The sequence below is a fragment of the Apium graveolens genome, chromosome 3 (genome assembly GCF_009905375.1).
Source record: "Apium graveolens cultivar Ventura chromosome 3, ASM990537v1, whole genome shotgun sequence".
Lineage (NCBI taxonomy): Eukaryota > Viridiplantae > Streptophyta > Magnoliopsida > Apiales > Apiaceae > Apium > Apium graveolens.
Window position 1 is genome coordinate 235,356,300 of NC_133649.1, and position 72,089 is coordinate 235,428,388.

The following is a 72,089-nucleotide window of genomic DNA, read 5'->3' on the forward strand; positions in this document are numbered from 1 at the left end:
CGTATATAGGGATACTCTAAGGGCAGGTATCAGACTCCCTTTTCATTCGTTCATTCCTCTATTACTAGCTGATGTGGGCATCAGCCCTTGCCAACTCCCCCTAATTCTTGGAGGCTCATTCTGTGCTATCTATCACAATGTGCCAAGCAAAATTTCCCTACTTCCGTTGCCGTTTTCAGGAAAATTTTCCAGTTCAAAAACAGCCCTGATAAAAGTCCGGCTTGGGTTTCTCTAAACCAGCGCCCCACTATTCCCCACATTGTGAATGGGAAGTCCATCCCGGACAACAACTTGGGGTGGAAGAAAGATTTTTTGTTCGTCGTTTTGGAGGGCGGAGATTGGGGCACCCTATTTCGATCGACCTTTGGGCTTGCCGTCGATGGGAGCCCAAATGATATAACTCTGTCTGAGGAGGAGGCTAGATCTTTCAACCTCCTTACGCAAGATAATGGGACTTCCCATTCTTGGGACCTTATCCGGGAGACTGTCCTGGTAGAACACGGCCTCTCGCCCAGTCCCTAAGAAAAGTAAGTTTCCTTCCTTACCTCTTTTTTATTTCCTTTATTTTTTATTCCGCTGATTCTTCAACTTATCTCGCTTGTCGCAGTGGCTGAGAAGATTGAGGAGGCTACCAAGTCTAAAGACCTGGAGACAACCAGGATGAAGCGGGCTGGAAAGGTCTTTAAAGACCCATGCCTTGGTGACCGCTTCCCTGAGTTCCTCCTTCAAGCAATGGAACCGGGCGAGGAAGGCCCCAGCTAGGTTTTGCGCACCAAGCGGAGGCCAGGGGCTTTTTTTCAACCTGCTTGGGGGATCCGGGGCAAGGATTCAATTGTGGACAGCACGGCGCTGTCCAAGGAATGGTCTAAGCATTCCATCTCCCCGATGGACTATCAAGACTTTGTCCTTCAACAGGACTTAGAGGGGAATGAGCTTTTCGGAGCCCAGGCTTTAGCGACGGTACATCCTTTTCCTATGCCCTTAATACTTGCCTTTTTACGTTTCTTTTCTCATACTTTTGCTGCTTCTCTTGCAGGCTAACGCCCATTTACAAGGGGCGATTCACCAAGCTAAGGCTTGGAAGGTTGGCCTGGAGGATGCTAATAAGAAGTTGGAGGAGGCCAACCAGAGAATAGAGGCCCTTGAAGCTCAACTGGCCTCTTCCACTTCTGACCTGGAAACGGCCCAGGCTGAAAATGTTATTCTGAAGGCTCAGAAGGATAAAGCCTTTGACGGCTGGATGGACACCCAGGAGTTCAAGGACTTGATGGTGGAGCACGATGCCCTCCTACACCCAGTTAGCTATAAAGAAGGCTTGAGATGCTGCTGTGGAGGCCGTCCAAGATGAATTTCCAGAAATCCTTGAGCAGTCCTCCTTTCCTTGCCCTGTGCGAGTTCTGGAGCTTGGGGGTGTTACTGACAAGCTTGCTGATTTGATCAAAGACGGCCCTTCAGGGAGCCCAGACCACAAGAGGAAAGAACTTGAGTCCAGCTCTGGGGAGGAGGAGACTTCTTCCGAAGAAGATTCTGCGCCTGCTGTGAAGAAGGTCAGGGTGGAAGAGCCTCCAAGGGCTGCGCCTCAGAATCCAGTGTCTCCCGCATCATCCAAAGCATCCGAAGGCGGTTCTGATGGAACCTCTACGGGGACTTCTGAGGGGATGACTGAGACGTCCGAGGAGACTTCGGATAGTGGTTTCGAAGAATCCGAGCCTTCCGAGGCCTAAGTTTTTTTTATGTATATCTTCTTTCTAGACAATATGTGAACTTTGTTTATGTCAGAACTTGTTACCCTTCGGGGTTATTACATATGCTGCTTTCCTTACTTGCCTCTTTCTACTTTATCTTTATAATACTTAATATGCATTTGAACTTTAAACATCCTTAGATTGAAATAATTTCAAACTCTTTAATATGAAGTCTGGTTTTCCAAAACCTTACATAGCATGGGTTCGACCCTAATCAATAAAAATTAGACAATGTAAATTCTACTGGAATATAAAATCCTATGCAAGCAAAGCTTCAAGGTGCTTTTAAACCTACTTGTCACAATGACAAGTGAGAATTGTACTTCGACTATCTTACACATGATAAACCTTCAGGTTTTGTGCATGCCAGGTTCTCGGGACTTCAAAACCATCCATAGTCTCCAGCTTGTAGGTTCCTCTACCCTGAACGCTCTTGACTCTGTACGGCCCTTCCTAATTTGGGGCAAGTTTTCCTTTTTGTCCTGCACCAGAAGCTTCCACTTTCCTTAATACCAAATCTCCTTGCTTGAAGAATCTCTCTTTAACCCTTAGGTTGTAATAAAATGAAGCTTTTTTTTGGTATTCCACTATCTTTGCATGTGCCTCATCTCGCACTTCATCAATTAGATCCAGGGCTAACCTCTGCCCTTCCTCATTTTCTTCTGCATTGAAAGCCCGAATCCTTGGAGAGGAATGTGATATCTCCACTGGAACTACTGCTTCTGCCCCATATGCCAACATGAAGGGCGTCGCTCCTGTCGTGACTCTACAGGTAGTCCTATAGGCCCATAATATGGGAAGTATCTCATCCACCCAATTATTTCTTGACTTCTCTATCCTCTTTTTTAGTCCATCCAGGATTATTCGATTTGCTACTTCCGCTTGCCCATTGGCTTGTGGGTGAGCCACAGAGGTGAACCGTAACTCAATTTCATTTTCTTCACAATACTTCTTGAATTCCTCATTATTGAATTGTGTTCCATTGTCAGTGATGAGGATACGGGGAATTCCATATCGGCACATAATGTTTTCCCACAGGAATTGTGCGACCTGCTTAGTTGTGATCTTGGCCAAGGGTTTGGCTTCGATCCACTTGGTGAAATAATCAATGGCTACAAGCAGAAACTTCCTTTGTGCCGTGGCCATGGGAAAAGGCCCCAAAATATCCATTCCCCATATAGCAAAAGGAATGGGCGAGTTGATAGAGGTCAGCATCTCGGGGGGTTGTCTAACAACACGTGCATGCTTCTGACAGCGATCACATTTCTTCACATATTCTTTGGCATCAGCCATCATTTCTGGCCAATAAAAGCCTAAACGAGTTATCTTATGAGCCAAAGCCCTGCCCCCCAAGTGTTGTCCACAAATGACTTCATGAACTTCTTTAAGAGCCAAGTGTGCCTCATCGGGCCTGAGACACCTTAAATAAGGAACCACGAAAGATCTTTTATACAGAATCCCATCTATTAAAGAGTACCTTAGTGCGCGAACAGTTAACTTCCGTGCTTCAGCTGCATCGCTTGGCAACCAACCGGTTTGAATGTGAGCCTTAATAGGATCAATCCACGACGTCCCCAGGCCTATATGAGCCACAAGTTTAACATCTATGCTTCTAGTCTTCAAAACACGGAAGTACACACTCCTGAACTTTCTTCTATTTCCGATGAAGCAAACTTTGATAATGCATCCGCCTTAGCATTTTCTTCCCTTGGAATGTGTTCAACATGGCACTCATTAAATTGGGTCATCACAACCCTTACTAGGGGGACATACTTAGCCATCGTATCATCCCTTGCCTCAAATTCTCCCTTTACCTGGGATATGATCAGCTTCGAGTCTCCACGAACCTTTAAGTTTTTGACTCTAAGTGTCCCAGCTAGGCCAAGATCAGCTATCAGGGCTTCATATTCTACCTCATTATTTGTGGTTGGGAAGTCTAGCTTCATAGCATACTCAATTAAGAACCCATCAGGGCTTTGCAATACCAATCCTGCTCCACTGGAGTTTGTTTTTGATGCTCCATCAAAATAGAGAACCTAATACTCTTTCTCCTTATCATCCTTCTCTCTATCCCCATTATCGACTCCCTTATCTTGTGGTATGGTATCTTCCTTCCCCCCGACTTCTTGGTTGGGTATGGTGCATTCCACCACTGAAGTCAGCTAGTGCCTAGGGCTTTTATTGCCGTTCGCGGCTTATACTTGAGATTGAACTCTCCCAACTCTATCGCCCACTTAATCAATCTCCCACTTGCCTTGGGGCTGTGAATGATATTTTTCAATGGCTGATTTGTTAACACCTCAATCTGATGAGCCTGGAAGTAAGGACGCAGTTTTCTCGAAGCCATTACCAAGGCTAGAGCAAACTTCTCAATAGTTGAATAATTTAATTCAGCACCATGCAGAATTTTGCTGACATAATATACGGGTTTCTGGACTTTCAGCTCCTCCTTAACCAACACTGCGCTCAAGGCGCTCTCTGAAACAGCCAAGTACAAGAATAAAACTGCATTCAAAGATGGCTTGACCAACAACGGAGCCTGCGCCATATATTTCTTCAATTTTTCGAAAGCCTTCTGATTTTCCTCACTCCATACAAGGTCCTTAATATTTTTTAGTGACTTAAAGAATGATAGGCACTTGTCTCTTGACTTGGAGATGAATCGTCCCAGCGCAGCAACCCTTCCTGTGAGCTTCTGAACATCCTTGACAGTTTTTGGTGGTTCCATGTCCAGGATCGCATTTATTTTATCGGGGTTAGCCTCAATTCCTCTCTTTGAGACCATCAATCCCAAGAATTTCCCAGATCCTACTCTGAAGGCACACTTCGTAGGATTCAACATCATCTTGTGGTACCTCAGGACCTCAAAAGCTTCCCTCAAATGGGTTATATGATCAGTTTTTACTAGACTCTTGACTAACATGTCATCAACATAGACTTCCATAGTCTTTTCAATAAAGTCCTTAAAAATTTTATTTACCAACCTTTGATAGGTGGCTCCTGCATTCTTAAGACCAAATGCCATAACAAGATAACAATAAACACCAAAGTCAGTGATGAATGATACCTTTGGAATATCATCCTTATGCATTTTGATCTGGTTGTATCCGCTAAATCCATCCATGAAACTCAGCATTTCATGCCCAGCATTGGCATCAATCAAAGTATCAATCCTTGGCAACGGAAAATAGTCTTTAGGGCATGCATCATTCAGGTCAGTGAAGTCTATACACATCCTCCACTTCCCATTAGCCTTCTTTACCATTACAGGGTTTGCCAACCATTCCGGAAATTGAATCTCCTCAATGAAACCAGCCTCTAAGAGCTTTTCTACTTCCTGTTTTATAGCCTCTTGTCTTTCGGGGGCAAAATTTCTTTTCTTTTGTTTCACTGTCTTCCTGCTTGGATCCACGTTTAGCTTATGAGTAATCAGCCCCGGGTCTATGCCCGGCATATCAGCTGCTGACCAAGCAAACACATCACTATTTTCTTGCAAAAATTTCACCAACTTCCCTCTAAGGGGCTCCTCTAATGTGGCTCCAATAAAAGTCATATTCTCAGGATTCTCGGGGTCTAAAGGAATTGAAACCAAGTCTTCTGCTGGCTTTCCTCTCTTCTCATCATTTTCTCGAACATCCATATCCTCAATAGGAAGAACCTGCCCCCCGACTCCATCTGCCCTCAAAGAGGCCACATAACAGCTTCTTGCCATTTTTTGATCTCCTCTTTCTTCTCCAATCCCATCTCGAGTCGGAAATTTCATAACTAAATGATAAGAAGAAGGGACTGCCTTAAAGCCATGTATCCCTGTTCTTCCCATGATAGCGTTGTAGGTCGAACTAGCCTTTATTACCATAAAGTCCAACATCTGTGTTGCTTGCCTTGGTTCCGTACCTATGGTGGTTGGCAACTTGATTAAACCTTCTACATGACATTCTACTCCAGCAAATCCATATATCGGCATGTCAGTTGGTGTCAACTGGGAGTCGTTATACCCCATCCTTAGAAAGGTGTCGTGGAGCAAGATATCCACAGAAGCACCATTATCCACAAGGACCCTCTTAACCGGGCTATTTCCTATTATCGGTGTTATGACCAGCGGGTCGTCATGAGGAAACTTTACACCCTCTAGGTCAGAATCATCAAAAGCCAATGTTACTTCTGTCCTGGCCCTCTTCAGGGCTTCTCCTACAATATGCATAACCTCTCTAGTATATGCCTTTCTGGAATTTTGGATAATCCGGCAGCAGTTGGACCTCCAAAGATCGTGTTTATCACAGGCCCTCGAGGTCGCGGCCCTCCAAAAATTGCATTTATAACTGTCCCTCTAGGTTGGGGATTCCGCCCCTGATCGTCTTGGTCCCTACTACGATCTTCAAAGTTCTTCCTTCCATTATTATTCCTGTCCCCTCCTTCTCCAGTATACTTGTTCAATCTCCCTTTTCGAATCAAAAACTCAATTTCATCTTTCAATTGCCTACACTCATCGGTGTCATGGCCAACATCTTTGTGAAATCTGCAATACTTGCTCTTATCTAGTATGGTGGGATCAGCCTTCAAGGGCTTAGGCCAGCGAATATCTCTATCTTTCTCAATCTCCATCAAAATCTGGCTTCTAGGAGCATTCAGCTTAGCATATTTATGGAACTTTTGCCCAGGTCCTCCCTTCTTGGGGATTGAATCAGAATTTTGTTCAGTTCTAGGATACTTGTCCTTTGCAATATATTCTAAATCAGTTTTCCTCTTCTTGTTTCCAGTGGGCTCATTACTTACTACGGTCTTCCTCATACTTTCTTCAACCTTGATATACTTCCCTTGCCCTCTCTTGGAGCTGCAACATGCTTTCAGGGGGGACGTTTGGCCAAGGACATCTTGAAAAACTCATCCCTAGTTCCTTGTTGCAGTGCTATCATGGCCACCTTATCATCAAGGTCTGGGACTTTTAAAGTCTCCTTTGTGAAACGATTCAGGTAATCTCTCAAAGATTCCTTAGCTCCCTGCACAATACTTATAAGAGATGCTGAACTTTTCTCATGGACTCTCCCACTGATGAACTTCTTAATAAAAGCCTGACTTAACTCTTTGAATGATCCAATAGAGTTTGGGGGCAAGCGACTGTACCATCTTTGAGCCATACCCGACAGGGTTTGAGGGAAGGCCTGACACTTTATAGCATCATTCACGGGTTGCAGCAGCAGTGCATTAGAGAATGTCCTAACATGATTAGCGGGGTCTCCCGTACCATCATAGGCTTTGATAGTGGGCATCTTGAATTTCCTTGAGATATGGGCATTCATTATCTCTTCTGTGAAAGGTGGAGTTGGATCATCAGGATCTCCAAGGGGAAGGAGATTGCTTGGATCAGTTCTTGGGGCGACAGCCCTTCTTCGTACCGGACCATCCAGGTCTATGACAGGAGGAGGATTCCTCCCCCTAGGAGCTATCTGGGGTCTGGTGGCCTGGTGAGCTTCCAAGTCACAGGTACATGTACTTGTTGAACTTGAGGATTCGTACCTTAAATAGTCGGGGGAGTTGTCCCTTATGGATGAGGTTGAGTTGCCCCTATCTGGGCTTCCCCTTGAGTAGATGCATAAGTTGAATGGGGAGGAATCTCCACGGTTGACGAAATAACCTGGGTTGTCCCTGATGGTGTTCCTTCCTCTAGAGCTCTAATTGTTCTCCGTGTTCTCGCCATGGTTGTTGTTGTGCCTTCCCACAGACGGCGCCAAATGTTATGGATAAAAAACTAAGGTTATTATTTGCTGTATTTATTACTAAGATTTGGGAGCTCAAGGCCTTTAATGGCTGCTCTCGTGTTTCGTAGCTTAATTCTGCCTTTACGAGATGCCTACGTATCTCTGTGAATTAGAGAATCAAGCCAAAAAATGTAGTTCTTGTTTGTGGGGTGAGACCCCTTATATAGATGTTGAGAGTCCTTGAATTGGACTTGGTATAGGAGACTTGGTGGGCAAGTCTCATAATTAGAATGGACTTTGGAGTCCTAGATAGTAGGAAACTGATTCCTTATCCTTTTAGGTCCCCTTGAGGCCAATCTACAAGGATTTATATCCCCACTAGGACTTATCTTAATAGCTGTTTTCCTCATTTATTTATTAATTACGAAATTAATAAATAATCAGGGCTTTTGGGCCATCTTTGTTCCATCAGGCCTGATCTGGTCCATCAGGCCTGATCAATGTGTTGACCTTTTTGGTCTGAATGTCATACATCTTCTTATTGGGCCTAGCAGCCCACACCTTGCAATATTTAATTATACAATCATGATTTATTTATCCCTATCACATACTATTCTAAGTTTAGAATAGTTAAACATTTTATATTTCGCTATAAATTACTCTATACAGTGGAACATTGAATTGAGATTAGCGAATAACTAATTGTTCTAGTTATTTCGCCATCGATTGTTGAGATAGCTCTGGACCATGAGAAATGGGGAGTTATATGTTTAAGGATGTCCTTTGATTCGACTCCTTTCATCAAAATGTTTTATGGATTGGATGAATGCGTAAGTGACCGGGACGGACGGTCCAGCGGAGGGCTATTACTATGTGTTATGTGAAATATTATGACACCATTTTGCCACAGGCAGGTATATTGCCTTTTTATTTGAGTACTCGTATTTTGGGGATATGTTTTTATGAATCATGACCCTGTGCTTATCACACGGGCTGATCAACATGTGATAGTACGTCCGTCGGAGTTAGATTCCAATCTAAAAATTATCGTTTATTGTTGATAGCTTGTGAAATTTTTATTATTGATCAAATATTACTAACTTTATCCTGTTGTTCAGTTATTATCAGAATGTGGTTTATCATTTCAAGCACATTTTATACTGCTTGCTGAGCATTTCTTTCGCTCATACTTGTTTATCAATCTAATCTTTCAGCTAAGCCAGAGCAGGCTTGAGATCCAGGTTTGATCAGAAGTCGAATGCTTGTAAATAGTGGTGTGTATTCCAGGTAGACTGTTTTGGGACGCTTGGATAGTCTAGAGGCTTGTAATAAAATTTGAATAAATTGTAAAACTAATTAGACTTATGGTTTGTAATAACAGTTGGTTTGTATTAGTGCATGTTTCAGACTATAACCTGTGATCGATCCAGTTGCATGCAAGGGGTCATATTTATTATATTATCCCACCGTGGTTATTTTATTTTAGTTTAGTGGCTAGTGACCCCCAAATCTAGACCCCGGGTTTGGAGGGCGTCACAATACTGGCGTCTGTATCAAAGCGGATATGACATGTTTGAAATGTAAGCAGAAAGGGCACTATTCTAACGAATGTCCAACAGGAAAAACAGCAGAAATCACTTGCTTCCGGTGTGAAAAGAAAGGGCCTATCGCTAAGAATTACAAAGTACCAGCAATGGCAGCTAGTATTCTGAAAGTGTTGGCATTACCTCCTCCACTGCCGCCTAATCAACACAGAGCAAGAACTTTCAATATGACAATGAAAGAAGCAGTGCAGAGTCCTAGTGTAATTACAAGTACGCTTTTGGTAAATTCCGTAAATTCAAAAGTATTAATTGATTCTGGAGCTACCCGTTCATTTATTTCTGAAGAATTCCCTGATAAGTTACATTGTGAAATTGAATGGTTGAGCGAGACGTTAATTATAAAATTAGCGAATGACGACCAAGTTCCAGTAGATCGAGTATGTCCTACATGCGATATAGAAATAGCCGGACATCATTTCTCCGTAGACTTGATTCTTTTTAAGTTAGGAGAGTTTGACATCATTTTGGAAATGGATTGGTTATCTTGTCATAATGCTCAGATCGATTGCGCAAACAAGAAAGTGAGATTGCGAACTGCGGAAAATATAACGGTAATATTCAGAGGCGAAAAACAGCAAAAGAAATTTTTGACGGTAATGCAGACCAAAAGATTGCTTCGACATGGATGTGAGATGTACATAGATTACGTGTTAGATACTGAGAAGGAAAGTTCCAAAATAGAAGCATTCCAGTTGTATGTGAATTTCCTGACGTCTTTTCAGAGGAGTTTCCAGGGTTACCGCCAGATCGAGAAATTGAATTTATGATTAATTTAGTACCAAGTACAGAACCAGTTTCGAAAGCTCCATATCGAATGGCTCCAGTCGAGATGAAGGAATTGTCAACGCAATTGCAAGATCTTCTAGACCGAGGTATTATAAGATCCAGTGTCTCCGTGGGGCGCACCAGTATTATTCGTGAAGAAGAAGGATGACAGCATGCGACTATGCATTGACTATCGGGAATTGAATAAGCTCACTATCAAGAATAAGTATCCTTTACCTAGAATCGACGATTTGTTCGATGAGCTAAAAGGAGCCGCATGGTTTTCGATGATAGATTTGCGATCAGGCTATCATCAATTAAAGATTAAAGCTGAAGTTATCCCCAAGACTACATTCCTACTAGATGTGGACATTACGAATTTCTTGTAATGGCCTTCAGTTTGACCAATGCGCCAGCAGCATTCATGGATCTAATGAACAGGGTATTCAAGAGGTATTTGGATAAATTTGTGATTGTATTTATCGATGACATATTGATTTACTCAAAAACGGAAGAAGAGCATGTTGAGCACTTAAGGATAGCTTTGGAAATTCTGAGAAGAGAGCAACTATACGTGAAATTCTCGAAATGTGAATTTTGGTTGAAGGAAGTACAATTTCTAGGGCACATCATCAGTAGAGAAGGCATTCAAGTCGATCCAGCGAAGATTGAAGCTGTCTTGAGTTGGGAAAGGCCAAAGACACCGATAGATGTTCGAAGTTTCTTGGAATTGGCAGGATATTATAGAAAATTTGTCAAAGATTTGGCGAAAATAGCAACGCCACTAACCAAGTTAACTCGAAAAAGTGAAAAGTTCGTATGGGATGACAATTGTGAAGAAAGTTTCCAAGAGCTGAAGAATCGATTAATAACTGCACCGGTACTCGTATTACCAGACGAGAATGGAAATTTTGTCATTTACAGTGATGCTTCATACCGCAGATTAGGATGTGTACTGATGCAGCATCGTAACGTCATTGCATATGCTTCGAGATAGCTAAAACCTCATGAACAAAAATATCCTATGCATGACCTGGAATTAGCAGCGATCGTATTTGCGTTCAAACTTTGGAGACACTATCTCTACGGTGAGAAATGTGAAATCTACACGGATCATAAAAGTCTGAAGTACATCTTTACGCAGAAGGAACTGAACATGAGACAACGCCGATGGCTGGAATTGATTAAAGATTACGATGTTACGATCAATTATCATCCAGGGAAAGCAAATGTTGTGGCAGATGCGCTGAGCCAAAAAGAAAAATTGAATTTGTTAACTTCATGTGAAGAATTAGCCAAGGAATTTGACAAGTTGGAAATCGAAATTCGTGTTCCCAATGAATCTACTGAAGCTATCTACGCTATGACTTTTCAACCGGAATTACTAGTGAAGATTCACCGCTGTCAAGAAGAAGTGATGAGTCAAGATGACGACTTAACGGGAGAAGAAATTACAACTCAGAAGGATAAAGAAGGAATTCTACGCTTTGCATCAAGAATCTGGATCCCTAACGTGGCAGAACTGAAAGAAGAAAAATTGTGAGATACGCACAGTTCGAAGTATACCATTCATCCAGGAAGTACAAAAATATATCATGATCTGAAGGAAAAGTTTTGGTGGCAAAATATGAAGAAGGAGATAGCCGAATGGGTAAGTAAATGCTACACATGCCAGCGAGTTAAAGCGGAACATCAACGTCCGAGCGGATTACTGCAACCATTAGATATTCCAGAATGGAAATGGGAACATCTAGCGATGGATTTTATGGTAGGACTTCCAAGGACTAAAGCAAATCATGATGTGATATGGGTATCATTGACAGACTAACAAAGTCGGCACATTTTCTACCGATTAATGAAAGATTTTTGCTCGACAAGCTAGTGCATTTGTATCTCAAGGAAATTGTGATGCGACATGGAGTTCCAATATCTATCATGTCTGATCGAGATCCCCGATTCAATTCAAGATTTTGGAGACAATTTCAAGAATGCCTTGGAACTAAATTAAATATGAGTACCGCTTATCATCCGCAAACCGATGGGCAAAGTGAAAGGACTATCCAAACAATCGAAGACATGCTACGAGTTTGTGCGATTGATTTCGAAGGCAGTTGGGATGAGCATCTACCTTTGGTTGAATTTTCTTTCAACAATAGCTATCATGCAAGCATTGGAATGCCACCATACCAAGTGTTATATGGAAGAAAATACAGATCACCAGTATATTGGGATGAAGTTGGAGAACGCAAGGGTTTGGGTCTAGAATAATCCAACAGACTAAAGAAAAGATAGAACTTATTCAAAAGCGATTGGATGCATCACAAAATAGACAACGCAAATTTGCAGATCAAGCTAGGGAGGGTATAGACTACCAGGAAGGAGAACATGTGTTACTCAAAATATCGCCATGGAAATGATTGGCCAGATTTAGCAACAAGGGTAAATTGAAGCCACGATACGTCAGACCGTTTGAAATTTTGAAGAAAGGGGGAAAAGTTGCGTACGAATTAGCTTTACCGCCTCATATGCAACATATTCACAATGTGTTTCACGTATCGATGCTTAAGCGATATAATCCTGATTCTAGGCATGTAATAGAATATGAACCGGTAGATATTCAACCTGATTTGTCTTTTGTAGAACAGCCGATAAGAATTTTAGATGGGCGAGAGAAAGTGTTGAGAAATAAGTCTGTGTCTCTAGCGCGAGTATTGTGGAGAAACCCTATGGTTGAAGAATCAACCTGGGAACTTGAGAGTGAAATGTTAGAGAAATATTCTCATTTGTTTTCATAGTGAGATTCTGAGGACAGAATCCTATTAAGGGGGGAATGATGTAACGTCTGGGAAATTACGTCTGTATTATATCATATTTATAATAAATTATGTGTATTAATGTGTCGTTTATGTGGAATTAACTGTCAAACCCTAATTGCTATATGTTACGTGCATTCTGTGTTGTCCAAATATTTTCTAGATATTTTATTTTTCATTTATAGCTTTCAATTTCAAAAGTTTTACGACCTGAACCATGATTTTAAAGCAGATATTTCAAATAAAATAATGGGCCTTATTTTTCATCAAATGGCTTTTACCATCGCAATATTCTGAACATCTAGGCATTTTATAAATTTTTTCATTTTGCGAAAAATGACTTTTCCGGGCCCCATTGGGTGTTAAAAACCCCACAAAAATCACATTTTTATTTTTATAAAATTATAGGACTTTTATTTATACCATTTCTTTGTATTTTTGTATTATTCACAATTTTTGGGAAATTTTGGCATATATATTGTATATATACAATATTTATAAATTAAATTTTAATACTCAAAAATTATAAAATTAGGGGCCTATTAATTTTTAAAAGTGTAGAATTAGGGCCTTAATTTTAATTAGGAGTATTAATTTTACTACTATAAATAGCCTAATTTTTATTTAATTAATTATAATTAATCATTAAAAATCAGAAAATTAGTAAATTTTTCTACAAACCGGGCCGGGAAGAACAGGGTCGGGTCGAGAATTAAATCGAGGGTTTTGATCTGATTTCTATACCAAATCAAGCAGTTCGAGTACTCAAATCACATATTTTGATCTATTCTTTTCATTTTTGATATCAATTTCCGTTTTAATTCATAGTTTTTGATTTTCAATTTTTAGGGGTTTATACCCGATTTGGTACTTTTTGATTCTGGGGTTATTTGTTGAAATTGATGTTATGTATAGCTTTGTCTGATGATTTCTGACCGATTCCTGTTAATCAGTTTTACAAACGATTGCTTAAACTGATAGTTCGATATCTAGGGTTATGTATTTTTTTTGTTTAATCGTTTTTTATTTTAGGGATATCTGAGGTATGTTTGAGTATGGGGGTTTGATTGTGGGTGTTATGAGCTCTATTTTAAGCTATAGAACGTAATTTTTGATGCACGATTTAAGCAAATCGGAATTTGGCCGGAATTTTAAGTCGGTTGTGAATGGAATCCTGATCTAGGGGTTATTAAGTTCTATTGTTAGTTGATACGTGTTTAGAACTTAATTTACAATCGATTCCATACCAAATCGAGCACAAACGATTCGTAGTTTGGCCAGAAATCGACTTCGCTGGAAACTGCAGAAGTTCACCGGAGTTCCTTTGAGTTTTGGCCGGAAAAGACGACTCATGGATCGTATATTGTTGGTGATGGCAGCATGAGGTTTCTGTGTTGATGCTGAATGGAAACCCTCTCAAAAACAGTCCAAATCGTCCCTGCGTTGGCCTGAATTAAAGTGGCCGGAAAATTTTCCGGTGACTGGATTGTCATCGGAATCTATGTTCTTGGTGACCCATTTACCCGAATTCAAATCCAGATTAAAACCCGGTTTTGATCTGTTTTTGTCAGAAGCCATTTTCGGACAACTGTTTCTGAAATTTTTACTTTTATTTTTATTTTTATTAATTATAAAAATCAGTTTTATTTATTTATAAATTGATTAATTAATTATTTAATTAATTGATTTATATTATAAATAATTCTAAAATATTTTTAAAAATTAGATTTAGTTATTTTCTCAAATGTTTATTATTTATTTATTGTTTATTTATTATTTATTAATTATTTAAAAATGATTAATTATTTTGATAATTAATCAAATAATTTTCAATAGATCATAATAAATTTATTTTAATTCCAAAAATTATAGAAAAATCATTTTTAGTTCTGATTTTTCTTAAATAATTATTTAAAAATTATTTTAGAGTTTAAAAATTAGTAATAATCATTTATATTGAATATTAAATTGAATTATTTGTGTTTAATTGAATTCTTTGACTCTATAAAAATGAATTCTTTTCATTAAAAATAATATTAAAACGTAATTGTTGTGTATATGTTGTGTACTTGATGATTTCATTAACAAAACACCTTGGTAGATTTTACTTAGTGAAAAATGTAGAACTCGACGGATAAAAATTATAGTCTCGACGGATAAATCAATATAGTCCCGACAGATGATGATTTATTATCCATCGAGTGAGTAGCTTATGTAACAATAAGTCTGTAGCACATTTCTGTATACACATTGTTTAGATTCTGTAGTAGTACACAAGTCATGTTAACTTTAACTAGATATGCAGAATAGGTTGATTAATTGTACATAGATGATATCCTGTAATTCTGCATAAATGAAATGAAGTCAAGTGCCAGATTGTACAGTGACAACACAGTCACATTCGTCAAGTGTATGCAAATGGAATGTGGAAGCCTATTCAACTGGGTTTTAGAGAACAAAGAAGTATTGCCACTTTCATGCTATTATGAAGATATTCAAAGATGCTGGAATAGAGTAATGAAGCAGCATAATATTACACTTGATAGTTTTTGTTTTATTATCTTGTCTTATTGCTTTGTAATCTTGGTGATATATGAACCAAGAAGTAGCAAATAGAACAACAAACTAAGCAACCAAGAGAGAAATATTTGTAAGCTGTATTCCTAGCATTTCTCTACAATCTTAGTTGTTGACAATTTGTAAGCAGCTGTGAGCTAATTACTACACAGAGTTCTCTTGATATATTATATATATCTCTGGTGGATACATTCAAATCCACCAAAAAGTTTTTAAAGGCTTGTGTTTTTAATTACTTGTATTTTGATTCATTTCAAGTTATTATTTCGCACTCTGCAAATCAATTCACACTGATATATATTTAAGTTAGAACAATTTTATTTGTGAAAAAGTTTCAAGAATTCCGTTCAACCCCTTCTGTAATTCTTGTTGCATTGTTAAGGGACTAACAATTGGTATCAGAGCAAGCTCTTGATAAACAAAGATTTTAAAGATCACAACAAAAAATTAAGATGAACAAGAAGGATGTTGGAGTCAAGATTCGTTTTTTGGAAAAAGATAATTACCATCACTGAAAGGTAAAGTTGCATCTTTATTTACTTTCTCAAGATGAGGTCTATATAGATTGCATAGAAAGAGGCCCTCATGTACCAATGAGAGCTGCCACTAGAAATGAGCCATCTGTCCCCAAGCCAAGGCATGAATGGTTTGATCCTAATATTGAACAAGTCAGGAAAGATAAGAAGGCCATGAATATCCTGTTCAATGGAGTTGATGGTGATATGTTTGATAACATCTGATAAGTGGCATTTTATACCACGTAGAACGTCTTATAATAGCTTAAATTTGTGTCTTAAAATCAATTATTGGTGTATTTGATGCGTTTTTCTAGTGTTTGTGCATTTCAGGGTATCAGTTGCATTTCGGGAGAGAATTCATCAATAATAAGCCTTGGCATGTGTTCAGCATTGTAAATGGGAAGATAGGAGCAGATTACAGCGAAGAAACGGAGAAAAACATATCAATTTTCCAGAAGGGGTCTAAGCGCCCGCTCAGCTCTGCTGAGCGGCCGCGCAGGAAAGTTGAGCGGCCGCGCAGGGTCGTAATTTCAGATTTATTAATTTAGACTTCTATTTCTGTTTGGCTTCCAACTTCTGAGTTATCTAGGTTTTACGGGACTCCTATATAAGTAGATTTCAGAGACGTTTCAAAAAGGTTGGATCGTAGTATTAATCAAGGAGCGAAGGAGATAAGGAAGAAGACCGTTTTAGCACAGCGCAACGAAGAGGAAGTATATTTTCTTGTGATTCTTTATTTCGTTGTAATGTTGGATGCTAGTTTTCTTACTTTGAACCTATTTACTCTTGTGACGTACTCTGGTTTAATATAAGTAGTTTAGTTATTATTTTCTTGTGTTATTTATCATGTTTTCATATGAACCCATGATGACGATGGGTGCTATCATGGGCTAATCGTGATCATGGGGTCGTAACGGATTTACTATGGAATTCTTTAGTTAGTTGTTTAATACCTTAGTGTGTGATGATTGTTTGTATGATATCTAGTATTGGTTGTGCGTATTCGTCTTATATGCGTCACGAATATATAAGATATGGGGTTAATCTCTTGTGAAGCGACGGTGGATCTTGAGATTTAGAACTTACCATGCTAACATAGGTTCATGTATGAATATGCATGATTAGTGGGTAACTCTAACAGTTTTATTCGCCCTATGTAATCAAAAAGGAATAACTTGTGCTTAAATTGTTATGTTGTCAATTTTTGTAGACATATAGGGACTGTTAGGTCCCAATGTGTTTGTAGAAGGGGGGTTGAATACAAACAGCACCGAATAATCGAATTAAATGCGGAATAAAAAATGTGAAACAAAATTCAAGTTAAATAAAAATATTATTAAACTTGAAAGGTGTTACAACAAATATATCGATTACAAGGAATTAATCTCAAATCAATTATCACAAATCTAGAATAAATTCGACATGAACTTTTTCTATTTTTGTAATAAAAAGATTCAAATGCTAAATGCAATTTGAGATTAAGTTCTAGGGATTTTGATCCGCTAGATTGTTACACAAGAACAAGATAAATAATTCTAGTGGTTGAATTTAACATTAACAAACTAGAAATTGATCTTGAAGTTTGCAGATGAGATGAAATATTTTTCTGCTTCTTTTTCTTTTCTGCTTGTTCTTGACTTCTGTATTCTTGATATTTAGTTGCTGCTACTCTGCTCCTTTTTAAATCAACAAAACAATAGAATTGAATTGGCATGACAATCCTATAGTTGGCAAGACTTTCGGTAGGACAATTGATTGAACTAGCAAGACAATCTGAATGAACTAGCATGACAATCAGAATGAACTAGCAAGACAATCTGAATGAACTAGCATGACAATCAGAATGAACTAGCAAGACAATCATCCTCCTAGAGTAACTTTCGGTGAGACAATTGACAATGGCCTAGCATGACAATCGGTATGACAATCCTGATTGTCATGCTAGTTCATTTTCAATTGTCTTGCTGATTTAATGCTTGAATTTAATCCAATTAAACTTCTGAAAATTCCTAAAATTCCTAGAATTAATTCAGAATTAATTAATCAATTAATTCAATTAATAAATAAATTATTCTTCGCAGATATAATTTATTTTCTTAATTAAATTAGATGACTTAATTAATTAATAGAGAATTAATTCTAGTCTTGAGCAGCAACCATTCTTCTTCAAATCTTCTGAAAATCACTGAAAATTATGAATCAATTCCACCACTTCAACGTTGACACTCGATGTACTGTCTGGTTCATGAGTGACTAACTTCCGTGACGTTTCTTCATGTCTTGACTTTGACACTTTGATTTTCTTCAGATTAAATCCTTGTAATTTATTGATACCCTGACGAGATCTCTGTCACTCGATTAAATCCACGATCTTGATTTATATCACTGAGGCATGATCAACTTCTTGAACTTCTTCCAGTGAATTAACTCCTCAAGTCTATAGATGAACCTTGTTTCTGAATCCTTTGACAGATATTACTTTGCGAGATCTCTCTGACGGTCGATCCACTATTTACTTATTACATTCTTATTTGAGTTGAGTTGAATCCTCGAATATACAAATAGGCTATGACATATGACTTACAATCTCCCCCTATTTGTTTGTTAGACAATAACACACAAATACCTAGAGGATAACTCAACTAACAAATAAGAAAAAGATATAAACATACATGCAAAGTAAATAGCAGAAAAGTTCTGGATGAGATTTAACATTTTCCAGATTCCAAGTAGATGTTCCTCTAGACTGAACATATCTTCAAGTAGTTCCATCTTTATTTGTACAACCACATTTCCTGTTGAGAAGCCCATATCTCTTGCTTCTCCCCCTATGAGAATCAACTGGTTAAAGAAGATCACCTTCGTTTTACCACCTCTCCCGTACAATAGGATCCGCAGATAAAAATCAATGGTACTCCCCTAACAGCTTCTTCCCTTACTAGGAAATCACCTTGTGTTTACCACCTCTCCCGTACAATAGGATCCGTAGTTACAAACAACAATGGTGTGGTGTAGTGTACATATAGGATCTTTTTCTTACTCCCTGCTATTTCTCCCCCTTAGTTGAGGAATCCTCCAAACTATTACTTAAGCTTTTATCTCCCCCTTAAAGAAGGAATGTATGCCGTCGTCAGAAGGAGTTCTCATATTTCACTTGGTTGGAAAAGAAATAACAAGTAGTTTCACTTTCTTCCTCACTGTGAGTGTGTGATCCTGTTTAGTGTACCTCACATGTGTTTCACTCTTCTCTCCACTCGTGTTTACACTCATTCTCACAAGTGTATCACTCTTCTCATAGCTCCATATTCCAGCTGTACCTGCAAGGAAAATCACCTTAGCCATCCTTAAAGGAGGTCACAGGTGGTGCAATGGGAGTTCACAAATCCCCATCCTTGTTAAACTCGTCAGATAAATCTGAGTCATAATCTACAAGTTGCTAGTTTCCCTTTTAGGGTTCCAGATTTGAATTCTGGGAAGGTAAACAATGATCCAAAGAATTTAGCATAAAGATCAAAGTTCCCTTCTAATGTCTGTGAAGACATTTCCTTGTGACTTATCAGGTAATATCTGAATCATTGTCAACAAGTTGCCGATCTGCACCTATGTCAGATCCACTATCCGCAGATGCATCCAGGGGATTTAAGCCTGGGGAGGTAGACACTGACCACTGACATATGGCTTTTGGATCAGTATCCTCTCCTAACACCTGTAAAGGCAATTGGTCCACTAACGAACCTTGAACAATCGAATCTGACCTTAAAATGGTCGAAACTCTTGTTTCCGTCAACTCATCCTTTGTGTGTGTAACCTCTCCTTGTGCATCAAGAATTGTTTATGTTTGAAGTGGTGACACTACATCGGATACCTTGGCCGACAGGCAAAATTCAATAGACTCACCCTGTTGAGAGAATGAATCTAGTAACTGTTTTTGTGCCTTTTCAGCCATTACATCTTTTTGAGAAGATGTATGGGGGCTAGCAGTTGTCTCGGTTTAAATACTACTCATCTATGTAGGAGACAGAGCTACTGGGTTGACTACAGAACCTTCCTTATGTGGTGCACTAGGCACTATCTCCCTCACGCTCATTCATACTATTTTTAGTGGTAAAAGAGTGTTGGTTGGTTCTGTTTTTGTGTTTGTCTTTACAGTCTGGGATAGACGTTGTGGGTTTTCAACCTCATGACTGTCAATGAAAGAAAGTCATTGGAGACTGAACCTGTATCATAGAACATATGGTAATAGAGAGAAAATGATTTACAATAGTGATTTCAAAAGATTTTACATGACATAAGAAATCACTAATGTAGAAAGAAGTTTGATTTTGTTTTTCAATATGAATGAGTTTTTGATAAAACATTGATCACTTAGGGTAAAGTCTAAGTAATTCTCATTCATATCAAAAGCTTACAAATATATGCAACATAATGTTAACAACATATCATTGACCGATACTTGTCAAGTACTTTAGATACTAATTGTTATGTTGCATTAACAATATACCACTGCACATATAAAACAATATGATTGTGCTTAGTGATAAGATAGTTATTAATATGACGTATCTACTTATTCATATAAAATTATAACTTCTGTTAGAGTGCCATACCATGTTCTTGACGATTGCTTGAGCAGTATACTAGTTCATACCAACCTGAAGTGAGATTGTGAAGAAGAGATTGCATAGTCCAATAGATCTGCAGCTGCAAAGTCCATGAACTGTGGTGCATTGACTTCCTCTTTTGACTTACCAACCAGGAGTACACTTGTACACATCTTACTAGAGTCCAATTCCAAGTGTAATGTGCAGCAGGTGCCTGATATGTCGTAATATTCTCAAGTCTCGTCACTGGTGCTATATGTTAGATACTGCTTCCTGATAATAACCTAGCACAATATACAAAATTACAATGATAACATTCCCAGCTTGCAAACAGCCATATCCCTCAGATAAACCTTTGCTGTTATCTCCAAAGGTAATCAGGGGGCCAGCTTTCTCAATCCACATTTGATAGCAGGGCTCTATCTCCGGTCATATGTCTTGACGATCCACTGTCAAGAATCCACACTACCGGTTGTACCTGTTTAATGCCCTGCAACACAAATGGATTAACCCTTCTTCGGAACCCAAACTTGGTTGGGCCCGGCATACTTGTAGAACTGTCCTTTGTCAGGCAAAACAACATTTTTAATATTAATTGTCTCAACTTTCTCAATGACTGAACATTTGACCTTGTAAACAGCCTTAACAAATTTCTGTTTAAGCCTAGGCACAAATGTCTCCTTTCTAGCCTTAGAAGGACTAGCAGTCTTAGACCTATCATGCTTCTTGTTATTCACATGCTGACGAGGAGTAGTCTTATCATTAGACACATGCTTACCATTAAAATAAGCATACATCATATTAAAAGCACAAGACATACAATTAGCAACACCACATGCTTTATGAGAGTGATTAACAGCAGGTAATTTATGCATGGTAGACATGGCATTATTGTTATCCAACTCATGTGTGTCTGAGTTAGTCTCAGTTGCTTTCACAACTTTGACTGGAACTTTCGACTCACTTGACTTGGAAACAATCTTCTCATAAGCATGATCCTCAGCACGTATTTCTTCTTGAATAACAGAAGAGGTCGCATCAAATGGTTCAGCAATTGATGCTTTATAGAGGGGTTCATCAACACCCTTAAGCACATGTGGTACTTCCCTCCCTTTAGCACAGACATGAGGAGGGGAGTTTATGCCTAATTCTCCAATAGCAGCATTGTAATCATAACCTATTCCAGATGTTTGATTAACAGCTTGCTTACTGTAGAACTCTTTAGCCTTCGAACAAGAATTGAAGTAGGCTCTAACCTTAGTCTCAAGACCGGTGATCTTGTCTTTGAGAATAGTTTCGAGTTTTCTATAACAGTCAACTCTATTCTCTAGAAAAGATACCTGTTCTTTTAATTTGTCTTGATTAATGTGCACAAGTCTTAATTCATTGACCTCTTTCTCAAGGTCTGTGATCTGTAAACTTAACAGTTCATTATCACGACGTGCACAATCTAAGTTACCTCTTAGATGATAAACCATTTCAGCATCAGAAAGTTTTACCTCTATTCTTGACGATGAAGCTTTTCCATCAATAGCCATAAGAGCAAGATTTCCTTCATCTTCATCTTCACTATCAGTATCATCCCAGCTTCTTCCCTTTGCCAGATAAGCCCTTTCAGAGTTCTTTCTTACTTGCTTTGGCTTCCTACATTCTGTGGCAAAGTGTCCCAACTCATTGCAGTTATAGCATCTAATGGTGCTTCGATCAACCATCCCTGTTTTGTACCCACCACTGCTGGTGTTAGAGGATGAAGATCCACCTTTCTGGAATTTGTTGTAGTTGGACTTGTACTTAAGCTTGGGATTCCTCCTGAATCTGACATGGGAGAATCTCTTGACAATTTCGGCCATTGATTCATCTTCCAATTGCTCCAGCTCTTCCAAGGAATAAAAATCATCACTTGATTGATTTGTAGTAGGAGGATCATATTCTGCTACTAACTCATTTTCCTCACCCTTGGAAAACTGTACCATTCTTTCTAACTGTTGAGATTGTTGTTGTTGTTGACCTTCAGCTACAAGTGCAGTAGATGTGCTGACCATTCTATCCTTCCCGTAGACTTCCTTCTGTTGAATCTGCTCCAACTCATAGGTTTTTAACACTCCATAGAGCCTGTCCAAAGAAATCTCACTCAGATCTCTAGCTTCTCTAATGGCAGTGATTCTGTGTTCAAGATGAGTTGGTAGTGTTAAAAGAAACTTTTTGTTGACCTCCCTGACTGAATAATACTTTCCATTGATGTTCAGGTTGTTGATCAACGCATTGTATCTCTCAAACACTTCAGTAATTCCTTCTCCTGGATTTGATTTGAAATGTTCATATTCAGAGGTTAGGATCTCCAACTTGTTTTCCCTAACTTCCTCTGTGCCTTCATTAATTACCTCAATAGTTTCCCACATGTGTTTAGCATTTTTACAGTTCATCACATGTCTGTTCATCAGGGGATCAAGGGAATCAATTAATATTAATTGAAGGCTGGCATCCAAGGAGAATTCTTCCTTCTCAGCAGGAGTAAAATCTTCAGGCTCTTTTGGATAGGTTCTAGCTTCAGTAGTCACCACACCATCTATTATTACCTCCGGTTCAATAACCATCGGAGTTTTTATACCCTTCTTTAACAAGTTTGAATATTTGGGATTTGCAACTTGTAAAAATAATAGCATCTTCTTCTTCCACATGATATAATTCTCTTTATCAAATTGTGGAATTTTAACGGTTCCAACTTTATGTGAAGTCATTATGAATTTTTGAATGAATAAAAATTCAAAGAGTTGAAAAATCACAAAAGTCTAGGATCTTGATTTGTTCGTTAATCAGAAGGCTCTGATACCAATTGTTAGGTCCCAATGTGTTTGTAGAAGGGGGGTTGAATACAAACAGCACCGAATAATCGAATTAAATGCGGAATAAAAAATGTGAAACAAAATTCAAGTTAAATAAAAATATTATTAAACTTGAAAGGTGTTACAACAAATGTATCGATTACAAGGAATTAATCTCAAATCAATTATCACAAATCTAGAATAAATTCGACATGAACTTTTTCTATTTTTGTAATAAAAAGATTCAAATGCTAAATGCAATTTGAGATTAAGTTCTAGGGATTTTGATCCGCTAGATTGTTACACAAGAACAAGATAAATAATTCTAGTGGTTGAATTTAACATTAACAAACTAGAAATTGATCTTGAAGTTTGCAGATGAGATGAAATATTTTTCTGCTTCTTTTTCTTTTCTGCTTGTTCTTGACTTCTGTATTCTTGATATTTAGTTGCTGCTACTCTGCTCCTTTTTAAATCAACAAAACAATAGAATTGAATTGGCATGACAATCCTATAGTTGGCAAGACTTTCGGTAGGACAATTGATTGAACTAGCAAGACAATCTGAATGAACTAGCATGACAATCAGAATGAACTAGCAAGACAATCTGAATGAACTAGCATGACAATCAGAATGAACTAGCAAGACAATCATCCTCCTAGAGTAACTTTCGGTGAGACAATTGACAATGGCCTAGCATGACAATCGGTATGACAATCCTGATTGTCATGCTAGTTCATTTTCAATTGTCTTGCTGATTTAATGCTTGAATTTAATCCAATTAAACTTCTGAAAATTCCTAAAATTCCTAGAATTAATTCAGAATTAATTAATCAATTAATTCAATTAATAAATAAATTATTCTTCGCAGATATAATTTATTTTCTTAATTAAATTAGATGACTTAATTAATTAATAGAGAATTAATTCTAGTCTTGAGCAGCAACCATTCTTCTTCAAATCTTCTGAAAATCACTGAAAATTATGAATCAATTCCACCACTTCAACGTTGACACTCGATGTACTGTCTGGTTCATGAGTGACTAACTTCCGTGACGTTTCTTCATGTCTTGACTTTGACACTTTGATTTTCTTCAGATTAAATCCTTGTAATTTATTGATACCCTGACGAGATCTCTGTCACTCGATTAAATCCACGATCTTGATTTATATCACTGAGGCATGATCAACTTCTTGAACTTCTTCCAGTGAATTAACTCCTCAAGTCTATAGATGAACCTTGTTTCTGAATCCTTTGACAGATATTACTTTGCGAGATCTCTCTGACGGTCGATCCACTATTTACTTATTACATTCTTATTTGAGTTGAGTTGAATCCTCGAATATACAAATAGGCTATGACATATGACTTACAGGGACTTAACATAATTGATGCCTATTCAACTTCTATCTTAATTGTGGATGTTTGGTAGAATGGTATTAGTACAATGAAAGTTGGCTTTTATCAGTTTCGTGTTATTCGATTAATATCATCACTGTTACATGCTAAGGGTAATAACAATAGCTATTGAAGGAAGTAGTAATGAAGTTGTGATCTCATGAGTGTTTTAATATTGTTAATTCAAGTGTTAATTAAGTGGTTAATTATAGTAGTTAATTGTAGTTAATAATTAGTTAATCAACTCTAAATGTTACTGTCTTAAGATTGAGAAGTAATCATACATTGGTGAGTGAGTTTAATTGGACATAATATGTCTGAGTCTCTGTGGGAACGAACTAGAAAGTATTCTATATTACTTGCGAACGCGTATACTTGCGTGTGTTATTAGTGCGTGTTTTCACCCTAACAAGTTTTTGGCGCCGCTGCCGGGGACTCGGCGTATTTGTTTAGTTTATGTACTTACCATCAATGGTCATTAGGACTCAGTGATTAAGACGTGTGTACTTATTATTTCCGGTTGTGTTTCAGGTACTTTAGTGAGCGTTTATGCAAACTCATTCTCGTACTCGCAAGAGGACTTTAGATACAACTGAGGAGACAGACGAAGTTCTTGATATTCCGGAGAAGATAGATTTTGATGAGTCGGATTCAGGAAGTGAGCAGAAAGAACCATTAATCATGGGTGATCGTATTGTTCCGGCAGATCCAGCTCTTATGGACTTTTATCGGCCTAAAATTGATGACATTCAGTCTAGCATCATGCACCCGGCTATTGAGGCCAATAACTTTGAAATCAAGCCGGGCACTATTTAGATGGTGCAGAATTCTGTTTCTTTCGGTGGTGCTACGACTGAAGACCCCAACATGCACATAAGGAATTTTGTCGAGATTTGTAGTACTTTCAAATACAATGGTGTGACTGATGAGGCTATCAAGCTGAGGCTTTTCCCATTCTTTCTGAGGGATAAAGCTAAGGACTGGTTACATTCTGAACCAGTTGGGTCCATCACTACTTGGCAAGATCTTGCACAAAAGTTCCTGGTGAAGTTTTACCCAATGGTGAAGACTGCGGCTATGAGGATTGATCTTACTCAGTTTGCGCAGCTACCTACAAAATCTATGTGCGAAGCTTGGGAGCGCTACAAGGAGATGTTGAGAAAGTGTCCACATCATGGAATGCCTGATTGGATGGTGATCACTGGTTTCTATAATGGTTTGGGGGCCCAATCTCGGCCCATGCTCGATGCAGAAGCTGGAGGCGCCTTGTGGGCCAAAAGCTATACTGAGGCTTATAATCTTATTGAGGCTATGGCTGCAAATGAGCATCAAAACCCAACTCAAAGGATGATGCCTGGGAAGGTAGTAGGTATTCTGGAAGTTGATGCAGCCATAGCTATTGCAGCGCAGCTCCAAGCGCTATCTATGGAGGTCGATTCTCTAGCCACCTATGGGGTCAATCAGATAGTTATGGTCTGTGAGCTTTATGCAGGTTCTCATGCTACGGATCAGTGTTCTCTTGTTAACGAATCTGTTCAGTACGTGAACAATATCCACGACAACAGCAGCCTGTGCCAGCTACTTATCATCCTAACAACAGAAATCATCCAAATTTCAGCTGGAGTAATAATCAAAATGTTATTCAGCAACCAAATCAGCAAGGCGTGAGTAAACAGTTCAATCCACCTGGATTCCAGCAACCGCAACATTATGCTCAAAGGCAATCATATCCTCAACAGGGAGGTGCAGCTACACCCACTAGTGCTGATTTTGAGGAACTTAAGTTGTTGTTCAAGAGTCAGGCGGTTTCTATCAAGACCTTGGAAAATCAAATCGGTCAAATAGCCAATGCAGTACTCAATCGTCAATTCTGGCACACTTCCCAGTGACACTGAAGTGTCAGGCAGGAAGGAAGCTAAAGAGCAAGTCAAGGCTATTACCTTAAGGTCTGGGAAAGTTGTTGATGCTGAGAAAGCAAAAGAAGGAGAAGCTGAAGTTGGTGATGAAGACACTAAGGAAAAGGAGAAAGCGGCGGAATCAAGGAAGACTACTATTGAACACACTCTGCCTGAGGGTAATACAGGGGAGAAACAGCTCTATCCTCCACCACCTTTCCCTAAGAGATTGCAACAACAAAAGCTGGATAAGCAGTTCAGTAAGTTTCTGGAGGTGTTCAAGAAACTTCACATCAATATACCTTTCGCTGAGGCTTTGGAGCAAATGCCTAGTTATGTGAGATTCATGAAGAGTATTCTTTCAAGGAAGGTAAAACTGGATGACCTTGAGACCATTGCTCTAACGGAAGAATGTAGTGTTATGCTGCAGCAAAAGTTACCTCCAAAGCTTAAAGATCCAGGTAGCTTCACCATTCCTTGCACTATTGGCAAGTTTTCTTTCGACAAGTGCCTTTGTGATTTGGGAGCAAGCATCAATCTGATACCGTTGTCGATCTTCAAAAAGTTAAACTTGCCTAATCCAAAGCCCACCTACATGTCTCTATAATTGGCTGATCGTTCTATTACTTACCCAAGAGGCATAGTGGAGGATGTGCTAGTAAAGGTGGATAAGCTCTGCTTTCCTGCAGACTTTGTTATTTTGGATTTCGAGGAAGATAAGAAGATTCCCATAATCTTGGGAAGACCTTTCTTGGCTACTAGCCGTACCTTGATAGATGTGCAGAAAAGTGAACTTACAATGCGGGTGCAGGATCAGGATGTGACATTCAATGTATTCAAAGCAATGAAATTCCCTACAGAAGACGAGGAGTGCTTAAAAGTGGATTTGATTGATTCTGCGGTTATGTCATAACTTGATCATATGCTAATGTCTATTGTATTAGAGAAGGCCCTAGTGGGGGATTTTGACAGTGATGATGAGGATGGCAATGAGCAACTATAATATCTTAATGCTTCTCCCTGGAGGCGAAAGCTAGACATACCGTTTGAATCTCTTGGTGCTTCTGACCTTAAAAATACTGAAGGAAAGCTTAAACCATCTATTGAGGAAGCACATACCTTGGAGCTTAAGCCATTGCCTGAACACTTGAGGTATGCTTTTTTAGGTGATGCATCTACTCTACCGGTTATTATTGCATCTGACCTTTTAGGTAGTGAGGAGGACAAGCTCTTAAGGATTTTGAGAGAATTCAAATCGGCTATCAGGATGGACTATAGCAGACATTAAAGGGATCAGCCCTTCATATTAAATGCATAAGATTCTGCTAGAGGAGGGTAGTAAGCCGACTGTTGAGCAACAGCGCAGACTTAATCCTATCATGAAAGAAGTGGTGAAGAAAGAAATTCTGAAGTGGGTAGATGCAGGAATCATTTATCCTATTTCTGACAGTTCTTGGGTGAGCCCCATGCAATGCGTACCTAAGAAATGAGGTATTACTGTGGTAGCAAATGAGAAGAATGAGCTCATCCCCACTCGAACAGTCACAGGATGGAGAGTATGCATGGATTACAAAAAGTTGAACAAGGCCATAAGGAAAGATCACTTCTCGCTTCCGTTTATTGATCAGAAGCTTGACAGGTTGGCCGATCATGAGTATTATTGTCTTCTGGATGGCTATTCAAGGTATAATCAGATTTGTATTACACCAGAGGATCAATAAAAGACTACCTTCACTTGTCCATTTGGCACGTTTGCTTTTTACAGAGTTTCATTTGGATTATGTGGCGCACCAGCCACTTTTTAGAGATGTATGATGGCTATATTCTCTGACATGATTGGAAATAATGTCAAGGTGTTCATGGACGACTTCTCCGTCTTTGGACATTCGTATAATAAATGTTTGAATAATCTTCGTGCAGTACTCAAAAGGTGCGTGGAAACTAATTTGGTGCTTAATTGGGAAAAATGTCATTTTATGGTGCGTGAAGGCATTATTCTTGGGCATAAGGTCTCTAGCAAGGGTCTTGAGGTGGACAAAGCCAAGGTGGGAGTCATTGAAAATATTTCACCACCTATTTCTGTAAAAGGAATCCGTAGTTTTCTTGGTCATGCGGGTTTTTATCGGCGTTTCATCAAGGACTTTTCGAAGATATCTAAGCCACTGTGCAACTTGCTTGAGAAGGATGTGCCTTTCAAATTTGATGATGACTGCTTAACGGCATTCGAGACTCTTAAGAAGAGTTTGATAACTGAACCAGTTTTTACAGCACCTGATTGGACAGAGCCTTTTGAGATGACGTGTGATGCGAGTGATTATGCGGTGGGCGCAGTTCTTGGACAGCGCAAGAATAATCTTTTTCATGTGGTCTACTATGCTATCAAGACCTTAAATGGGGCCCAAATGAACTACACCACTACTGAAAAGGAGCTCTTGGCGATAGTGTTTGGTTTCGAAAAATTTCGATCTTATTTGCTTGGGACAAAGGTGACAGTGTTCACTGATCATGCAGTCATTCGCTATTTGGTTTCCAAGAAGGATTCGAAGCCGAGACTCATTTGTTGGGTGCTCTTGCTACAAGAATTTAAGTTAGAGATCAAGGATCGAAAAGGTACTGAAAATTAAGTTGCTGACCATCTCTCTAGATTAGAGAATCCCGAGTCTACTTCACATGATAAGACAATGATCAACGAATCTTTTTCGGATGAGCAGTTGTTCGCAGTTCAGGACGAAGAGCCATGGTTCGCAGATATTGTGAATTATCTTGTCAGCAATATAATGCCTCCTAATAAGTATCTGAATCCAATGTCTACGCTAAACAGAAAATCCTGTAAAACTCCGCAAAAGAAGGCGGTCCCTCATGCGTCAAATCATCCAATTCCCAGGTAGCACTCATCAAAGCAGACTGTAACCTTTGCCTCATCATATAATCTGGATGTAAGGCGGCTAACGGTCCTCGGTCTCTCTGATCAAATAAATGCATAATCTCCCTACACTGAGCTCTCTAATACTCAACGTCCTCTCTCATAACCATGTACTCATGGTACAGTACCATATGTGGTTGTGCAACAGGTCACACTGACTTCTGTGACGGAACCCTCGGCATCCCTGCACCCTGCTGTGGTAACCCCAACTGTAAATCCACATCATGCTCACCCATCCTCTCAACTAATATCATCTGAAATATGTCTGGCTTTGGGGCATGTACTGGTATAGGAGGTAACACTGGTGGTGGTGAAAGCTCTGGCTCAATCCCCGGTATAAACTGATGCTCTACCGGAAGAGGAAGTGGGATCATCGGCTCAAAGAACTCTAATGGATCAAACATCTCTATAGGGTCATGGACTATCCCCTGTACTGGAGGTACTGGCTCCTGTGGCAATGGTGGTGGAGGTAGAAGAGGAGGAAGCATGAACTCAGATATTGGTGGCACAACTGGTGCGACTGGCCTGGTGACTGTCCTCTCAGAAGAAGCCGAATAACCTGACGATGCCATCGGACAATATACCAAAGAAAGAAGAAAGATCACTAAATCATTCCTAGAACTAATACCTTCATATCCTAATCTTATCTAAATCCTAACACTACTCTTCCTATTTGACTATTCATATCCTATGTGATCTCCCTATCTTATCTTAACCCTAATGTTCTTATTTTCAGGGACCAAACCTACAGCTCTGATGCCAAACCTGTAACGCCCTCCAGACCTGGGGTATAAGTCTGGGGGTTACTAGCTAATCACCAAACCTGTATAATCTGATTAACAAATAATAAAAAATGAATCTAAACCTCTTTAACACTAACCAGGATCTTTTTAGGTTGAAGTATAAAAATAAGAACCAGTAACTACTGTATTACAAACCAGATTCAAAATCGTACAAACTCTCTTTATTACAAACCATTGTCTAACCAGTTTTAAACTAATTTCATCTTTTATTCAACCACACACACTAACTATCTACACTCCACCTGTTCGGGCAACTCAAAGCTTTTTTCCTAGATTGGGATCAATACCTTGGGTATGAGAGGATCCCGAGGCTTGACCCGCTTCTTTACCACTCGAGTCCTGATGGGTTTATATTCCTTCTTAACTGAAAACAATACGGTGAATAACAACAAAAAGGGGTGAGCCAAAAATTGCTCAACAAGTCCACAAAATATAAACAGTGTTTAAGAAGTTTAAGCGAATCGCTTGTTAGTGTTTGTGCCCTAGAGACAACACTATTATGTTTATATTATGAAACATTTGGATTATTAATTCTGATTATATGGATTATTCTTTAGTAATTTATTATATCTTTATTTTTTGTGATAAGATGTTAGATTAATAAATGTCCTTGGAATATGATATGTAATTTTATATCTCTAAGTACATGACAAAGAAATGGGATTATGAGAATAGTATCGATATTCCTAAAGATCCCTAGTCGAGTATTATTATTAAGGGAGAATAATAATGCATTAAGACTAGTGTGAATGTTGACTGATGATCACATCTCATTGATCATAGGTATAGTGATACTAAAGTCAAAACACAGGCACATGTATTATATACATGGTGTTGGAAGACCCAATGTGTGATTCTACATGTTTGTTGTGTCATAAGTAATTCTCACAGTGATAATGATGTATTGGTCCTTAGACTTGAAATCATTATATTTCTATATAAGAATTAATATACTTTGGTTGCATTAAAAGTTACCTTTGACCGGGTGATGATAAAAGTGTATATTGGGTATATTATGAATCATATGAGAAATATGAATGATCTAGAAAGGATTTAACCCTCCTATTTTAGGAGTGATATTATTGGTCTCTTGTTTGAGTTAGACTATGAAATGCATGGCCATGCTCAAATGTTGATTTGATGTTATAGTCTACTCATCGATCAAGGAAACCTGGATTAAATTATGAAGAGGATGACACATAACATGCTTCGAATTTAATCTATAATATATGGTTAAAAGGATTATAGTACATTGTACATTGTATATTATACACAAAAGGTTTAATCGATCACCGATTTAATTATTATTACTTGGGTAACAATGATGTATTACTAGATGTCGCTCATTGTTTATGATTTTAAATTCGATTTAAAATTGTTGCCAACGTAATAATAACCTAAAGGGTCGCACAAAGAATGATTGGAGGATTATTTAATTTAAATTCGGATTTAAATTAAATGTAAGTAATTCAAATTATTTCTAATTAATTAAGTGTGACTTAATTAATTAAGTAAATAGGAAATTCGAATTTAATATTAAATCCGAAATTAAGTTATTGGATGATTAAGTGAGACTTAATAATACAATAATTAGAATTTCGAATTTAATAATAATAATAACTCTAAAATTAAGTTTAGGGTTGGAGGCCCAATAGCTCTTGCCTATATAATATCTTTTTCTAATAGAATCAGAGTTACATGTTTTATTTGATAAAACATAAACCCTAGCAGCTTGAAGAGATATAGAGAGAGCAAGAAGGCGGCCTCAAGAACGTGCTAGTACACACCCATCCCCCGGGCGATCATTCATGTGGATACCTTCAAGGCGTAGATCGTTCCAGCGACGGACTACGTGGTGATCATTCAAGACCTCCATCTTTCCATTAACATAAAACTTCTTAAGGTAAACATACTGAACTACGAATTAAATATTATTTTTCGCATGGATAGAATTAAATTTATGTTTTCGTTGCGTTTATGTGCTATAAAACCCTTCAATGGCATCAGAGTTACTTGTGAAAAGTTTTTAATTCGTTTATGTGTTTAACCATTTTCGATATATGAGTATGTACGTGATTCGCCATGATTTGATGTTGATATAATATGCTTGTATATGTATGGTTTTGAATGTATGATATTCATGTGAGTTGTATAATCATAAGATGATTATGTAATCTGTATATATACTAATATATACATGATTTATGTTTGTTCTAATAATGAGAATCATATTAGATACGGATTCTGAATTGGCTGCTACAGATTTGCTGAAATCTGTGTCTAGGTGTCCGATTTACGCAAACGAATGCCCTATTCCATAGGTAAACGAGCGTCTGAACAAAACTGATAGTTAAAGCTATCAACGACTCGTCTGTAAGGCGTTTGACGTTGTTTACTGCCCGTAAACAGTGATTCTTGTTTTTCTGATTTGATTCTTATTTTTGTCATTTTTTTTATGATTAGAACATGGATAATATGATATGTTAAGATCGTATTATGTGTTTTAACATGCTTTTATGTGTTGTATGAGCATGGTGGATGGTTATGGCCTTTCGACCTTAGTGTAATGGTTGTGGTTTTGGTTTTAAATACGACTTGCATGTCGTCAATCTTTGTAATCATAAATCTCGAATGTAACTCGAGTTATTCTTGTAAGTTCATTAGATTAGTTTTACTTTCAATCATGTAATATAATTGAAGACTCAAGAAGGCTATCCAATGTAGGTGATTCAAAGAAGAAGACGAGACATACAAGGAGTCTAAACAAAGAAGAAGACGAGGCATGCAAGAAGTCTAAACAAAGAAGAAGACTTATGTAATAAGTAGTTGTATTTATTTCCATCTCCACATTAGATTGACCTTGATCTTTATCATGAGCTTGATAAAGAACACATAGGATGGGGCCATAACCAAACACATTTACTTTATTGCACTTTACATATTAATGTATGAATGTATGTATAGAATAGTTAATGATGCATGCTTTAATTAGATTAATCATGCATGAATGTATGTATTAGATACGTCACCCATGCCATGCCTAAAAAAGATAAAATATGTAACGAATCAAGTTTTTAAAATTTACAAACGATTATGAGATTCTCGTGTTTATGAAACACAGAATGAAATAAGAATCTTCTTTATTTCCGACATAGGGCGATTTTGTCAACAACGGGTTCATAGAACTTGTAAGGCTGTGGGTTTTAAGCGAGACCGATGTGACTCCTCCACTACCTGGAAATCAAACCATTGACGAGTATTGATTTGAAGTATTTTATTCAAGGAAAAATTGGGAATATCTTTATAATGGGATCATGATCGTTATAATACTAACAAAACCCTAATGTTTATATTAAGTTATTTAGATGCCTTCCAATATGTCCAACGCGTTAACCCCTAGATCGATAAGGAGTGGGTTCGCCAGAGCGAAGTACTCCCATCTATCGTGGGATGGCGTGTTGAAGTATATGATACTTTTAGACCTTTGGGTTTTAACTTAACTAAGTTACCACAATAGGATTGTGAACTTAGAGGCATAGAGTTTGGTGAGATGTATTGGATAAATAAGAATAAATGTTGTTCCACTAAACTATCCAAGAGTTATATAGTTGATATAATTGACAAATGTTGTCTACCTTATTGAATCATATTTTAGGAGTAAAGCCAAAGCTGAACTAAAACGTTATGAAAATTTGGATCTTGGCTCACTAGAAAGTATATAGAAGATACTCTTTCCGAATTAATAGTTAGGGCTATTAATTTGATAAAATAGTGGGAGATATATATTTTGAATATATATGAATAATCACTTGAACATAATTTAATAATCATCTGTAAACTAATTTATTTTATACATTTTAAACATTGTAGTTATCAAATGGCAATCAATTCAAACAACTTCTCTGTGTGATCAGTCCTTGAGAAGGACAAGCTGACAGGAACAAACTTCCTTGACTGGCAGAGGAACTTTAGGATTGTCCTCAAACAAGAGCGCAAGCTCTATGTCATAGATATCCCTCGCCCTGCACCTCTCACTGAAGGAGCATCCCGTGCTCAACATAATGTTTATCAGAAACTTATCGATGATGACACGGATGTTCAATGTCTCAAGTTAGCGACCATGTGCTGAACTTCAGAAACAACATGAAAATATGGATTCTTATGATATGATTGAGCACCTTAAACGTATGTTTGAAGGACATGATCGTCAGGAGAGTTTTGATACTTTTAAATCATTGCATGCATGTAAGCAGGGAGAACGTGATCCGGTTGGACCGCATGTTCTAAGGATGATTGGGTATATTGAGTACCTTGCCAAGTTGGGTGCCCCGATTGCTGTGGAGCACCAGATTGATCTAATTTTGCAATCTTTAAACAGCAGTTATTCTCAATTTGTGATGAATTACAATATGAATGAGATAGATAAGAACCCCACCGAACTGTTGGCTATGTTGAAAACTGCTGAGACCAACGTTGAGAAGACATCCCCTGCTCCCATGTTGATGGTGAATAAGGGGAAGGACAAAGGAAAGGGTAAATGGAAAGGCAAGAGGAAGATGGGATCTAAATCGAATGCCAATCCGAAACCTAATCCGACCAAGGCTTTAAAGCCTAAAGGTGGTGTTCCAAAGGTTGGTGATTATCACTATTGCAAGAAACCAGGTCATTGGAAGAGGAACTGTCATGCTTATTTGGAGGATCTGAAGAAGAAGAAGGCTGTTGTTACTGCTTCTGATTCAGGTATTTATGTTATTAAAGTCAATTTATCTACTTCTACATCTTGGGTATTACATACTGGATGTGGTTCTCATATTTGTATAAATGTACAGGAACTGCAGGGAAGTAGGACATTGGCGAAGGGAAAAGTCGACCTACGAGTTGGCAATGGAGCAAAGGTTGCTGCTTTAGTTGTAGGGACTTATTGTTTATCGTTGCCCGCTAGGCTTGTTTTAGAACTAGATAACTATTTTTACATGCCTGCGATTTACAGAAACATTATTTTGGTTTCTTGTTTAGACAAGAAAGGTTTTTCATTTTTGATTCAGAACAATAGTTGTTCCTTTTTATTCAATAATGTTACCTACGGGATTACACATTTGTTTAATGGTTTATATGTTCTTGATATAGATACTCCTATCTATAACATAAATAATGATAATAAACGTATTAAGATGAAAGACTCAAATCAAACATACCTTTGGCATTGTCGTTTAGGTCACATAAATGAGAAACGCATTTCCAAATTATATAAAGATGGTTACTTGGATAAGTTTGATTTTGAATCATACGAAGAATGCAAATCTTGTCTCATTGGAAAAATGGCTAAAGCTCCTTTTACCGGACAAGGTGAAAGGGCCACCGAACGATTAGGACTTATACATAGTGATGTATATGGTCCAATACGTACGATGGCAAGAGGTGGCTTTTACTACTTCATTACTTTTACTGATGATTTCAGTAGATATGGATATGTGTATCTTTTGAAGAACAAATCCGATTCTTTTGAAAAGTTCAAAGAATACAAGGCTGAAGTGGAAAAGCAAACAGGGGAAAGTATAAAATTTCTACGATCAGATCGTGGAGGAGAATACTTAAGCCTCGAGTTTAAAGGTTTCTTGAAGGAGTGTGGTATCGTATCACAACTTACTCCTCCTGGAATGCCTCAATGGAATGGAGTTTCTGAGAGGAGAAATCGTACCTTGTTGGACATGGTGCGATCGATGATGAGTCTAGAAGATCTTCCAATAAGTTTCTGGGATTATGCTCTAGAAACGGCTACATATACACTAAACCGAGTTCCAACTAAATCGTTTCAAAAGACTCCATATGAGATATGGACTGAGAAATGTCACAGCATGTCTTTTATGAAAGTATGGGGATGCGAAGCATTTGTGAAACACTTGGTGACTGACAAGCTGGGACCAAAATCGGATAAATGTTATTTTGTGGGATATCCTGAAGAAACTAAAGGGTATAGTTTCTATAATCCTACCGAGAACAAAGTGTTTGTTGCTCGAACCGATGTATTTCTTGAAAGATAATTACTTTCAAAGAAAATTAGATCTCGATGAAGATCGAGTTGTATAAAATAATATTGAACCAGAGTTGGAAAATGGGCAGGAAGTACACCAAGATATTCCTGCTCCGGAAACACAGGTTGTTCGTAGATCTACTAGGGCTCGTCATGAGCCAGAGAGATATTATGGATTTCTCTTGACTCAAGATGATGATGTAATGCTCATAGATAATGATGAGCCTCTTACCTACCAAGATGTTATAAATAGTCCAGACTCCGAGAGATGGCTAGAGGCCATGAAATCTAAAATGGAATCCATGTATCAAAATAAAGTATGGATTTTAGTTGATCCACCTGAAGGGGTAAAACCTATAGGGTGCAAGTGGGTTTTCAAGAAGAAAACTAACATGGATGGTAAAGTACAGACCTATAAAGCGCGACTGGTGGCAAAAGGTTTCAAACAAGTTCATGGTATAGACTATGATGAGACCTTTTCACCAGCTTGCTATGGTCAAGTCCATCAGAATTTTGCTAGCAATAGCTGCTTACTACGACTATGAGATTTGGCAAATGGATGTCAAAACCGCTTTTTTAAATGGGAGCCTTGAAGAGGATGTATACATGATACAACCTGAGGGTTTTGTTGATCCCAAGTTTGCTAAGATTGTCTGTAAGTTGCTTCGATCTATTTATGGATTGAAGCAAGCCTTAAGGAGATGGAATCATCAGTTTTGATGAAACAGTCAAAGAATTTGGCTTTATTCAAAATGAAGATGAACCATGTGTTTACAAGAAGGTTAGTGGGAGCCACGTGGCATTCCTAGTACTATATGTAGATGACATATTACTAATAGGGAATGACATACCTTCTCTACAGGCTGTTAAGACTTGGTTGGGAAATTGTTTCTCGATGAAGGACTTAGGTGATGCTACCTATATATTAGGGATCAAGATCTATAGAGATAGATCAAGGAAATTAATCGGCCTAAGTCAGAGTACATACATTGACAAAGTATTGCATCGTTTCGGGATGCAAGAGGCAAAAAGAGGATATGTCCCAATGTCTCATGGGATATTAATCTCAAAAGACAACTTGCCCTAAATCATTAGATGATAAGGGCCGTATGAGCAAAGTTCCATATGCTTCGGCAATTGGATCTATAATGTATGCGATGATATGTACTCGACATGATGTTTCGTATGCCTTGAGCATGACGAGCAGATTCCAGTCTAATCCTAGCGAGGGTCACTGGACAGCAGTCAAGAATATTCTTAAGTACTTGAAAAGGACTAAAGATTCATTCTTGGTGTATGGAGGAGATATACATATATGTAAAGTGCATACTGATGATAATGTTGCAGACCCACTGACTAAGGCTTTGTTGCAGCAAAAGCACGAAGGTCATACTAGTTCCATGGGTATTAGATATCTGGGTGATTGGCTCTAGTACAAGTGGGAGATTGTTAGTGTTTGTGTCCCTAGAGACAACACTATTATGTTTATATTATGAAACATTTGGATTATTAATTCTGATTATATGGATTATTCTTTAGTAATTTATTATATCTTTATTTTCTATGATAAGATGTTAGATTAATAAATGTCTTGGGAATATGATATGTAATTTTATATCTCTAAGTACGTGACTTAGAAATGAGATTATGAGAATAGTATCGATATTCCTAAATATCCCTAGTCGAGTATTATTATTAAGGGACAATAATAATGCATTAAGACTAGTGTGAATGTTGACTGATGATCACATCTCATTGATCATAGGTATAGTGATACTAAAGTCAAAACACAGGCACATGTATTATATACATGGTGCTGGAAGACCCAATATGAGATTCTACATGTCTATTGTGTCATAAGTAATTCTCACAGTGATAATGATGTATTGGTCCTTAGACTTGAAATCATTATATTTCTATATGAGAATTAATATACTTTGGTTGCATTAAAAGTTACCTTTGACCGGGTGATGATAAAAGTGTATATTGGGTATATTATGAATCATATGAGAAATATGAATGATCTAGAAATGATTTAACCCTCCTATTTTAGGAGTGATATTATTGGCCTCTTGTTTGAGTTAGACTATGAAATGCATGGCCATGCTTAAATGTTGATTTGATGTTATAGTCTACTCATCGATCAAGGAAACCTGGATTAAATTATGAAGAGAATGACACATAACATGCCTCGAGTTTAATCTATAATATATGGTTAAAAGGATTATAGTACATTGTACATTGTATATTATACACAAAAGGTTTAATCGATCACCGATTTAATTATTATTATTTGGGTAACAATGATGTATTACTAGATGTCGCTCATTGTTTATGATTTTAAATTAGATTTAAAATTGTTGCCAACGTAATAATAACCTAAAGGGTCGCACAAAGAATGATTGGAGGATTATTTAATTTAAATTTGGATTTAAATTAAATGTAAGTAATTCGAATTATTTGTTATTAATTAAGTGTGACTTAATTAATTAAATAAATAGGAAATTCAAATTTAATATTAAATCCAAAATTAAGTTATTGGATGATTAAGTGAGACATTAATAATACAATAATTAGAATTTCGAATTTAATAATAATAATAACTCTAAAATTAAGTTTAGGGTTGGAGGCCCAATAGCTCTTGCCTATATAATATCTTTTTCTAATAAAATTAGGGTTACATGTTTTATTTGATAAAACATAAACCCTAGCAGCTTGAAGACATATAGAGAGAGCAAGAAGGCGGCCTCACGAACTTGCTAGTACACATCCATCCTCCAGGCGATCATTCGTGTGGATACCTTCAAGGCGTAGATCGTTCCAGCGATGGGCTACGTGGTGATCATTCAAGACCTTCATCTTTCCATTAACGTAAAGCTTCTTAAGGTAAACATACTGAACTACGAATTAAATATTATTTTTCGCATGGATCCTGCAGAGGGTTTTGATTTTTAAGAATTAAATTTACGTTTTAGTTGCGTTTATGTGCTATAAAACCCTTCATCGGTAAACTAGGATATCTGCAAAGATATAACCCCGCAAGAATAGAAAGAAGGCCACTGCTGTCGAGTACAAAAAACTAAACTAGACGCAAGGTCGCATCTATATCCTGCTGATCAGCCAGGATACAGTGCAGATCTATATCCCACTATATAGATCCAATCGGGCACCCAGTCATTACGGCCCATCTCAAGGATCCGGTTATGTCCCGATCCTTAGGATTAGGTAAACTTAATCCCCTAAAAGTATCATTATCCAGTCCTTGAAGTAGCAACCAGAACAATCGGTATGCTTTGATATATTCTAATCACCAGAATATATCAATATTTGAGTGTCAATTGGAATATGAACAATGAATTCAAAGAAAAAGGAGAAATCAAGAATTGAAATGAAATATGAACAAGGGAATTAAAAGAGTGCAAGTGTGATAAGAATCTGAAGAAATATCACTATTCTGAAAGTAGAATAGGGGAAAAACTTGCTATTCTGCGTGACTCACTTCAATTATATCACCTTTGTCTATCACCGACTCAACCTGCCTTGCTGGTTTAGCTTCTGTCAGAGAAAGAGAATGATTTAAACATCTCGTACTTCGATTGCGTCTCAAACCGAGTTCACATCGTTCCTATTATCTACCCATGCTTATGACTGACTCGTATATTATATGTTAATAAAGTAAAGACTCAATTAATCACATAATACACATAAGCACATAAGCACATAATCATTTTTATAGTTAAAATAATTTTTAGAATCAAAATCGACTCGCTGATCGCTCAACTGATCATTATCTGACTTGTTTCCTATTTTTCGGAATTTTTCGGAATCGTCTCGGCACACGATTAGGCTGATAATCAAACAATTAACGATGTCACCTAATTTGTAGAAGAAATTAGGTTTTAATATTATTTTTAGTGAAAAGAATTTATTTTTCTAAGTCAAAAGGCTTTCGTTTCGCCCGATTCAGACTAACGGTCTATTTAATATCAATTAAACACGGATAATTCAATTTTATATTCAATATAAATGGTTATTACTAATTTTTAAACCCTAAAATAATTTTTAAATAATTATTTAATAAAAATCAGAACTAAAAATGATTTTTCTATAATTTTTGGAATTAAAATGAATTTATTATGATTTATTGTAAATTATTTGATTAATTATCAAAATAATTAATAATTTTTAAATAATTAATAAACAATGAATAAATAAATAATAAATAATAAACATTTGAGAAAATAATTAAATCTGATTTTTAGAAAATATTTCAGAATTATTTATAATATAAATAAATTAATTAAATAATTAATTAATCAATTTATAAAATAAATAAAACTGATTTTTATAATTAATAAAAATTAAAATTAAAATTAAAATTTCAGAAACAGTTGTCAGAATATGGCTTTTGACAAAAACAGGTCAAAACCGGGTTTTAATCCGGGTTTGAATTCGGGTAAATGGGTCACCTAGAACCCAAGATTCCGGTGACAATCCGGTCAATGGAAAATTTTCCGACCACTTTAATTCAGGCCAACACAGGGACAATTTGGACTGTTTTTGAGAGGGTTTCCATTCAGCATCAACACAGAAACCTCATGTTGCCATCACCAACAACATATGATCCCTTAGTCGTCTTTTTCGGCCAAAACTCAAAGGAACTCCGGTGAACTTCTGCAGTTTTCGACGAAGTCGATTTCTGGCCAAACTACGAATCGTTTGTGTTCAATTTGGTATGGAATCCATTGTAAATTAAGTTCTAAACACGTATCAACTAACAATACAACTTAATAACCCTTAGAACAGGATTCTGTTCACAAACGACTTAAAATTCCGGCCAAATTCCGATTTTCTTAAATCGTGCATCAAAAATTACGTTCTATAGCTTAAAATAAATCTCATAACACCCACAATCAAACCCCTATAGTCAAACATACCTCAGATATCCCTAAAATCAGAAACGATTAAACAAAAAAAATACATAACCCTAGATATCGAACTATCAGTTTAAGCAATCGTTTGTAAAATTGATTAACAGGAATCGATCAGAAATCATCAGACAAAGCTATACATAACATCAATTTCAACAAATAACCCCAGAATCAAAAAGTACCAAATCGGGTATAAACCCTAGAAATTAAAAATCAAAAACTATGAATTAAAACGTGAAATTTATATCAAAAATGAAAAGAACAGATCAAAACATGTGATTTGAGTACTCGAACTGCTTGATTTGGTATAGAAATCAGATCAAAACCCTCGATTTAATTCTCGACCCGACCTTGTTCTTCCCGACCCGGTTTACAGAGAAATTTACTAATTTTCTGATTTTTAATGATTAATTATAATTAATTAAATAAAAATTAGGCTATTTATAGTAGTAAAATTAATACTCCTAATTAAAATTAAGGCCCTAATTCTACACTTTTTAAAATTATTAGGCCCCTAATTTTTTTTAATTTTTGAGTATTAATATTTAATTTATAAATATTTTATATATACAATATATATGCCCAAATTTTCCAAAAATTGTGAATAATGCAAAAATACAAAGAAATGGTATAAATAAAAGTCCTATAATTTTATAAAAATAAAAATATAATTTTTGTGGGGTTTTTAACACCCAATGGGGCCCGGAAAAGTCATTTTTCGCAAAACGAGAAAATTTATAAAATGCCTAGATGTTCAGAATATTGCGATGGTAAAAGCCGTTTGATGAAAAATAAGGCCCATTGTTTTATTTGAAATATCTGTTTTAAAATCATGGTTCGAGTCGTAAAACTTTTGAAATGAAAGCTATAAATGAAAAATAAAATATCTGAAAAATATCTTAAAAATACCCGGACAACACAGAACGCACGTAACACATAGCAATTAGGGTTTGACAGTTAATTCCACATAAATGACACATGAATACACATAATTTATTATAAATATGATATAATATAGACGTAATTTCCCAGACGTTACATGTCGCCTATGCCGATGCATATTTATTGGGCTTACTTCCCGAACATTGGGCAAGTAATCAAATTCTTTTATCAAATTAGCAACTTCGTTGCGCCAAAAATACACCATGGAGCCGGATCCCTTCGGTTTTGAGCGAGTATTTAAATCCCCTTCGAAATGAAGATCTTAAATTTGAAAATGTGTTTTGGGATCCACTCTTACTTTTAAAATCATTTTGAACACTCGAAAATATTTTTGAAAATGTTTGAAGTAAGTATGATTTAATATAATAAATCAGTTACAAAATAATCGAAGAATATCTGAATATTATTCTTTAAATAATATTTCAATAAAGAATAGATTTTATCAAGATAAATCCAGTAAAAGTTTTCGGAAATAATACTTGAAACTAATAATAATTATTGAAAGATATACTTATACGAAAGTAAAATCTTCATTTGAATAATCGAAAATAATGTTTGATTATTGTTCAAAACTATCGAATATACCTTATTCAATTAATAGTTATAAAAAACTATATATATATATATATTATACTCGGGAACATTACTCCCGGTTTATAAAAATATTCACCTTTGGGTCCCCTATACTAAGGGTATACGCAACTACTGCTTATCTCTAGCATAGGTATTATGCAGTTTATAAGTATTTGAATTGATAATAAAATATCAAGATTTCACAACATGCATATATATACCATATCAACATGCTCCAATATATCGCAAGATTTTCGAATAACGACCATGAACTTATCTCAAGATAATGCATCAATATATTTACATCACAACAACTGTATAACGGGTAGAAAACTTGCCTGAGTGTTCCGGGGTAGAATTAAGCTTAGAGTGGGTCCGGTAACCTATGAACAACAACATAAGTCGGAATTAAACCACGGTCGCTTAAGAAACTAGACTTTGTCCACTTAGACCCTACGTTCGCTTTTGCGCTTAACGATTTACATAAGTCGCTCGAGTACCCTCGGCTCCATTGAATATTTTAAGACGACTCTTTCCCGAGTACTTTACCAACTTCCTAATGCACCTTAAATAATTTTTTCGTATTCCAATTAGTCTTTTAAGGGCCTTAAACAAGGTCTCAAAGTAAAGAGAGGGGTAAAAGGTTCGTTTACGAAACGTCATTACTTAAAACGGTCATTTCTCCTAAACCGTACATCGGATCTAAGCGAACCACATACCAAAATGAAGCATACGACACGAGCTAGCTAAACATGGCAAAGTTATAGATTGGTCAGTGAGATTTCTGTTCCGCGATTCAAGCACAAACAGTCTCAGGTAAATCGGGCATTACGACGGCTATGTTTACGAGTTTTCCAAAATAATTACAACTCTAAATCCTCATCAATTCACTCCCATCCTCCAACAATCAATAAAACAACAAATACAAATTAAACCACTGCAAAATAAGTTCACACTCCAAGGTTTTACCAACTCATTCAATCAACTACAAATCCACTATTCAAAATCAACATAACTTCACAAAAATCACTATTAAGCGTGGATCTAACTATACATTTACCAATTCATGTAAAAACTCAAACAATCAAGCTTAGTACTAAAGGTCAAGAAGTTTTTATACCTTTATTTTTGAGTGAAAAGTTGCTAGGTAGCCTTAAAACCTTGATTAATCCTTATACAAGCTTGGATCTCACAAACAATCAAGAAAATACAAAGTTAGATTTTGAAGTTTCCAAAAGTCTGATCTAAAGAACTGTAAACATTAGGGTCTTACCTTGCTTATTTGGACGAGAATTGTGAACAAGAGTTGTAGGCCATCTCAATACCTTTCTAAAGAGCTATAGAACATAATATTTGAGTGAGCATTGAAGGAGATATGGCAATTTTAAGTTGCTGCTTTGGTTTTGGCCGAGAGCAAGGGAAGAAGAAGTGAAGTAAAAATGTTTCTAGTTTGATTAAATGATTTGTGTGGTTTTTTGTTGCTTGATTAACAACTAACCTTGGCTTAGCTATAGTTTAAATGCTTGGCTAAAATTAATTCTTGACAAATATCTAATTAACCATGCTTATGTCACCATCATTACATCACCTAGTTGCCACTTGTCAAAATCCCATGGTTTGATGATGTCATAGCCCCTTGGCTTCTTGAACAAGCTTGTCTCTTGGTCGCGTATCTGTTTTACGGTTCGCTTAACTCTCGTTCTTGTTAATTGGTTGAGGGATCATATCCGGGATCTTATTACTTGGGCTTCCCTGAACCTTTATTAATATCTTATATTCCTTTAATGATCATCTGCTATAATCCTTAAATAAAAATACTTTTAATTATGTTACCTTATACTTAATCCTTTCGGTATCTGGTGGATTTTCGGGAAAAACAAAAGTGTTCGAATCCGAATTCTGACGACCTTTACATACACTTATTTACTTTATGGAATACTAATATGATCTTAGAATTTTCATAATAGTACTCCTATATAGTGTGGTCTGATAATTTTCCTTAATCAGCATCATCAGCAAAAAGTTACTATTCATCAGGGTTTCAAATATTTCCAAAAATTGGGGTTATTACAGTCTCCCCTCCTTAAAAGGATTCCGTCCCGGAATCAAATAGAGAACAAGTTGGGGATGCTTTTCTAACATTGCGCTTTCTAACTCTCAAGTCAAATTTTTTTCCACATTATGGTTTTACCATAAAACTCTGACTAGTCTGATAACCCTGTTCCTAAGCACTTGCTCCTTTCAATCCATAACCCGTACTGGTTGCTCCATATAAGTCAAGTCTAGTTGCATGTATATGCGCTCGTATTCTCCTATATGTCTGACATTCGGATTATGCTTCTTTAATATTGATACATGGAACACGTTATGAACTTGCTACAGGTTCGAGGGTAGGGCTAGCTCATATGCTAACTTCCCAATACGTCTTAATATCTCCAAGGGTCCAACAAATCGTGAACTTAGCTTTCCTTTCTTTCCAAACCTCATCAATCCTTTCCAAAGGGATACCTTTAACATCACTAGGTCCCCTATTTCATACTCTTTGTCCTTTCGAGTTAAATCAGCATACCTCTTCTGTCCATCCTGGGGTTGCTACCATCCGTCCTCTGATTAGATCCACTATGTCTTTGGTCCTTTGGACCACTTCGGGTCCGAGCATCTTGCGCTCTCCAAATTCATTCCTATACAAGGGAGATCGACATCTTTTTATCTACAAGTCCTCGTAAGGCGATATTTCGATACTGTCATATCATCCATCGTCATAAGAAAACTCAATCCGTGCTAAGTGATCATTCCAAATTTCTTTCAAGTCTATCATACAAATTCTCATCATAGTTTCTAGCACTATAACTTTTGCTTCTCAATACCCATTCTTTTCTAGTTCGTAATCGTTACTATCTTCCGTACCTAATATTATACTGGTTACACTTTTGCTTGCTAGCGTTCTATAACCTTTTAATAAACACGTCAACCTTAGTATCATGAACGCGTTAGAATTGGAATAACACCGCACTGACACTACTTCATTTCTAGCTGCTTCCATCTTTGAAGCTTGATCCATCGTATAGAAGTAAAAGAATTTATTGAGAGATCACTATGATCATGAAAACTTGTTATATCGCATAGTTAGTACAGAAGGTGGCCATCCTTTAGTACTTGACAAGCAATTAAACAATATGTGATATCCTACCAGGCTTCTATCACACAAATAGATAGTCATTCAGCAATACCTCCCCTTCTGGAAGGGTTGTTCTTCTCAGTTTACACGAAATGAGAAGGAGAGAAAAGAACATTTAAAAAAAAAAATATATGGTCACAAAATATTTGTTTTGGAGTCTACCTCTGAACTATATAGAAAGAAGAATGAAACATATATGTATATATATCAACATCAAGTATTATCACATCGTAATTCATGTGCCTGAATATTTTTGCTATTCAGTCCATCATTCTATGGACCCATGCTCTTGCTCGAGCTTATAAACAATCACCTTTGAAACTCCCTCGACATTGAAAATCGAATATGGGATTTTATTCTAGACATCGTCGTTACTAGAATTCTATACTTGCACCACAACCTTCCACGTATAGTAATACGGCTCTCTTTCGATAAGAAGGAATAAATATTTAATAGGTAGATAATTGACCTAGTTTTTCTATGAAATATAACTTATTTGGAAGAGACTTGTGAACAAGAGTTATAGGTCATCTTAATACCTTTCCAAAGAGCTATAGAACATAATATTTGAGTGACTATTGAAGGAGATATAGCAATTTGAAGTTGCTGCTCTGGTTTTGTCCGAGAGCAAGGGAAGAAGAAGTGTAGTAAAAATGTTTCTAGTTTGATTAAATGATTTGTGTGGTTTTTGTTGCTTGGTTAACAACTAACCTTGGCTTAGCTATAGTTTAAATGCTTGGCTAGAATTAATTCTTGACAAATATTTAATTAACCATGCTTATGTCACCATCATTACATCACCTAGTTGCCACTTGTCAAAATCCCATGGTTTGATGATGTCATAGCCCCTTGGCTTCTTGAACAAGCTTGTCTCTTGGTCGCGTATCTATTTTACGGTTCGCTTAACTCTCGTTCTTGTTAATTGGTTGAGGGATCATATCTGGGATCTTATTACTTGGGCTTCCTTGAACCTTTATTAATATCTTATATTCCTTTAATGATCATTTGCTATAATCCTTAAATAAAAATCCTTTTAATTATGTTACCTTATACTTAATCTTTTCGGTATCTGGTGGATTTTCGGGAAAAACAAAAGTGTTCGAATCCGAATTCTAACGACCTTTACATACACTCATTTACTTTATGGAATACTAATATGATCTCAGAATTTCCATAATAGTACTCCAATATAGTGTGGTCTGATAATTTTCCTTAATCAGCATCATCAGCAAAAAGTTACTATACATCAGGGTTTCAAATATTTCCAAAAATTGGGGTTATTACATTATCACTCTTTTGATCTCTATGGGTGAAAATGTGTCCATTAAGCCTTTGCCAAGAAATGCAAAGGTTCCATCCTGATAGTAGATTCTCACTTCCCTTAATGATACAACCCAAACTTTGACACCTGTAGACATCAACAATTGGGTGTCCAGTCCACTATCATTTATATTTTCTACTATCCTTTTTTCCAAAAAGTTGTCAACTTTGACCATCACCACTATCACAAAGTTGATGTTGTTGGCGAGTGCTCTTTTGTAAGTGATGTAGTTGTTGTGGAGAGACACCCTCAAGCCTGCTAGAAGTTCATTGAATTCTTGATCTTGACAGGGTCCTTCTGCAGCTTTAAGAAGTCTTTCCTTTCCAACATCTTTATAGATTTGAGCTTTTGAAGAGCTTTGACCAGTCTGAGTAGTTGATGTAGGCTCTTTTGACATCCCAGCATCCCTGGATTGTTGAATCCTAGCTTCTATCTCCTCCTTAGTCTAAAAAATAGGCATGAGTAGGGGAGTTGGTATTTCTGGCCTCACGGTCTCAGGTAGTGCAGGCAATGGAATGTTAAGCTTACCAATGATAGCTCCCTAAAGCCATAAAATTTTGCATTTGTAAATGCTTGTGGGAGTCCACCAGGGTCTGTATGTCTTCCTGTTGAATCTTCACTAGAGTAGTGAGAGCTTGCACTTGAGCTGTGAGTGAGTCATTAGAGGACTGCAAAGTTGAAACTTGTTCTTTAAGAGCTTAGATTTGTAAATTTATGGATATAGAAGCAGGTTGTTGAGAGCTTGAGGTAAGAGAGGCACCAAAGGTGTCTTAGACAACTTACTTGATGCCTTCCATGAGCAATGTCTCATACCTACTTTGATGAAGCTGGTTCAATTTGAGTTTTGTATCATTTGAGTTGACAATGTGTTGTTGAACCACTTCACTGCAAAGCTATAAAAGACTATCTAAGATTTTTGACTTCCTTTTCTATAGAAGTAAGATCAAATCTTGCCATTTGGACAGCAAAATGTTGAAATTTAGAAGTGATCTTGACTTGAGAAGGTATAATTTCATCCATCTTCTCTCTTATCATCTTCCTGATCTTGTCTTCATGACCAACCAACTTTAGTTCTAGAGCTTTACCAAATAGGTGAAAAGCTTTGAGTTGAGCCTTATATACTTTATTAATTGCATCATAGGCAACTTGTGGAATCAGGACCTTGGCATTGCTTCCTAGTATGGTCAAATACTCTTCCCTGGCCAAAACAGCTTCCATTTCAAGATTGTAGTCATTGTTCAGCCAAGGATCACAGTTACCATCATGTTCAGCTTCATTAACAATTTTAGCTTGTTGTTCTTGGACTTCTGTCTGATATGTGAGCATTATGGCCTGATAATCCTGGTTGGACATATATGAGGTTAGCAACTGTTGAGAGATTTGAGCAAGTCCAGACAACTAATCAACTAGAAGATCATCTACAGTTGTTGGTTGAGCTTCAGCTGCTTGTAACTATTGGGAGATGAGGTGTGGTTGTTGTGTTTGAGAAGTGGATGGCTGATCTGATGGATTAGAACCACCTGTGACTAAGGTCACAGTTTGACTCACAGATTGCTCTGTGGTTTTGACAGTTTATTATTCCTCACTAGTTGTGGGAACCTCCAGTTGAATTAGAGGAGTGTTAGCTAGGTTACTGTCATGTACCCTAGCCTCAAACCCTTGCTCACTTTGCATTGAGCTTGCACTTGAATGTGCTAAACTTGCCTCCTCTATAGCAGGATCATTGGTTGTTATACTCCTAGCTTCAATTGTGAGTGCAATTTCAGCTAGGGCCGTGAGGGGAGTTGTTCCTGTAACAGGAACCTCCAATTGAATTGGAGAGGATTTAGATAGATCCCCCTCAGGATTACTAACCTTAAACCTTACAGCCTGTGAAGACTGATTTGCACATAAAGATGCATTTGTAATTACCATGGGGTCTTCAGTAAGAACTGATGGATCCCCCATGTTTGTGATGGTGTCATCAAGGCCTACCCCAGCTAGTAGCCTCTCCCCATCTAGATTAAGTGTCTGGGTGGTGAGCACAGTTTCCTGAACCATGTAACTTAAAGTTGACAACACTTGAGGATTAGATTCAAGTGTTTGACAATAAGATGAAGAAATTTTAGAAGTCAGATTTTGAATCTCAGACTGGAGTGTTGGAAGTTCCCCCTAAATAGAAGAGGGAGATTCAATTGATGTGCTTTTTTATGTGTGTTATCCTTGTGTCTCCTTTTATACACTTGAATTTGTTCAAGTAATGTTTGTGTAGACTCATTACAGGGTGCACTAGGGAGAGTTCTCTTTTCAATTGAGACGCCCTATTGAGAGGATGCCCCTAGAGTTTGTTCTTGTCCCTGTTTTACAACTACATCCTTTTGAGAGGATGCAGAGGTGGCTTGAGTGGTCAGCTCTATGTTTTTAGCCTTCTTTGGTTTCTTGACCAAGGTAGACTTTATTTGTGTGTCATCTTCACCACTCTCATTAATAATTGGTAGGGGTGCCTGTTTCTCTTCTTTTTACTCACTTCAACCTTTTGAGGGGATGAAGTGGTTGGCTTTCTAGCAGCTACAGATATAGAAGAAGGGGTCTCGGTATTGGAAGGTCCATGTTGGTGTTCCTGTGTTTGTACTTCTACAGGTTCAGGAACCATTACTGCACTAGATTGACTTACATTAGACCTCATGTTAGGCATAGGATAGGGATAAGTCTTAAATCTCTCCAACATGAATGGAGTTAATTTAAGACCCACATGCACCTTATTCTTTGTAATTAGTGATCCAAATAGAATTTTGGACACTTGCTTACAATTGCCTATTAATGATCTATCTACACCATCTAGCATATGTATGTCATTTACTTTATAATTTAAAGCAGACTTTATGAATCTAGGAAGAAATTTTTCCTTACCTCTTGATGCTAATGGCATTGTTAGCCTGGTGCTCAATTCTTCCAAGATGTACTGTCCTACATTGATATGTTTGTTGTGAGCCATTAAGTAGACCGGCTTCTGGACAACACTTGAAATGTTGTCAAACCCTGACTTCCTGCAGGTGAAGGCCCTTATTACTGAATCAAAAAGAAAACACCATTCCCTCCTCAGGTTCTTTTTGTTCATGCTTTCCAGATTAATCTTTTCAGAATAATTGATAAATTCCATGAATTCATGAAGCTCCTCCTGAGTTGGAACACGGTAGGTATGCCCAAAGTCATGTTGACATCATTCTCTCCACCCGTTGACCCTTGATTGTATAATTTATCACAAATGTTGCAGCCTGATTCTCATGCACCAATGTTCTTGTTACTGTTGTAGTCCAGAAATCCCTTAACATATCCAAGTATAGCACATGATTAGCAGTAAGAGCCCAAATAAAATATGTTTCAGACAGAAACTTCACAAAGCTTTTGAAAACTTCAGGAGCTTGATTTGCATCCAGAAATGCAAGAAAGTTGGTTTCTTTTGTAATAAAGGGCACAATAGTGTTTGAGGCCATTGAGAAGAGTAAGAAGTTTAGTGGGTAAGAGAAATTTAAGAGAAAGAGTTCGAAACGAGTGAGAAATTGGTTTGGATTTGAGAGTTCTAGGTCACTTAGCGTTCTCGAAGGCGTAAAGAACTGTATGTATAGATGTCTGGGTATTTATAGTAAAAGCAAATGACTTATCGAGAACTCAAAAATAGACGTTTAAAATGCTTATCGAGAAGTCATTTAGAGAAGTGAATTACATATCGATAAGTTATTTTAATTTACTCTTTTAGAGAACTAAAATTGACTTATCGAGATGTCAAATAAATACTCAGCTTGCCCAAATTGGACTGAAATATTCTAAAATTTTATTGGTTAACTCAATATAAATTTAGAATGAATTTATTTCAAAAGTAATATTCTGAAAATAATTTATTAGTTAAATTATTTCAGTCTGAGTCAAAGATAAGCTTAAATAAACTTGTAGAGATCTTAAAATTACTCATTCGAGATATCTACAATGACTTATAGAGAAGTCATAAAGTGACTTAACGAGATGTCCATTTGAAAAGTCTATTAATGACTTATTCAAGAACTCATTCGAGAAGTCATAATAACTTATCGAGAAGTCCACGAGAAGTCTACCAAAAACTTATCGAGAACTCATTCGAGAAGTCAAAACAACGATTCAAGAAGTCTATTCGAGAAGTCCAGAATTTACTTATCGAGAACTTATTTGAGAAGTCACAAAATGACTTGTCGAGAAGTCATGTATACTTATCGAGAAATCAGTTCTCTATATACTTTTGCCGCATTTTAAGTCTGTCTTTTATCATTTACATATATTGACCATATGAAATAACAAAGTGACAGTTTACTTAGAATTTGAGAAATTCCAAGTTAATGAAAATAAAATAAAATAAATAAATATGCTGAGAAATCTGAAATATTTATAATTCATATTATAATTAATTTCCAGTTAAATCAAATTAATTTTGATTAACTAAAAATTAATTATACTGCAAAACATTAGCTGAGTACTTGCCTTAGGATGAAGAATTTAACATACCAATTTCACCTACAAGTCTAGTGAAAGTTGCTTCATCCAAAGGTTTAGTAAAAATATCAGCTAATTGTTTTTCTGTTGGAACAAAAATGAGCTCAATGGTACCATTTGCAACATGTTCTCTAATAAAATGGTACCTTACATCAATGTGCTTTGTTCTAGAATGATTAACTGGATTAGCCACAATAGATATAGCACTAGTATTGTCACACATAATTGTTAGGAATATGTTGTGCACTTGATGATAACTTGAACAAAATGTTATAACCCCAAAATTTTTGGAAATTTTTGTAACCCTTATGAATAGTGATTTTGCTGATTATGCTGAATAAGGAAACTTTTCATGCCACACTATGTGGGGGTTCTTATATTGTTATTCTGAGATCTTATTTGTACTCTAGATGGTATATAAGTGTATTCAAAGATCGTCAGAATCCAAATTCGAACACTTTGATTTTTCCCGAAAATCCACCAGATACCGAAAGAATTGAGTATAAGGTAACAGGATAAAAAGGATTTAAATTCAAGGATTATAAGAGAGGATCATAAAAGGAATATAATGTATTGAGAAAGGTTAAGGAAACCCAAGTAATAAGATCCCGAGTATGATCCCTCAAACGAGAAATGAGAACGAAAGTTAAACGAACCGTATAACAGATCAGCGGTCATTAGGCAAACAATTAGGAGTTAATCAAGGAGGTTAGGGATGATGATGTCATCAATGTTGGGAACCACGGACTTAGGGTGTTACTACGTTTTACGATAAAGATTACGAAAAGAGGATTACCTTTGTTAATGGTTGATTCCACGCTCTTCTATTGTATTCCCAAATTCCCTTGAGCGAAGTGTGGCCTCCGTCTTCTCAAGTTATCCTCTCTTCTTGCTCCTTGGTGGCTACAATATGTTTTCACACAATTGCCAAGCAAGAAGAGAATAAGAATATATATAGGCTACAATAGGGACCATGGATAATTAGGCTGGGCCTTCTAATTACATCTTGAGCCTAGCCCAATGTAATTAAATATTAATTCAATCCACTAAAGAATTAATATTTGCACTACCTTTCCTAATACCGTAATTTAATTAATTCGGTTCCAATATTATTTTCTTATTAAATTCCCCATGTTTAAAATATCATATGTCCATTAATTAAATAAATTACTGATAATTTATTTAATTAATATCTTTTATCCTTGATCATCCACTCAACCTTTATTTAATTATGCCAGAATAAATTCCACCTGCAGGGTTTCACATAATTAAATCTTTTTGAGCTTTCAAGGGGACATCAATAACCCGAATATTATCAGGACATGGATTTCTTCAATAAATAATATCCACCATGTATATAATTCCATCACCCAAAATATAATGATATCATTCAAAAGAATTATTTTATATATAAATCAAAGCATGTAAATAATATACACGTGTCAATTACTATTTCCGGATTAAGAACCTAAGCATTAATAATAACATAGAATCTTAGTTCTCCTTCTTAATCAGTATTAAGGGAACAATTCTAAATTTGATCATGTTCAATATACACAAAGTATACTAGTATTATTTATTAGTCAATATAAACTAATCTAAATAATACTACAGCCATACCAGTGGATTGTCCAACACCACCTGTGCTGTGAACCTTATTATATTATATAACCGTATTTAACAATCTAATATTCTGTATCCCATTTGATACTAGATTGTTCACAATATATAATATTAGACAACATGTAAACATTCAAATGATTCTCAAATAAACTGGCCAGAAATAAATGTACATACTTCAAATAAATATTTTCAGTATACACTAACAATCTCCCACTTATACTCAAAATATTCTATGTGTACATCAGTGTTTATTTAATCCACTATTACATAAAAATCTATGTGTCCATCCATCTGACTCCTATCACTTCCACATGCTTGTCAAAAACCTTGGTTGGCAAGCTCTTTGTGAAAGGATCTGCTCGGTTGTCTTCTGATGATATGTGAGCCACAACTATATCCCCTCGCTTTACGATTCCTCGTATGAGATGATACTTACGTTCAATATGTTTAGCTGCTTTGTGGTCTCACGGTTCCTTTGAATTTGCCACAGCACCAGTGTTATCACAATACACCGTCAAGCTCCTAGGCAAATTAGGTACCACATCTAAGTCCAAAAGGAAGTTCCTGAACCATACAGCCTCCTTGGCAGCCTCAGAGGCCGCCACGTACTCGGCCTCCATGGTGGAGTCTGCAATGCATTTCTGCTTTACACTCCTCCATATAACGGCTCCACCTCCCAAAGTAAAAACATATCCCGAGGTTGATTTCCTCTTATCCCTATCTGATTGGAAATCTGAATCAGTATATCCCAAAGGAAATAGATCTGAGGCCTTGTAAATTAACATATACTCCTTAGTCCTTCTCAGGTACTTGAGTATAGTTTTTACTACACTCCAATGTTCCTGACCTGGGTTCGACTGATATTTACTAACCATGCCTACAGCAAAGCAGATGTCAGGCCTCGTACATAACATAACATACATTAAGCTTCCACATGCTGAAGCATAAGGAACTGCTTTCATGCTCTTTATATCCTTAGGTGTCGAAGGACACTGCTTCTTAGATAGAGCAACTCCATGCTTAAAAGGTAAAAAACCTTTCTTGGAGTTCTGCATGTTAAAACGAGCTAATACTTCATCAATGTAGGGCTCTTGAGATAAAGCCAACATCCTTTTCTTGCGATCCCTTATAACTTTGATCCCAAGGATGTATACCGCTTCACCTAAGTCCTTCATGTCAAATTGTTTGAACAACCATGCCTTTACTGATGACAACATCTCAACATTGTTTCCAGTGAGTAAAATATCATCTACATATAGTACTAGAAAAACCACTGCATTACCTTCACTTCTCTTATACACACACGATTCGCTTGGACTTTGATCAAATCCATATGACTGGACTGCCTGATCAAAACGAATATTCCAGTCTCTAGAAGCTTGTTTAAGTCCATAAATAGACCTCTTAAGCTTACATACCAGATGCTCTTGGCCTTCCTTAATGAATCCTTTTGGTTGCTGCATATAGATGGTTTCTTCAAGACTTCCATTAAGAAAAGCTGTCTTGACATCCATTTGCCAAATCTCATAATCGAGATGAGCTGCTATAGATAAAAGAATACGGATTGACTTAAGCATGACTACCGGTGAAAAGGTTTCCTCATAATCGATACCTTCTTTCTGAGTATACCCTTTCGCAACAAGTCTTGCTTTCCAGGATTTCACCTTTTTATATAATCCCCTCTTTTTCTTGTAGATCCACTTACATCCAATAGGTTTTATACCTTTGGGTGGTTCCACGAGCTCCCAGACCTGATTAGAATACATTGATTCTATCTCAGATTCCATCGCCTTTTGCCAAAGATCTACATCTTTGTCTTGTACTGCCTCTTCGTATGTACGGGGATTATCATCATGTTCACCAGGGACCAAGTCTGAAGACTCTCCCAAAAACATGAATCTATCAGGCTGTTGAATAACCCTCCCACTACGACGAGGCACTGGTGCGGTATTAGTGACAGGTTGTACATTATGTTGTGGTTGTTCTACTTGTACTACAGCTTCATGGGTATTATTTGTCCCTCCCACTAGTTCCTCTAAAACGACACTACTCATGGGTTTGTGATTCATTATATAGTCCTCCTCCAAGTATCTTGCATTGGTGCTAACAATGACATCCCGATTCTTCGGACTATAAAATAAATATCCTTTCGTTCCCATGGGGTAGCCTACAAACAACCTTACTTCTGTACGAGATTCTAACTTAGTCGCGTTCTTGTTCAGCACATGTGCTGGACAACCCCATATTCGAATATGTCTTAGACTCGGTTTATCCCCGGTCCACAACTCTAAGGGGGTTTTAGGAATCGACTTAGAAGGTACTAAGTTCAGAAGATAAGCTATTGTCTCTAAGGCATGTCCCCAAAATGACTTGGGTAAATCCGAATAACTCATCATCGATCTAACACTCTCTAAAAGAGTCTGATTCCTTCTCTCTACTACACCGTTCTGCTAGGGTGTGCCTGGTGCAGTTAACTGGGATTCTATCCCATTTTCTGATAAATATTCCCTAAATTCTCCAAGCAAGTATTCGCCACCACGATCTGATCGTAGTGACTTGATACTTTTATTAAGTCGCTTCTCCGTTTTAGCTTTGTACTCTTTGAACTTATCAAAGCACTCAGACTTACGGTGCAACAAATAAACGTACCCATATCTAGAATAATCATCAATGAAAGTGACGAAATATTCATAACTACCTCTTACATGGATATTCATGGGTCCACATAAATCAGAGTGAACCAATTCTAACAGTTGTTTGGCTCTATTCCCTTTTTCCTTGAAAGGCCTATTAGTCATTTTACCTTCCAAGTAGGATTCACAAACTGGAAATGGCTCCACTGCCAATAAGCTTAAAGGCCCGTCTACTACCAGTCTTTGAATCCTCCTCAAGTTAATATGACCTAATCTCAAGTGCCAAAGATATGTTTGGTTCAAACTAGAAGGTTCCTTTCTTTTAGTAGAGTTAGAAAATGTATTGTTCAATTCCCTAAATTGCAGTTGCAGTGCAGGTTGACTAGGATTAATTATATACAAATTGTCTTGCAATGTACCAGAACATATAATTCGTTTATTCATCATAATAGAAACATTACGATCCAAACAAACATTATAACCATCCAAAGCAAGTTTAGAAACCGAAATTAAATTTCTTCTAAAAGAAGGTACATAAAGACAATTGTTCAAAACCAAAATCCTATCAGAACCAAAAGATAAATGAATAACTCCTACTGCAACTACTGCTACTTTCGTAGCATCTCCCATGAACACGCATATCTCACCATCTCTAAGCATTCTGGATAGCTGGAACCCCTGCATAGAATTACAAACATGATCAGTGGCTCCTGTATCTACACACCAAGTGCTCGTAGATATAGCCGCTATAAATGTTTCTGTAACTAGAGAAAGAGACATACCAGTATTGTTTGTCTTCTTAGGAAGAGGACAATCCTGTTTCCAGTGACCTGACTGTTTGCATCTGAAGCACTTTCCCTTAGGCTTTTTCACACCACCCTGAACTCCCACTGCCTTCACAACTTTCTGTGTCTGAGCCTTTTTCTTCTTAATACCTTTCGGCTTAGAGAAAGAACCTTTCTCAGCCACATTCACTTGAACACTCTGCCGAAATAATCCTTCAGCTGCCTGAAGTTCTGTCAGCAGTTCCGCGAGACTATACTGCCTCTTGTTCATGTTGTAATTCAAGCGGAATTGCTCAAAACTCTTGGACAAGCTCATAAGGATAATGTCAATCTGGGTTTCCCAGTCAAGTTCAGCACCAAGGATCTCTATCTCATTCAGATGAGACATCATCTTGAGAACATGATCCCTTACAGGTGTGCCTTCAGCCATCTGAGTGTTCATTAAAGCCTTCATGGCTACTTGCCTAGCAGCCCTATTCTGATCTCCAAAAAGTTCCTTGAGATTAAAGAGCATATCCGAAGCAGTGGCCATAGACTGATGCTGATGCTGTAAAACACCCGACATTGCTGCCAGAATGTAACATCGCGACATTTCATCAGCCTTAATCCACCATTTATAATACTCTTTCTCATCTTCAGGAGCATCAACAGCAGGTTGTTCAGGCTTGGGTTCATAAGTGCAAAACTTGTACTCCTCAGCAGTCAACACAATGTCCAAATTTCGTTTCCATTCAATATAGTTAGGTCCGGTAAGTTTGTTATCCTTGAGTATGGTGAATAGTGGATTAAAACCCATTTTATCCTGAGAATCATGCATAAAAACATCACATAAATAAGGGTGCATTAATTATTAAGATCTATTGATTCCTCTAAAAATTATTAAAATTTAATGCACTAACATATAAACACCATAAGCTTCTAATACGCCACGATGTGTGACATGTATACCACCTAATTTTATTTAAATGTTACTTCGGTCCTATTACTAAACAATATGCCACGTTGGGGTGGACTATATTATTTTTCATAGCTAAGTGTATACCATCATCAAATCTTAAATTATTTGAAATCTATGGAACTCGGTACGCCACGATGGGTGGCGTGTATACCTTCCAATTATTCGTAAGTTTGCCTTGGATAGAATACTTCAATTCAATATTTATCAATGGTTTGATTTCCAGGTAGTAGAGGAGTCACATCGGTCTCGCTTAAAACCAGCAGCCTTACAAGTTCGATGAACCCGTTCTTGATAAAATCGCCCCAAATCAGAAATAAAGAAAATCCGTATTTATTCCTTTCAAAATTTATTAATTTAAGAAGTTTGTTCTAGTAATTTCTATAACATTCTAGACACCATAAATTACATGCCACGATGGGTGATGTATATATAATTTATATTCATCTTTATGTTAAATTACCTACAACCAATAATGGAGACCATGGGATTTAATTTCATATTAAATCCCTCTCCCACTTAGATTTTTTTTTATTAAAATTGAGAAATTTTAAAATTTAATGGGGCCCTATGTTGTTATAATTATGTCTAATCATGCATTCAAAATACACACAGAATTTTAGCAACATATAACATTTAATTAAAGCAATAAATAAAATTTATGTCCATGTCGTCCTAATTAAGTTAAACATGCAATTTTAAAAGAATTACACACAGTAATTAACGACACACATAATCAATAAATTAAAGCAATAATTAAAATTTAATGGAAAAAATTAAAATAAAATTTCCACTATTATGGTCCTTGAAAAAAAAATCCAGCTCTCAAAAAAAATCTGCCCCAAGCGCGCCCCGACGCCCCCAGCAGCCCCAGCAGTCTCAGCTGTCCGCAGCAGCCCCAGCAGTCCCAGCTGCCGCAGCGGCCCCAGCAGCCCCAGTTGCCGCAGCGGCCGCAGCGCGCGCCTGTTGCTTTTCTGTGAGTTTTGTTTTGATTTTGTTCGATCCAAACATCAACAGCAGCCCCTTGTAATCGCACAGCGGAACAAAAAACTACCGGAATTGATTTCCGATCGCACATAACTATTACAAAATACCCGGAACAATTACAAAAAAATAGATCTAATACAAAACTAATTTTGTAAAATCTATTCTAACACGATCAACCCTCGTGTAAATTACAACCACGATTAAACCACGTGGAAACCAAAACAAAAATTAACCACGATTAAACCACGTGGGATCCAAACACATAATTAAAATATACATGGCCATAATAGTGGATTAACAACCTGCATCAAAACCAATACAAGCAAAACACTATATACACGCATATATAATTACGACATGGACATTATATCATAAAACGTAGAACCCATTACCAGGCTCTTGATACCAATTGTTGGGAACCACACACTTAGGGTGTTACTACGTTTTACGATAAAGATTACGAAAAGAGGATTATCTTTGTTAATGGTTGATTCCACGCTCTTCAATTGTATTCCCAAATTCCCTTGAGCGAAGTGTGGCCTCCGTCTTCTCAAGTTATCCTCTCTTCTTGCTCCTTGGTGGCTACAATATGTTTTCACACAATTTCCAAGCAAGAAGAGAATAGAATATATATAGGCTACAATAGGGACCATGGATAATTAGGTTGGGCCTTCTAATTACATCTTGAGCCTAGCCCAATGTAATTAAATATTAATTCAATCCACTAAAGAATTAATATTTGCACTACCTTTCCTAATACTGTAATTTAATTAATTCGGTTCCAATATTATTTGCTTATTAAATTCCCCATGTTTAAAATATCATATGTCCATTAATTAAATAAATAACTGATAATTTATTTAATTAATATCTTTTATCCTTGATCATCCACTCAACCTTTATTTAATTATGCCAGAATAAATTCCACCTGCAGGGTTTCACATAATTAAATCTTTTTGAGCTTTCAAGGGGACATCATTAACCCGAATATTATCAGGACATGGATTCCTTCCATAAATAATATCCACCATGTATATAATTCCATCACCCAAAATATAATGATATAATTTAAAAGAATTATTTCATATATAAATCAAAGCATGTAAATAATATACACGTGTCAATTACTATTTCCTAAGGACTAAATCTCCTTGCTTGAAGAACCTTTACTTAACCCTTAGGTTGTAATAGAATGAAGCTTTCTTCTGATAATTCACTATCTTCGCATGTGCTTCATCCTGTACCTCATCGATTAAGTCCAAGGCTAATCTTTGCCCCTCCTCAATTTTCTCAATATTAAAAGCCTGGATTCGGGGAGATGAATGCGATATTTCTACAGGGACAACTGCTTCTGCCCCATCTGCTAACATGAAGGGAGTGGCTCCGGTAGTAATTCTCTAATCCCAAAGTAGATTTCTCAATCCTCTTATTTAGTCCATCCAGGATTATTCGATTTGACACTTCTGCTTGCCCATTAGCTTGTGGATGAGCCACAGAGGTAAATCATAACTCAATCTCATTCTCTCCACAATACTTCTTGAATTCTTCATTATTGAACTGTGTTCCATTATCGGTAACCAGGATACGGGAAATTCCATACCGGCACATGATGTTTTCCTACAGGAATTGTGCAACCTGCTTAGTTGTGATTTTGGCCAATGGCTTGGCTTCAATCCATTTAGTAAAATAATCAATGGCTACAATCAGGAACTTTCTTTGTGCCGTAGCCATGGGGAAAGGTCCAAGTATATCCATTCCCCACATAACAAAGGGGATAGGTGAGTTGATGGAGGTTTGGATCTCGGGGGGTTGTCTAACAACAGGCGCATGCTTCTGATAGCGGTCACACTTTTTCATATACTCTTTGGCATCAGCCATCATTTCTGGCCAATAGAAGCCTAAACGGGTTATCTTATGAGCTAGCGCTCTGCCCCCCAGAGCTAAGCGTGCCTTATCGGGCATGAGACATCTTAAGTAGGGAACCACATAAGATCTTTTATAAAAAATCCCTGTCTATCAAGGAGCATCTTAGTGCTCGAACAGCCAACTTCCGTGCTTCAGTAGCATCATTTGGCAACTATCCGGTTTGAATATGGGTCTTAATGGGATCTATCCATGACGTTCCCAGACCAATAGGAGCTACAAGCTTAACATCAATGCTCTGTGTCTTCAAAACACGGAAGTATACACTTCCTGAACTTTTCTCTATCTCAGATGAAGCAAACTTTGATAAGGCATATGCCTTAGCCTTTTCCTCCCTTGGAATGTGCTCAACATGGCATTCATCGAATTGGGTCATCACAGCCCTTACTAGGCGGACATACTTAGCCATTGTATCATCCCTTGCCTCAAACTCTCCCTTAACCCGGGATACATCCAACTTCGAGTCTCCACAGACTTTTAAGTTCTTGACTCTCAGTGTCCCTGCTAGGCCGAGGCCAGCTATCAGAGCTTCATATTCTGCCTCATTTTTTGTGGTCGGGAAGTCTAACTTCATAGCATATTCAATCAAGAACCCATCAGAGCTTTGTAAAATTAGACCTGCTCGACTTGAATTTGTTTTTGATGCTCCATCAAAATAGAGAACCCAATATTCCTTCTCCTTAACATCCTTCTCTTTGTCCTCCTTATCAACTTCCTTGTCTTGTGGTATAGTATCTTCTTGGCCCCCCGACTTCTTGGTTAGGTATGGTACATTCCACCACGAAGTCAGCCAATGCCTGGGCTTTTATTGTCGTTCGTGGCTTATACTTAATGTCGAATTCTCCCAACTTTATTGCCCACTTGATCATCCTCCCACTAGCCTTAGGACTATGAATAATATTTCGCAAGGGCTGATTTGTTAGTACTTCAATCATATGAGCCTGAAAGTAGGGACACAACTTTCTTGAAGCCATTACCAAGGCCAGTGCAAATTTCTCAATAGTTGAATAATTCAACTCAGCTCCATGCAGAATTTTGTTGACATAATATACGGGTTTCTGGATTTTCAGTTCCTCCTTAACCAACACAGCGCTCAAGGCACTCTCTGAAATGGCCAAGTACAAGTATAAGACTTTATTGAAAGCTCGCTTGGCCAACAACGGGGCTAGAGCCATATATTTCATTAATTCCTCGAATGCCTTCTGGCTTTTCTCACTCCATACAAAATTTTAACCTTCTTTAAAGACTTGAAGAATGACAAGCACTTGTCCCCAGACTTGGAGATGAATTTTCCCAACGCAGCAACCTATCATGTGAGCTTTTGAACATCTATGATATTTTTTGGTGGCTCCATGTCCAAGATTGCCTTTATTTTATCGGGATTGGCCTCGATTCCTCTCTTGGAGACCATTAATCCCAAAAACTTTCCAGCCCCTACTCCGAAAGCACACTTCGTAGGATTTAACATCATGTTATGATATCTCAGGACCTCAAAAGCTTCCCTCAAATGGGTTATATGGTCATTCTTTACTAGACTCTTGACTAACATGTCATCAACATAAACTTCCATGGTCTTTCCAATAAGATCCTTAAAAATTTTATTCACCAACCTTTGATATGTGGCTCCTGCATTCTTGAGACCAAATGCCATAACAAGATAACAATAAACACCAAAGTCAGTGATGAATGATACCTTTGGGATGTCGTCCTTGTGCATCTTGATCTGATTGTATCCACTAAATCCATCCATGAAACTCAACATCTCATGTCCAGCGGTGGCATCTATTAAAGTGTCTATCCTTGGTAACGGGAAACAGTCCTTAGGGCATGCATCATTCAAATCAGTGAAGTCCACACTCATCCCCCATTTTCCATTCGCCTTCTTTACCATCACAGGGTTTGCTAACCATTCTGGAAATTGTATCTCCTCAATGAAACTGGCCTCTAAGAGCTTCTCTACTTCTCGTTTTATAGCTTCTTCTCTTTCTGGGGCAAAACTTCTTTTCTTTTACTTCACCGTCTTCCGACTTGGATCCACATTCAGCTTGTGAGTGATCAGTTTCGGGTCTATACCTGGCATATCAGTTGCCGACCATGCAAACACATCACTATTTTCTTGCAAAAATTTCACCAACTTTCCTCTAAGGGGCTCTTCTAGTGTTGCTCCAATGAAAGTCACTTTCTCAGGATCCTCGGGAGCCAAAGGAATCGTAACCAAGTCTTCTGCTAGCTTCCCTCATTTCTCATCATTCTCTCGGATATTCAGATCTTCAATAGGCAGAACTTGCCCCCCCAACTCCATCTGCCCTTAAAGAGGCTACGTAACAACTCCTTGCCATTTTTTGATCTCTTCTCTCTTCTCCAATCCCATTCTGGGTGGGAAACTTCATGACTGAATGGTAGGAAGAAGGGATGGCCTTGAAGGCATGTATCCCTGTTCTTCCCATGATAGTGTTATAAGTTGAACTAGCCTTCAGCACCATAAAGTCCAATATCTGTGTTGCTTGCCTTGGTTCCTGACCTATGGTTGTTGGCAACTTGATTATTCCTTCCACGAGGCACTCTACTCCCGCAAATCCATATATCGGCATATCGGTTGGGGTCAATTGGGAATTATTGTAACCCATCCTTAAAAAGGTATCATGGAGTAAGATGTCGACTGAGGCACCATTATCTACGAGGACCCTCTTCACCGGGTGGTTCCCTATTATTGGGGTTATGACCAACGGGTCGTCATGGAGAAATTTCATACCCTCCAGATCAGAATCATCGAAAGCCATTGTTATTGTTACGACCGGCATTTTGTGTAATATTATTTGCGAACTCTGTATAATATTAGAGTCGAACATAAATATATTTATTGATTGTACATTTGTGTGAATGGAATTTGCTGCATTATAAATTGCTTTATTTAAAATATGAATTTTTCAAAGCGAGAGTTTTATTAATTGCTCTTATTCTTGATGTATAGAGAATATTCTTTACCATGGGAAAATTATCTTTTAAAATTATTTCATTCACAAATCACAAAATTAATCTCATAAAATTTCTAAAAATCCAAGTTATTTTATGGTACAACTTTTATAATTTTGGAAATTTTATTTTATTTTATAAAAGTAAATCTTTGAAATTAGTTGTTTAGTAATTAGCAATTTACATGGATACCCATGCATGCAAATACCCTCTCATTCAACTTAAAGGGCTAAAAAGATAATTCATACCTCACTAACTCTCTTTTGTCCACCAAAAGACCAAACTAACCTTGCATGCAATGTTGCTTAGCTTTGGGAGAAGGGAACTCTTATAAATTCTAAACTCCACTCATTACTTGGTGCATGATGATCAAAAAGAGGAGAGTTAATCCAAAACTATAATCCACTCAATCTCACCATTTTCACTCTCAAAATTTTCTCCCCCCCTCTTTCTTCCATTCGGCCGAAGCCCCCTTCCCCTTTCCCCTTCAATTTTTCTTCAACAAATCCTTGCCATTCTAGTGTAATTTCACTACCCATTAATATATAATACACTTTCCAAGAAGTTCCTAAGCATGTTTAGGAGATGAATTTTAATTCTTGCATGTCTTGTTTTTATGTGATCTCCAAGGAGAAACTCTTAATTCATGTGGATTAAAGAGTTCTCCATGAGATATAATTTTATGTGCATAAACTAAGTGTTTCCTTGATTAAAACTCCTTTAAAACACTTGCATGCTACTGATCTCTAGTTGTAATTCCATGTTTTACTTTGCATGTTAGAAATAGGGCATTATTTTCGAGAATGATCAAGCTATATATGCTCTCTTTTTCAACAATATACATGCATGTGTGGTTTGTGATTAAATTCGACCTATATGGGCTAAAAACAAATTGTTTCCTTGATATCATGCTTGATATTATTTGAAAAAGATAGTGTGTATGATCCCTTGAAATAATTTAGTATTTTAAGTCGAAATTATGAGCTAATAATCCCATTGTTTAGTCGAACTTATTTTTGTGATCATTGTGAGTTGCATGTTATGTTTTAGTTTGCGTGTTGGTGCTATAGGGCATGAATGATCTCCAATCTTGGTTGAGGCCTTATTTTAGAGTCTTATAGAAGTAAAATTGATAGGGATAAATAATTCCTGATTTTATAATTAATGGGCTGATAGGCCCAATAATAAGATATATAATATTCAGACCAGAAAGGTTAAGCCTGATGGACCAGATCAGGCCTGGTGGAATAAAAAAGGTCCAAAAGCCCTGATTATTAATTAATTTCGTAATTAATTAATAAGGGAAAAATCAGCTGTTGAGAAGAGTCCTGATAAGGATATAAATCCTTATAGATAAGCCTCAAGGGGACCTAAAAGGATAAGGAATCAGTTTCCTACTATCTAGGACTCCAAAGTCCATTCTAATTATGAGACTTGCCCACCAAGTCTCCTATACCAAGTCCAATTCAAGGACCACCAACATCTATATAAGGGGTCTCACCCCACAGATCAGAACTACGTTTTTTGACTTGATCCTTGGCAATCAGCAAGGTACGTAGGCATCTTGTTAAGGCAGATTGAGTCACGAAACACAAGAGCAGTCAAATCGAGCCTCGAAGCTCACGTTCCTTAGTATTAAATACAGCAATTATATATATTAGTTTTTAATCCATAACATTTGGCGCCGTCTGTGGGAAAGCAACAACAACCATGGCGAGAACACGGAGAACAATTGGAGCTCTAGAGGAAGGAACACCATCAGAGACAACCCAGGTGATTTCATCAACCATGGAGGTTCCTCCCCATTCAACTTATGCATCTACTCAGGGGGAAGCCCAGACAGGGGCAACTCATCCTCAGCCACAAGGGACAACTCCCCCGACTATTCAAGGTACGAATCCTCAAGTTCAACAAATACATATACCTGTGAATTCTCGACCCGTCGGGTATGAATATTCAACTATTGTTACTACTAACCCCCCTTATGGGATGCCCCTTCGCCCTGAGGTTGGAGGAAGCGGATATGCTAGGCGAGGCGAAGCACGAGGGCAGTCACCCCCTATATACGAGGTTTGGGTCCTATTCCTGAGGATCGGGAATTTTCTGGTCCTTATACTGAGAGAGACTCCGAATCTTTGGATGATGAAGTGGCCCCGAGAAGGAGGCGTCCTGGAAAAGAGCCAATGACCGATGGAAGGCAACGCCCCCAAAGCACCCCAGGGGCGAATCCCCAAGAAGTGCAGGAAAGGATCAGGGCTCATGAGGCTGAAATCCAAAGGCTGAGGCGTGATTTGGAGGCTCACCAGGCCACCAGACCCGAGATATCTCCTAGGGGGAGAAATCCTCCTCCTGTCATAGACCTGGATGGTCCGGTAAGAAGAAGGGCTGTTGTCCCAAGAACTGATCCAAGCAATCTCCTTCCCCTTGGAGATCCTGATGATCCAACTCCACCCTTCACAGAAGAGATAATGAATGCCCATATCTCAAGGAAATTCAAGATGCCCACTATCAAAGCCTATGATGGCACGGGAGACCCCGCTAATCATGTTAGGACATTCTCTAATGCACTGTTGCTGCAACCCGTGAATGATGCTATAAAGTGTCGGGCCTTCCCTCAAACCCTGTCAGGTATGGCTCAAAGATGGTACAGTCGCTTGCCCCCAAACTCTATTGGATCGTTCAGAGAGTTAAGTCAGGCTTTTATTAAGCAGTTCATCAGTGGAAAAGTTCATGAGAAAAGTTCAGCATCTCTTATGAGTATTGTGCAAGAAGCTAAGGAATCCTTGAGAGATTACCTGAATTGTTTTACAAAGGAGGCTTTAAAAGTCCCAGACCTTGATGATAAGGTAGCTATGATAGCACTGCAACAAGGAACTAGGGATGAGTTTTTCAAGATGTCCTTGGCCAAACGTCCCCCTGAAAATATGTTGCAGCTCCAAGAGAGGGCAGGGAAGTATATCAAGGTTGAAGAAAGCATGAGGAAGACCGTAGTAAGTAATGAGCCCACTGGAGGCAAGAAGCGGAAAACTGATCTGGAGTATATCGCTAAGGATAAGTATCCTAAAACCGAACAAAACCCTGATTCAACCCCCAAGAAGGGAGGACCTGGGCAAAAGTTCACCGAATACGCTAAGCTGAATGCTCCCAGAAGCCAGATCTTGATGGAGATCGAGAAAGATCGAGATGTTCGTTGGCCTAAGCCCTTGAAGGCCGATCCAGCCAAGCTAGATAAGAGCAAGTATTGCAGGTTTCACAAAGATGTCGGTCATGACACCGATGAGTGTAGGCAATTGAAAGATGAAATTGAGTTTTTGATTCGAAAAGGAAGATTGAACAAGTATACTGGAGATGGAGGGGACAGAAATAATAATGGAAGGAAGAACTTTGAAGATCGTAGGAGGGACCAAGACGATCAGGGGCGAAACCCCCAACCTAGAGGACCAGTTATAAACACCATTTATGGAGGGTCGAGACCTCGAGGGCCTGTGATAAACACGATCTTTGGAGGTCCAACTGCTGCTGGATTGTCCAAAAATTCCAGAAAGGCATATACTAGAGAGGTTATGCATATTGTTGGAGAAGCCCCGAAGAGGGCCAGGACAGAAGTAACATTGGCTTTTGATGATTCCGACCTAGAGGGTGTGAAGTTTCCCCATGACGACCCGCTGGTCATAACGCCGATAATAGGAAATAGCCCGGTTAAGAGGGTCCTTGTGGATAATGGTGCTTCTGTGGATATCTTGCTCCACGACACCTTTCTAAGGATGGGGTATAACGACTCCCAGTTGACACCAACCGACATGCCGATATATGGATTTGCTGGAGTAGAATGTCCTGTGGAAGGGATAATTAAATTGCCAACCACCATAGGTACGGAGCCAAGGCAAGCAACGCAGATGCTGGATTTTGTGGTGGTAAAGGCTAGTTCAACTTATAATGCTATCATGGGGAGAACAGGGATACATGCCTTCAAGGCAGTCCCCTCTTCCTACCATTCAGTCATGAAGTTTCCCACCCGAAACGGGATTGGAGAAGAGAGAGGAGATCAAAAAATGGCTAGAAGCTGTTATGTGGCCTCTTTGAGGGCAGATGGAGTCGGGGGGCAGGTTCTTCCTATTGAAGATATGGATGTTCGAGAAAATGATGAGAATAGAGGAAGGCCAGCAAAAGAATTGGTTTCGGTTCCTTTAGATCCCAAGAATCCTGAGAGGATGACTTTCATTGGAGCCACATTAGAGGAGCCCCTTAGAGGGAAATTAGTGAAATTTTTGCAAGAAAATAATGATGTGTTTGCATGGTCAGCAGCTGATATGCCAGGCATAGACCCGGAGTTAATTACTCACAAGCTAAACGTGGATCCAAGCCGGAAGACAGTGAAACAAAAGAAAAGAAATTTTGCCCCGGAAAGACAAGAGGCTATAAGGCAGGAAGTGGAAAAGCTCTTAGAGGCTGGTTTCATTGAGGAGATTCAATTTCCGGAGTGGTTAGCAAACCCTGTAATGGTAAAGAAGGCTAATGGAAAGTGGAGGATGTGTATAGACTTCACCGATCTGAATGATGCATGCCCCAAAGACTGTTTTCCGCTGCCTAGAATTGATACCTTGATTGATGCCACCGCTGGACATGAGATGCTGAGTTTCATGGATGGGTTTAGCGGATACAACCAGATCAAAATGCATAAGGATGACATTCCAAAGGTATCATTTATCACTGACTTTGGTGTTTATTGTTATCTTGTTATGGCGTTTGGTCTCAAGAATGCAGGAGCCACCTATCAAAGGTTGGTGAATAGAATTTTTAAGGATCTTATCGGTAAGACTATGGAAGTCTATGTTGATGACATGTTAGTCAAGAGTCTAGTAAAGAATGATCATATAGCCCATTTAAGGGAAGCTTTTGAGGTCCTGAGGTACCACAAGATGATGTTGAATCCTACGAAGTGTGCTTTCGGAGTAGGATCTGGAAAATTCTTGGGACTGATGGTCTCAAAGAGGGGAATTGAGGCTAACCCGGATAAGATAAAGGCAATCCTGGACATGGAACCACCAAAAACTGTTAAGGATGTTCAGAAGCTTACAGGAAGGGTTGCTGCATTAGGACGATTCATCTCCAAGTCAGGAGACAAGTGCTTGTCATTTTTCAAGTCACTAAAGAACATCAAAGACTTCGTATGGAGTGAGGAAAATCAGAAGGCATTTGAAGAGTTAAAGAAGTATATGGGCCAGGCCCCGTTGTTGGCCAAACCAGCTTTAAATGAAGTTTTATACTTGTACTTAGCCGTTTCAGAGAGTGCTTTGAGCGCTGTGTTGGTTAAGGAGGAACTGAAAGTCCAGAAACCCGTGTACTATGTCAGCAAAATTTTGCATGGTGCTGAGTTGAATTATTCAGCCATTGAGAAATTCGCTTTGGCCTTGGTAATGGCTTCAAGAAAGCTGCATCCTTATTTTCAAGCTCACCAAATTGAAGTGCTAACAAATCAGCCACTGAGAAATATCATTCACAGTCCCAAGGCAAGTGGGAGACTGATTAAGTGGGCAATAGAGTTGGGAGAGTTCGATCTCAAGTATAAGCCACGTACGGCCATAAAAGCCCAGGCACTAGCTGACTTCGTGGTGGAATGTACCATACCCAACCAAGAAGTCGGGGGGCAGGAAGATACCATACCTCAAGACAAGAGAGTCGACAATGGGGACAGGGAGAAGAATGACAAGGAGAAAGAATATTGGGTTCTCTATTTTGATGGAGCATCAAAAACAAATTCCAGTGGAGCAGGGTTGGTTTTGCAAAGCCCTGATGGGTTCTTAATTGAGTATGCTATGAAGTTAGATTTTCCAACCACAAACAATGAGGCAGAGTATGAAGCCCTGATAGCTGGCCTTGGTCTAGCTGGGACACTTAGAGTCAAAAACTTAAAGGTCCGTGGAGACTCGAAGCTGATCATATCCCAGGTAAAGGGAGAATTTGAGGCAAGGGATGATACGATGGCTAAGTATGTCCGCCTAGTAAGGGCTGTGATGACCCAATTTAATGAATGCCATGTTGAACACATTCCAAGGGAAGAAAACGTTAAGGCGGATGCGCTATCAAAGTTCGCTTCGTCTGAGATTGAAGAAAGCTCAGGAAGTGTGTACTTCCGTGTTTTGAAGACACGGAGCATAGATGTTAAGCTAGTGGCTCCCATAGGCTTGGGGACGTCATGGATTGATCCCATCAAGGCTCACATTCAGACCGGTTGGTTGCCAAGTGATGCAACTGAAGCACGGAAGTTAACTGTTCGGGCACTAAGATACTCTTTGATAGATGGGATTCTTTACAAAAGATCTTTCGTGGTTCCCTACTTGAGGTGTCTCAGGCCCGATGAGGCACGCTTGGCTCTTGAAGAAGTGCATGAAGGTATTTGTGGACAACACTTGGGGGGCAGGGCCTTGGCTCATAAGATAACTCGTTTAGGCTTCTATTGGCCAGAAATGATGGCTGATGCCAAAGAATATGTAAAGAAGTGTGACCGCTGTCAGAAGCATGCACCAATTGTTAGACAACCCCCTGAGATGCTGACCTCTATCAACTCGCCTATTCCCTTTGCCATGTGGGGGATGGATATTCTAGGGCCTTTTCCTATGGCCATGGCATAAAGGAAATTTCTGATTGTAGCCATTGATTATTTCACCAAGTGGATTGAAGCCAAACCCTTGGCCAAAATCACTACTAAGCAGGTTGCACAATTCCTGTGGGAAAACATTATGTGCCGATATGGAATTCCCCGTATCCTTGTCACTGACAATGGAACACAATTCAACAATGAGGAATTCAAGAAGTATTGTGAAGAAAATGAAATCGAGTTACGATTCACCTCTGTGGCTCACCCGCAAGCCAATGGACAAGCAGAGGTAGCAAATCGGATAATCCTGGATGGACTAAAGAAGAGGATCGAGAAGTCAAGAAATAATTGGGTAGATGAGATACTTCCAATATTATGGGCCTACAGGACTACTTGTAGAGTCACGACAGATGCAACTCCTTTCATGTTGGCATATGGGGCGGAAGCAGTAGTTCCCGTGGAGATATCACATTCCTCTCCAAGGATTCAGGCTTTCGATGAGAAAGAAAATGAGGAAGGGCAGAGATTAGCCCTGGATTTAATTGATGAAGTGCGAGATAAAGCACATGCAAAGATAGTAGAATATCAGAAAAAAGCTTCATTCTACTACAACCTAAGGGTTAAAGAAAGGTTTTTTAAACAAGGCGATCTAATCTTGAGGAAGATAGAAGCATCTGGTGTAGGACAAAAAGGGAAGCTTGCCCCGAATTGGGAAGGGCCGTACAGAGTCAAGAGTGTTCAGGGTAGAGGAACCTACAAGCTGGAGACTATGGATGGTTTTGAAGTCCCGAGAACTTGGCATGCACAAAACCTGAAGGTTTACTATGTGTAGGGCAGTTGGATACGATTCTCACTTGTCATGATGGAGAGTAGGTTGAAAAGCACCTTGAAGCTTTGCTTAGGATTTATATGTCTTATTATGAAGTTTATTAAGACTTGTGTAAGGGATGAATCCCAAACAATTTTTGAAGCTCAGAGAATTTTTCGAAATATGTTTGAATCTCTATGGCATGGCAATTAAATTAGATGCATGATATGAAAGCCCTATAAAAAGGCCCAATTCAAAAAAAAAAAGGTTAAAACTTGTTGGGCCTGGAAGTATGTCAAGCCCAGATAAGGGCCCCAAATATTCAAAGCCCAGCACCCGGGGTCCAAAAACTGGAAGAAAATATATATGAGTATTATCTTCAAAAACCAGAAATAAGTCCCAAATCCAAAAAGGATTTGGATAAATGAAGGCCCAAAAATAAGGCCTAATCCTACTTGAATTAGAAAAAAACCCAGTATAGGGATCAATAAATCAAGCCCAGGGTCAATACGAAGTGCCCAATTAAAGATCAAAGCCCAGAAGGGCCCAAGTTGAAACCCAATACAAGGTTTCATAAATCTAGCCCAGGTTTAGGGCAAAGATCAGCCCAATAAGAGGTAAGCCCAGAAAAGGGCCCAATTAGCTGAAAATTAAATGGCCCCAAATTAAAGACCAATTTAGGGTGGACCAAAGAAGCCCAGTTAAAAGTAAGGGGCCTAATACAAAAAGCCAGTCAAAAAAGGGGAAGGCCCAAGGTAAAGGCCTAGTTTGGAAAAGGCCCAGGGTCAAAAATAAAGTACCCATAAAAGAATTCAGGCCCAAATCTTAGGCTCAAATTTGAGATTGGAAAAAATCCAGCCCAGACTTAGGGCCCAAATCAAATATATGGAGTCACAGAAAGTAATATATCCCAAATCCCAGGCCCAATTCGATCAGGTTTCATGTTGTATTCATCGTCGAATTAGTTGAGATCGAAAAGGCTTCGACCAAGGCTAGAAAAGGAGGTTAATTCGGTCAAAAATATTTATCAAGACCAAAATGTTCCTGAGGAAATAATCATGCCCAGTTGACAACCCAAGTGTTTGAAAAGCCTTGTATGAATCCCACTTGATTTTTAGGAAAAAAGGGTGAAAAGAAGCCTAGCTAAATTTTTGCCCCAAATTGAAA

The 72,089-nt window shown here is 37.8% G+C and overlaps 1 non-coding gene across 1 annotated transcript; it reads right to left on the reverse strand.

Annotated features, from left to right (window-relative positions):
* Positions 1–25,614: 25,614 nt before the first annotated feature.
* LOC141715919 (small nucleolar RNA R71) lies at positions 25,615–25,721 on the reverse strand. The gene has a single exon (XR_012572661.1). It is a non-coding gene; the product is annotated as a small nucleolar RNA R71 (small nucleolar RNA).
* Between the last annotated feature and the right edge of the window lie 46,368 nt (positions 25,722–72,089).